Source organism: Eucyclogobius newberryi, unplaced genomic scaffold (assembly GCF_026437365.1).
Source record: "Eucyclogobius newberryi isolate DKJ021-1_F unplaced genomic scaffold, fEucNew1.0.hap1 SCAF_3, whole genome shotgun sequence".
NCBI lineage: Eukaryota > Metazoa > Chordata > Actinopteri > Gobiiformes > Gobiidae > Eucyclogobius > Eucyclogobius newberryi.
Genome location: NW_027315945.1, coordinates 28,614,147 through 28,685,260, shown reverse-complemented (window position 1 = coordinate 28,685,260; position 71,114 = coordinate 28,614,147). Strand labels below are relative to the sequence as shown.

General features: G+C 41.5%; 5 protein-coding genes across 7 annotated transcripts in view; 3 read left to right on the top strand and 2 right to left on the bottom strand.

Moving 5' to 3' along the window:
* alg2 (ALG2 alpha-1,3/1,6-mannosyltransferase) overlaps window positions 1-3,326 on the top strand; it is a 4,768-nt gene extending 1,442 nt beyond the window's left edge. Inside the window, exons 4-5 of the mRNA XM_072460397.1 lie at window positions 1,144-1,311; window positions 1,523-3,326. Coding sequence (XP_072316498.1) covers window positions 1,144-1,311; window positions 1,523-2,263 — 909 coding nt within the window. The 3' untranslated portion in view covers window positions 2,264-3,326. The remainder of the gene's footprint in view (window positions 1-1,143; window positions 1,312-1,522) is intronic.
* A 170-nt stretch (window positions 3,327-3,496) lies between these two features.
* Window positions 3,497-6,033, bottom strand: LOC140373754 (phospholipase A and acyltransferase 2-like). The gene is made up of 4 exons (XM_072460398.1): window positions 5,910-6,033; window positions 5,057-5,180; window positions 4,678-4,979; window positions 3,497-3,593 (listed from the first exon to the last, which is right to left on the bottom strand). The coding sequence occupies exons 1-4, from the start codon at window positions 5,964-5,966 to the stop codon at window positions 3,507-3,509; spliced, it is 570 nt and encodes a 189-aa protein (XP_072316499.1). The 5' UTR covers window positions 5,967-6,033; the 3' UTR covers window positions 3,497-3,506.
* Window positions 6,034-17,049: 11,016 nt separating this feature from the next.
* frrs1l (ferric-chelate reductase 1-like) lies at window positions 17,050-19,928 on the top strand. Its single transcript, XM_072461149.1, has 5 exons — window positions 17,050-17,538; window positions 17,878-17,962; window positions 18,192-18,330; window positions 18,936-19,182; window positions 19,253-19,928. Exons 1-5 carry the CDS (start codon window positions 17,310-17,312, stop codon window positions 19,423-19,425), a joined length of 873 nt encoding a protein of 290 aa, XP_072317250.1. The 5' UTR covers window positions 17,050-17,309; the 3' UTR covers window positions 19,426-19,928.
* A 6,772-nt stretch (window positions 19,929-26,700) lies between these two features.
* tmem245 (transmembrane protein 245) lies at window positions 26,701-45,442 on the top strand. 2 transcript variants are annotated; one of them, XM_072460412.1, is made up of 18 exons: window positions 26,701-27,332; window positions 27,736-27,853; window positions 28,204-28,299; window positions 29,197-29,304; window positions 30,940-31,149; window positions 31,852-32,021; window positions 33,158-33,181; window positions 34,961-35,065; window positions 35,854-35,936; window positions 36,016-36,106; window positions 36,187-36,285; window positions 37,221-37,349; window positions 37,426-37,548; window positions 38,075-38,220; window positions 38,962-39,062; window positions 39,151-39,325; window positions 40,856-41,050; window positions 42,998-45,442. In XM_072460412.1, exons 1-18 carry the CDS (start codon window positions 26,733-26,735, stop codon window positions 43,035-43,037), a joined length of 2,613 nt encoding a protein of 870 aa, XP_072316513.1. In that variant the 5' UTR covers window positions 26,701-26,732; the 3' UTR covers window positions 43,038-45,442. The 2 variants fall into 2 exon arrangements, with proteins under 2 accessions (XP_072316513.1, XP_072316512.1); XM_072460411.1 differs by lacking the exon at window positions 33,158-33,181.
* Window positions 45,443-47,821: 2,379 nt separating this feature from the next.
* galnt1 (UDP-N-acetyl-alpha-D-galactosamine:polypeptide N-acetylgalactosaminyltransferase 1) overlaps window positions 47,822-71,114 on the bottom strand; it is a 55,620-nt gene continuing 32,327 nt past the window's right edge. For both annotated transcript variants that reach the window (XM_072460193.1, XM_072460192.1), the window contains exons 3-14: window positions 69,961-70,100; window positions 69,716-69,884; window positions 65,225-65,391; window positions 62,801-62,928; window positions 61,838-61,917; window positions 60,107-60,277; window positions 56,068-56,185; window positions 54,577-54,757; window positions 52,400-52,539; window positions 52,171-52,269; window positions 51,294-51,428; window positions 47,822-49,546 (exon numbers count right to left, since the gene is read on the bottom strand). In XM_072460193.1, coding sequence (XP_072316294.1) covers window positions 49,400-49,546; window positions 51,294-51,428; window positions 52,171-52,269; window positions 52,400-52,539; window positions 54,577-54,757; window positions 56,068-56,185; window positions 60,107-60,277; window positions 61,838-61,917; window positions 62,801-62,928; window positions 65,225-65,391; window positions 69,716-69,884; window positions 69,961-70,099 — 1,674 coding nt within the window. In that variant the 5' untranslated portion in view covers window position 70,100 and the 3' untranslated portion in view covers window positions 47,822-49,399. The remainder of the gene's footprint in view (window positions 49,547-51,293; window positions 51,429-52,170; window positions 52,270-52,399; window positions 52,540-54,576; window positions 54,758-56,067; window positions 56,186-60,106; window positions 60,278-61,837; window positions 61,918-62,800; window positions 62,929-65,224; window positions 65,392-69,715; window positions 69,885-69,960; window positions 70,101-71,114) is intronic.

Sequence of the window (71,114 nt, the reverse complement as noted above, 5' to 3'; positions counted from 1 at the left end):
AGGAAAATAAAGAGGAGGAACTACAAAAATGGAGTGAGACTACAAATTACCCGGTCTACAGAGTAGAAACGCGTCAAAAATCCTACAATCTCCCTCTCTCCCTCTCGAGTTGTTGTTGTTGTTTTATGGCGGTTGGCATCCGAGCCCCTCTCGAGTTGTGTTGTGGCAGAAAGAATAAAGCCTAAAGAATAAAGCCTAAAGAATAAAGCCTAAAGAATAAAGCCTAAAGAATAAAGCCTAAAGAATAAAGTCTAAAGAATAATAAATTATAATGCGACATGAGAGGAAATGTCCCATCAAAATAAAAGCGGAAGAGGAAGTGAAGGCATTCATTGCGCCTCTGCTGGCCAATTGAATGAAAATACACAATATCTGCAATGCACTTTTTTTCATGGCGTCTCGAGGAGAATATAAACCATGAGTTTCAAACAAATCAGACTATGTTGAGTTTTTCACACAATGGGTAGGGGGCGCTATAGAGTAAATTTGTTACATGGGAATTTATTTCCAATCAGATCATAAAAATGCATTAGTGAGTGAAATATGAGCTCCGCAGATCAATTCCAATAGGCGTGACTTGTCCTTGAAAACACTGAAAATTAAGCCTTTTTTGAGAACGTGTTACGCGGAGACAATATCAACATTCTTTTGGATATTTATTAAATTTCAATGTCTTTAGATGCAAAAAGTGTTGCTTTGATTCGACATGGCTGACTTCCTGTTTATCATAGAGCGATGCTGCTAGGTGCGTTTTACTGCTCAAAGGTCAGAGGTCAAAGGTAGCTCTATCACTGTCCCAAGTCTCATGTGCCTTGGCCAAAGATGAAGCGGTTCATGTTTTTTCTTTTTTGAACTAGACGGCACTGTTGTGACGGGCGTTCTCGCAACCTCCATTTTATTGAAGTTTGGGCCGAGCCGATCGCGTCTATGCCCTCATGTGTGACATTCATCAATGCATAAGAAACCATGGCAAGAACAAAGACTCGTCGCATTCCATTCCATTCCATGGAATGGCTCGAGCCAATTAAGTTAAAATATTATGACAGAGACAATTGAGACTAAGCTCAAACTAAATGTTTATGGGGCTTAAGTTTCTTGTTGTCTGTATTTGTATCAGTCTGACAGGTGTTTTTTTCTCTTTAGGTGTCTGTGTGTATCCCAGTGTTGAGACTTTCCCGTCAGAGGAAAAAGGTTCTGTTTTATTGTCACTTTCCAGACCAACTATTGACACAAAGGAAGACCACTCTGAAGAAAATGTATCGTGCTCCTATTGACTGGATGGAGGAACGGACCACTGGTATGGCTGACATGGTATGTGCATTTTTAACGTACTAAGTATATGTCTGTATTCCGTTAAAGAGAAGTTATATATATTATAAAGTTAAAGCACTGATAAAAACAGTGACATTTTGTCTGGGCCTGAGGCTGTTTTAAGACCTCTGGATGTTATTCAGCTCATCTGGAATTATAATTGTGTGATATAGCCGAGCTCTTCCCGAGCTAATCTGCTCTCTCTTTTCAGATCCTGGTAAACAGTGAGTTCACTGCGGGTGTCTTCAGGGACACCTTCAGGAGTCTGAGTGGAGTGCGGACAGACGTGCTTTACCCCTCCCTGAACACGAGCACCTTTGACCAGCCAAGCACACAGGAGTCCGGCCTGGGGGGGCTGCTTCCTGAGGGCACCTCCTGCATGTTCCTCTCTCTGAACAGATATGAGCGCAAGAAGAACCTGGGCCTAGCTCTGGAGGCCCTGTCCGCTCTGAGGAGCAGACTGCCCAGAGAGCAGGCGGCGGGCGTTCACCTGGTGGTGGCCGGAGGCTATGACGAGCGTGTTACAGAGAATGTGCAGCATTACAATGAGCTGAAGGATCTGGCAGAGCAGATCCACTTGGAGGGCTTTGTCACCTTCCTGCGCTCCCCCTCGGACTCCCTGAAGGTAGCGTTGCTACGAGCCAGTGCTGCAGTGTTGTACACCCCGAGCAGAGAACATTTTGGTATTGTTCCAGTGGAGGCCATGTACTGCTGCTGCCCTGTTATCGCTGTGAACTCCGGGGGTCCCCTTGAGAGTGTGGCTGATGGGGTGACGGGCTTCCTGTGTGAGCCCACAGCAGAGGCCTTCTCTGCAGCTATGGAGAGGCTCGTCAAAGAGCCCCACCTCCGCAAAGACATGGGACAGGCCGGAAGGACCAGGGTGCAAGACAAGTTCTCTCTGGAGGCCTTTTCAGACCAGCTGCACGGATACATTCTCATGCTCAGCCAATAACCTGAGCCAAATTCTTTTTATACTGATGACAGAAAACCACACTATGAAGGAGAAAGCATTTGAAGATAAACTGAATAATGTTTCATCACATATTAAATTGGACCCATCATGTGTATATCCAGACTGATTAAGAATGAATTCCTCTGAATGAATAATGTTTAGGGAATTGACCTTGTTATCCCGTTCTTGTCACATTAAATAATGCAAATGGCAGAGACTGATAGAGATGACATCCACACTTATTTAACGTAAAGATCCCCAGGGCTTAGTATTGGATCTGTCCTGGTCATTGTCTGCTCTATGTTTCCATTGGTTATGCATGTACTCAATATCCCCAGAAGCCTTTATTATTAACATATATGATGTTAATATTCACTAAATGTAGATATGCTGCGTATGTGTGTCTGTGCACAGTAAATGTATGGAGCGCTGTGTGTCTGTGGGGAGGGGAAATGTGAGGACTTCCTGCTCAATTAATCAGCATTCCCCTGGAGGGGTTGCTGCGAGGCTAAAAAGGATGGAATCTCTGTACCAATTAAGAAAAGAGTAACGAGTTTAAAAAATACCACCCCTGCAAGTGTGTCCACGAGGCTGCTGCAGAAAGATCCGGACAAATGAGCCAAAAGGATTGATTGTGAGTGTAAAATGTTTTGCTCCGAGTATGTTTTCTTGGCCGCGGTGCTGTTTGCCGGCGTCTGGGACTGCGTAGGAATGTAGTTAGCACCCCATGGCGTCACAGGCCACCGTCCCAAATCGATAAACGGGATGCTTCCTGTTTAGAGCATCGGACTTGGGGCTTTGTTGGGGCTGCGTGTGCGTGGAGGAGCTCTGGCCCGGCCGTGACTCCTGCGGCTGAGTGTAGGTTATTAGCCGATGATGGAGAGTGTTTGTGTTATTAGAGGCCTGCTGATGGCCAGGCCTGTGTCTGGGTCATTATCAAACAGAAGAATAGCAGAAGGTCATTGTGACAGCGCACTGGCCTCCTCGATACTGCTACTGTATAGAAACACTCTTATTGACATTCCTGAAGTCCTAATAAACAAGAGGACACATACTTTCCTAACTTTGCTTTGTTGATGGCATTTATTAGTAGCAGATTTTGTAAACATTGACGCTGCCCTGCTATGCTTTTCTACCCTGTTAAGACCGTTGTTGGGGGAAAGAGTGATGGATGACACAGACGTAAAGAGGAAAACTTTTATTTTTATTTTGCCGATGTGGAGAAGTTACTGAATGGACGTGGTTAAATCTCGGTCTCGGCGCGTTGGTGCATTATCATCTGCAGGGTCTGATTTGTGTCCGCGTTGGCCTTGTTTTGCTTCAAGGAAATCTAAATTGGGACGTAATTGAAAAATATCATTACAGTTAAGTGAATTACAGCTATATTGATAGGCAACACTGTACAGAAGTTAACAGAGAGCAAAAACCTTATCAAGCTGTGATTATATGAAAAAAAGACTAATATATAGGACTATTTATGATTTGATGGATATTTATCAACCAGAAGCTCTTAAAATGTAGACCTCCAAAAATGACCCATTTGGGCTGTGCAATTAATCAAATTTATGATCATGATTTTAATTATAATGGCTCGATTCAATACAAACATTTTATAATCGGAAATACAATTAATTCACTGCAAAACAAAGAGCCAGAGCCACTCGTCAAGTCTACAGCAGCTTTGAAATCAAAAGTGTCACAAAACGTTGCTATTAAATGTGTTGGGTCTTTGCTTTCTCTGCAGGTTAATAACTGTTTGGAATAACTGTGAGATCAATTCTGAGCCAAATAATTGTGATTATGATATTTGTCATAATCGAAAAGCCCCACCCGTCTTGCAATACACCTTTTGGCCCGAATTTTGTAGTGTAGAGGTACCGTATTTTTCTGACTATAAGTTGCACCTTTTTTGATAGTTTTGGCCGGGGGCTTATAGTTATATTTATACTTATATACTTAAACTCTGGAGCGACTTATATGTGATATTATTTGTTATTATGCATTTTTTGGCTGGTGCGACTTATACTCCGGTGCGACTGATAGTCCGGAGAACATCGAGTATATCATTTATAGTAAAAGGAAAATGCTACAAAGGCTAAACGTGTAACAATGTATATTGTAAACTTTCAAATAAAAGTTTAAGGTGATATTTCTGCACTTTTTTTGGACTAATTCTACAGACATTTCACATTTATCTGATAATTAAACTGTTAAGTTTAAAGACATGTTTTAACACATTTCTGTATTGTCTGACAATAGATATCAGGAAACTCAAAAAAAAAACATTGGAGACATACATTTTTTCAACATCGCTCGTCCCTAATTGGCGGTAAATGCTCAGTCTGGTCAGTTCATGCAGAGAAAATAGCACCATTTCTCAAACTAATCCATTCCTGAATCATCTTTGGACCCACCTGGCTGCCCACTGCTCGGCCGTAGCGGATGAAAGTAGCAAAGTGCTCGCTGTTGAAGTCGACCATATCGTATTTGAACTCCTGCTGGTGGAAAGTGTGGCAGCGGCGCATGATTTCGTCCAGCGCGGAGGCGACCAGGTTGTGCTTGTCGTTATTGACGCGGACGGTCGTGCCCGCGGGGACTCTGATCTCCGAAATCGTCTGCGTGCAAATCCCGGTCTTCTTCAGGACGGTGGCGGATTTGGACTTGGGCAGCAGCAGCTTGATCAGGCTGCGGCACGCTTTCTGTGTCGTGTTCTCATCTGCAACGTGAAGTCAAATGAGATGGATTAACGAAAGTGATGGCGCCGTGGTTTGATCTCGCAGATTATTTGAGAACCTCCGACTCCGAAGTGCATAACGTGGCCTTCTCCCACGTAGACGGCCCAGAGAGACAGTCCGGACCAGGGCAGGATGAACTGGATTAAGTCTCCAATCGCCGCTGTATCCACACTTTTATCAACCTGAGTGAGAACATCACATACGGCGGGAAATCAATGCAAACACTCAGGCCAACGTCGAATATGCACTACAGGAGAGCTGAGAGGTAATAAATAGTTGTAGAATACGTTCTTGGATCTAAATGTATGATCCTGGCACAGTTTTGCCTGTTTAAATTCCATACCTATTTTTATGCAATCAGTAAAAGTGGTAAAATACTAGAGACAAGACAGAAAATCATTAAATCATCATCAAAACGGCAACCAATTTCTATGGTTTTTGTATACGTCAAGGTTATTGTCTGCTTTGTTGTCTATAAAAGAAAACAAAAACGTTACATTTCAATTAGACTAATCTCCTTATATTAATAAATCATAAAAAAGAGACAACTTTTAGACTTAGACAAACTTTATTGATCCACCGGGGAAATTAATTGGACACAGTAGCTCATGCACTACAATATAACAATAAAAAGCAAACAATAAATATATAATCTAATTGTATTATATTTAAAATCATGTATATAAGATTCTCTCTTTTGGTCTCACTTAAATTTGACAACATTTTGTGGTCAGAGCTGTTATTATTAGTTTAGTTTGCACCAAATGTAAAAACTCTTTTAATTTTTATTGTGCCATGCCATGTCCTGTACATCTTTCATACACTAACACCATGCAAGTATGATGATTTATCCTATTAGCCCTGAAATATAAAGGTGAATAGTGTAATATTCAGCTCCTCTGTTTGCTCACCTGTTTCCATGCGGTTGGAGACAGTAGGTGGTGGTTCCACTTCCCCAGTGCACTCATGTTCTCTGCTTCAGGAGGAAAGACGCCGTCACAGCCGCGCGAGCAACACTTTCATTAGCCACTGAACCGTTATCAAGATGAACCTTTGATGCATCACATATTAATTATTATGAATATGTGATGCATCAAATATTAATTATTATTACACCCTCAGACTTTCACACTGTTGATCGAGTCTTCTGCTCTGTCGATTTTATTTTACACGTCCAAAATAATTCATCCAATTAGTGTCGTGAAGGGTTTCTTACACAGGACAGTAAAATGGGGTAGAGAGGGAGGGGAGAGACATTCAGCAAAAGGTGGATGGATGGGAATCAAACTCATGGTGTGGCAGTAGTATTCACACATGTGCAACGCCTTTAACCACTGCACCGCCAGTGAAAACAGCAATTAGTGTTTTCAAAGAAGCGAACTATAAACTCAGATGACTTTATACCACAAACTAAAGCAATGTGATGACTATGTTGGCAAAACTGTCCTTTTGAGTATGTTTATGTATTATTTTACTTATAATGTACTCTAAATGTACAATTCATGTCCACACTGTCCTTCTACTGTATTTTTCACAGTTAAAAGTCAATCTGGCTGAAACGATCAACGCATCGTTACTATAGTCGACTTTAAAAACATAATCGTATTTTGATGATCCTAGTTGTTACATGGGATATACAGACCCTAAAACACTCAATTCCACTGATTTTGTTCATTGGTCATTAGTAAATAAAGACAAGCAGATTAAACAACGTTCATGGCAAATAAACGGCTGCGTTTTGATCATCGTCATCAATATCTGGACTATTTAGACTCCAAAACACACATGAAAAGCATTATGAAGTCAAAATGTCACAACAGAATGAACAATTTCTGATTTGTATCAATAACAGGCCTACATTTTATTGAATGAAGGAATATGAATGAACGAATATGCTCTATCTAGAAGCCTTCAGTTACCATATTTAATCTTTATTCGGTTGATAATGTGTTCAAAACATGTAATATACAATAGAAATAATCGTTTGTCTAGTCGACTTATGGAAAAATCCATCGCTAAATATAATCGGCAACTGAAATAATCGTTAGTTGCAGCCCGATACATCAGCCCGATACATCAAGGATCGATATATACATATAAGAGGTCACATCGTACGTACTTTTATTGCCTCCCATAGACTATATAAGTTTCCCTCATTTCATAAAACTGTCTTTAGCTGAAAGTTGAACAGAAGCACACTTCCCCGTCAGACTCTGCCCTGTGGAGGCTGCTCTTACAGATCACGGTGCGTCTGAGCTGCAGCGATAACCGGTGCCCAGGTGCCATCGGCGCGCACGCTTTAATTAATTAATGAGACCGCGGGGTGGGTTTTCTAATTCCACGTAGCCAGCACGGAGCGGCGGGGGGAGCAGATAGCCGCGAATAAATGTTTAGGTGTGAGTTTTCAGGCGACGGCGGAACAGAGGAGATGTATGTGCGCGCGCGTGGCTGTATATCTATTTAGTTGGCAGTTTGGGTTCCTTGTTAGCAGAATATTAACTACGCGGTGAATATTTTTACTGTGGCTTTAATCACGGCTCATGATTGGGTGTTAATCATGGGGTAAATGAAGCTGATGAGGGGAGAAGCAGCGGAGGCCCAATACATCACCGAGTTCTGCTCCTGCACTAACCAGGTCACAGCCTCTGCCCTGGAAACAAAGAGCACAAACAAACAGACTTTTCTCTTGTTTTAAATGTCCAATTACAACACAGAATACGCTCCTAAAATGGGATGCTGTGGGACAGTTATCCATTCTTATATTCATATTTATAATCTGCTTCTCTAGTATTTCATTGTTTGGTTTTCTGTCCTGCTGTTTGTTAAACCAACACTTCTGAGAAGCCCTGATTGTGGGCGCAGCAAAAATGATCAAATTAAAATGAAGCTGTTTTGTGTATTGGCTTAAAAACTTCAGTTCTAATTTAAATGAAGTACTTCTGAAATCTCTTTAAATTCAGAAGTACTTTATTTTTGTAAATTGTAGCATCAGTACAAATGTTATTCTTTGCTTTGGCCCTGACTTTGTCCATACACATGCTATTAGAATCAGTTAAAACCTTTAGCATTTTTGAAAAAAATTACATTCAGACTTACGGTAATTTGAAAATGGACAAATTTGACAGACTATAGGCTAAATGGCACTATTGTTTTGGTTTATGTACTCCTTAATTTCTCTTTTTTTGTTGGACATCTACTGATTTTGATTTGTGTCCCTTGTTTCTCTCTAATTTGAACAAAATAAAAACAAAAATCACTTTGGTTTTCGTTATCTTCAAACCAGTCTTAGAAAGCGTTTCGTGTTCAGTTGTAAACATTTGGGTGTGAACATTCTTACCTTCAAGGAGCCATTTTTGATGCACAATGGTGTGTATAAAATGTGGTTTGTCCAGCTTTAAAGGCGTTACTGTCGCAGGCGGGACAAACAGTGTTGGATCTATTCGTATACACGGCACATATTAATGATCCCTTTTACACATGTGAGCAAATTATGCATTTCAGACTTTACTACGTCCATAAAATATTTAAATATATTAGCTTGCACCTCGTAAATGCACCACTGCGGTAGCCTTAAACACATTGCAAAAAAGCCTATCACGAGACAACAGATATGATTTACTAAAGCGATTTAAAGACACACAATAAAGCTTGCATAATCTCTGATAGTGGAATATTAAAGATGGCATGAAAGGACCTTTATGGCCAAGCATTCAAACGCCTTATGATTTGTTCTGTATGTAAGCTATCTTTTGGCTGCAAGAAACAACGCCGCACACATTTGTAACTCACAGCGGCTTTATTAAAATCGACCAATGAAACGTTTGCGCTTGTGTGTTTTACGCAGTTATATCCGAGATCAAACTTCACCTCGTTTCACACTGATGTTCTAATGTGTCACTTATTAATCAGACCGATCTTTTTCCACAATGAACAGTGGAAAATTTGAGTGATATTGTTACGTAAACCAGCATGAAAGACCATATAGACATAAATAAAGTGTAAAGAGTCCGCTGCATATTTAAAACCACATTTCTGAACAATCCCCATGGAAATATTACACTTTATATCCTAACTGTGTCATATTAAAGTCAAAGGAACAACATTTCCATAGAAACAAGCCATGTACGAGTCAAGTTTGTGAAGATGCAAGCTCGCTCACATTATGACAACTGTGCTTTTCTATGTTCTTCAGCGAAATAAAAACTTTATAAATGGAAAACTGTACGTGTTCTCTGCTAAAAAGTTACGTACTGTGGTTTTAAACAATTCTAAGGCATTGCGACTTTGGGCCTAATGGGAACAATGCCCAAACACTGACTTTCACATTGATATGGTGAAATCTCCATCCTTTTGTGCTGGGACATATCATCCAATGAGAACCTACGATCAATTAAATTCAATATATTTTAAACTGTTGCTTTTGCCGGTACAAATTTAGAAAATCCATCAATGAAACAGTCAGTAAAGATAAGTAGATTGTCCAGCATTCACGGGAAATGGATCAACGAGCATTCATTCTCCTTTTCAGCTGCAAGAAAAACTCCAAAAAACCCAGTGGGAAAACGAAAAACCTCGAGTAATCCTCAATCTTCAAGAGGCATAACATCTACTTCCCTCATTTCTGCGCAAATGTCCACAAAGTAAAACCTTTGACATGCACTTTTTTACTTTACTTTTCTTTCGTTTTCGTTCTTATTCTATTATTTGCTGAATTAAATTGCTCCTTTAACTCGCCTCAACCAAGTGACATTTTGCAACAGTCTCATTAAAACCACTGAATGTGTTTTAACTCTGGAAATGTTCACAATTTGGCCACTCGGAGATGATTCCCTTCTCGCTCCCTGTGGCTGCACACACCGACATCGCCCTGGTCGTCTTCCTGGAGCAGCAGGTGAGGCGGGGAAGAAGAGCGGGGAGGAGGAGGGGGATCCTGAAGACCTCCCATCGAACCTGGCGCTCATCCAAACTCCCATTCACGCTCTAATCAGCAGCGAGGCAGTCGGTCATATGTGCAGAGGCTGAGAAGGCCTTAAACAAACACATTAGCATGAGTTATTTCACCGCTGTCGCCCGCCACGCACTTTTATAATGACTCCAATCATCTTTAGAGTAACATGAGGTCAGTGAATGCCGTATTATTATGACATACATCTGATTTGGTTCAGCGTGTAAACTAGACTCACTTGTAAGCGCTGGAATATTATCCTCTTTGGGCCGGTCCCAAGCCTTGTAAATAAGACGTGGTTCCATCGGGAGGAAGTTCTACTACTGAGTGTGGAGCTCATTCTAAATTAATATATCACTACATGGGAGATAGAGTGTTTATTTTACCATTATTATTAGTATTATCTTGTCTTACGCTAGCTGTTTTTTATTTTGAGAGGTTTTGTCTATAGGAGTTTTTGTTTATAAGAGTTTTGTTTATAAGAGTTTGGTTTATAAGAGTTCTTCTATTAAGTGTTTTTTTTTTTCTTTTTTTAAGCTATCTGTCCTTTTCCTCTGTATCTACCTGCATTGCAACAATGAAATTTCCCCATGTGTGGACAATAAAGGAATATCTTATCTTATTTACTATAGTGACCATAAAAGTGACCATATCCAAACGATGCATTCATAACTCCACTCGGAATTTTTTTTTTTTTAAATGTTCTTCAAAAATGTTTCTTGGTCTAATTGTTCAAATTTATTTTTATTAACTTAAAATCCAAATACTTATGTCGGATCAATATAATCTAAATAAATGGAGAAAACAACATGATAAATCAAAAGGAGCTCTAACTCTTCTGGAGGAGGGTTCCACCTGCTTGCCTCAGCGCAGAACGTTCCACAGCATGGCATTATCCATCTCCATGGAGACAAGCAGATGACGCTAGAAAGCCAAGTTACAGGTCAGCTCGGGTCATCTGAAGAGAGGCGAGCCCAATCACAGTAAATTATGTTTTTCCAACTACACATGAATACAAATATAATGCATTCCAGGCAAATAAATAACATCTCTGTGGAAGCAAAGAGGTCGTGGAAGCGGTTTTGTGATGCTATAATTTAATTTCGCGTGTTTATTTAATAGAATTTCATATGATCAAGGCCAAAACATGTAATTGCACCCAAATAAACCCAGAACAGAACTAAAAGTGTGGCTCTGGTCGATGCAGCCATCACACACACGCGGAGGAGTCAGAGCCGGCGGCGCGTGATGCCAGGGGACGCTCCGCAGACCCCTCACAGCTGGGCACCATAACCTCCCGTGATTATCCTCATAGGGGTGAGTGTCAATCACGGCGTCCCTCTGTCCCCCGTGCGCGCGCGCACCTCCGCCGCGGCACAAGACAATGCGCCTCCCATTGTCGCCGCAAGTTACGTTCAACTGTTTGTGCGCGGGGCCCGGCGATGGCCTCTGAGATTGAGCTGTCAGTCGGGCCGCCAGCAGATGAAGATTAATGAAGCGCGCGGACAATAAGAGCCTGGCAATGATCATAAATATGCAAATGAGCGTTATCAATAGAGGATCCGCTGACACGCCGGAGTACAGGATTCACCGCGTTAAGATTTTTTTGGAGGTGATTTAAGTTTGCCTCTGTGAAGAAGACTCCCTCCTCCTCCTCCTCCTCCTCATCCTCGCGGGATAGGCGTGTTTTTGACAGTGCAGTGATGGAGCGTGTTGCAGCTGACTGTCTCGCGTGTTATGCCGCTGGGGGGGAGAGACAAGAGGGGAGGAGAGGAGAGCTCATTGACTTTCTGACATGATTGGTGTCAGAATTAGTGTGTTTACTTGGCGTCCGCGCGCGCGCCGTGTTGCGAGGTGCGTCTGTGCCAAGCGCCTGATTAAGAATACAGGTGCCCCTAATGGTCACAATAGGCCGCTGATTAGAACACGCGGCGATGAAAAGACTGGAGAGATTTATGCACCAGAAACTGATGGCTCTGTTGTCGTGTCCCGTCTTTATTTCGGCGGCCCTTTGGGGGGGGGGGGGGGGGGGGGGGGCTGGCTTCCTATTTTTCCTCCTCGCTGCTCAAGTGGGTCACAAAAGCAGCTCTTTTTAAGTGCACCAAACCCGCGTGTCCACTCCATCACCAGCCTGGAAATCTTAACCTCCTTCTTGCATCCACTCACCCCAGGTCATCCGCTGTTTGCCCGCCTCCGCAGGGAACGTATTCCGGGCTCACGGGACCCCCACGACCTTCCTCTGTCCTTTATAAAGCCCTATAGACCCCGTACACTATCCTGATGGAGGGTGTAATTTGTGTGTGGCGGGCGGAACGGGGAACTGTCTACTGTACTGTAGACACATAGGGAAGTGGCCATGATTGGGGCTAATGAGCACACAGGGGACAGAAGAGGGGGGGGCGGCAGAGGCTCGTGCACGTGGAGGGTCCCTGCTGTGCGGAGACCCTCCTGACCCTGGGGACTTTGTTTATGTGCAGTGCTGTGGCTGTGTGAGAGCTCCCAGTGGTCATTACAGGAGGCTGGTGCTGAGCTGGTTAATGTAGAGGCTGCTACAGGACAGCGGTAGTTAAGCATTTAGATGTCGGGTCGTTAAGTCAAGGTCACGGGACGCCTTCTTTTTCTTAAAGTCAATTTGGTGACAACATTAGACAATGGATCACTGCTTCTTTACATAGAAATGCATGAATGTTCCACAGTATGGCATTCATTTACCTCCATTCAAACAGTTGATGTGGCCAGGCCAAGTTACAAGTCAGATCTGTGGATAAGCGAGTCACAGAAAGCATTGTTTCAAAGTATTTTTAAAGACTAAACACCTAAATACCTGTTTCTTGCCATATACTGAGGAACATTCCAGTACAATTTGCAGACGCTCCACCAGAAAAGTTACAAAGTGTATCTTTAAAATGAGGCTACATCGACTTCAGAAGTCGGGTTTTTACCATTGATTTCTTATAGATTTTCTGAGACTATTCCGATATTTCGGACTTATTTCAATATATTGCTGTTTTTCAAGCAAAAGATGTGTGCCAATGGGATGACATCATGATTTGAAGAATAATTAACATATTTATAAGATAAGATAAGATAAGATAATCCTTTAATTGTCCCACATGGGGAAATTTCATTGGTGCAACGCAGGTAGATACAGAGGTAGATCCAGAAGAACAGATCACTTATAGGAAGTCTGAAAAACACTTTCAGACCCTAAATGTCATGAAACGGTTTCAATAATTTAAACTCATGTGATATTCAAGATGTCTTTTGACACCAGGGTGACTCAAACCATTGATCTTTGCCATTTTCCTGATATCAAATCTGTGGGAAATGAACCAATCATGCCTCTGGGACCACCAGCTTTGTGGGTTTTTGGAGTTTACACAAAGAGTTATTCTTTAATTGGTTCATTCAGAATTGTGAAAATGAAAATGTGTAAAGTCCAAAGCATCACAGACTCTTGTATGTCCGAACATCCAACACAGATCCACAAGACTAGACCCATGTTTTTTCCTCATAAAATGTCCAATATTTTAAAAAAAAATCCCCTTATTTTGGCCCCTCCCCCTGCATTGTCCCTGTCCAGCTGTGAGTGAACAGGTGTGAGTGACAGTGCGGTGGTCAGCTCTGTCTCATTACCATGCATGCTCTGTCCGTGTTGTCCAGGAGGCTCAGCCCACGTCGCTCTGCTCTGGGGGAGAATTATAGATTACCGAGCTGGAGCAGACCGAGAGGCCGGGGGAGCTCGCCGTCGCACAGCCCAGACCTGAGCAGTGTAAGCCGGGCACGGCTCTCAGCTCATCAGCCTGTCTCTGGAGGCTCCGGAGCTTAACCTGGAGCTAAATTCTGATTAACCAGACTAATGATGGTGTGGCCCTCCAATACCCAATACCCAATACTATAATCACTGCTTAAGGCCTGGGACACTTCCATTGTCTATAGGAGTAGAGCAGAGTCAAGACTTAATGGATAAAGGAATGACAACAGGTATTTTAAGTCTATTGTCAATACAGGATCACTCACACTGTTTCTGCAATGTCGCTGTTTGTCTGAGAGGTAAAATGACTGTTGCATCTTATCTTTAAACCAAACATTTTGTCACAGTAGAGGCCCTATCCTTTGCCACATAAAAACAGGGAGCAGCAAACACGAGCACAAACTAACCTCCAAGTGAGAGGGATATGTAAATTAAGTGCACATAGAGGCACTTTTGAGAGCGTGAGAGTGTGAGGGCGTGCATGGTGGAAGTGTGTAATCTTCCAGGATGTGCCAATAATGTTTAGGGTCCTGAGTGAGTGAGGGCATTTTTGACGTGTCACAAATGAAGTAGTTGGAGCTACAACCCCCCTCTTCGCGGTGTGGTTGATAGAGGAGTTAAAGATAGAGTTAATGGCCTGGTCTCTAATCGATAAATGATCTACTGTCTAAAAGTGATCAACTAGGATGTGTCCAAAACTGTTTGGGTGACGTGCAGCAGACTAAGGCCTCAAGGTATAACATTTAAATTGTAAAAGCAAGGGGGTCAATGCACCCCCCAAACACTGAAGTGGTTGGGGGTGTACGCTCCACTCTTAAAAGCCTCTAAAACCCTGTTGTGTCCTTCATGGAACATTCCTAAGAAAAATGTCTGAATCCAAGTAAAACCAACTTTAAAACCAACTGTTCCAAAACTTTTCATTAAAACCAGGCCCAAACCATGGGATCAAACCAAGTCTGAACCAAGACTAAGCCAGGATTAAACAATATATGCACGATCCAAAACCCAGGACTAAAACCACTCAACAATTTCCAGGTTTCCAGGTTATCTATGGTAAAATGAATAAATAAATAATAATCAGTGGAACTGTAACAGAGATATACACTCAAAAAACAACAACAACAACATGTTACTCTAAATACATTTTCACTATTTTCCCCATTTAAATATGTCATGATAAATTAAATTGTAAATAGATAATCTTGCATAGAAATGACACAGAAGTGACACAATAAACACGATAAATATAGACACACACACATATATGACGGATAGAGCCTCTGATAGATTGTCAGTTAGGGCCACTTGACTGCTCCAAGTGCATTTCTCTTCACACTGCGGGCTCATGTGTGCAGGTGGAGGACTCTAATCCAGGACGAATCCAGACACGCGCTCTTCTCCGGCAGCTGCGCGCTCCTGAATGCTTCCAGGAGCCGCCATTGTTCGGCTGTCACTTCCTCGTCTGTCGGGCCCAGGAGACATACGGCTGACATTTAAGCAGACCCCCACCTCTCCTCCTCACTCCTGTCCCCCCCTCCACCCCTCCATCCTACCGCTCCAATCAAGTCCCCAGCCCATTCCCCGTAACTCTATGCATGGCACAGTATGCAGCGTGTGGCGATGTCTATATGAATGACAGAGTGAGTGTTTGTGTTAATGAGCGGCCCTTTAAGGCTATTAAGATAAGATTGGTACACCTCTGAGTCCCTCATTACCCAGCATGCCGAGCCCCCCCACGCGGGATGGTAATTGGGAAGGAGAGGGAGGGAGAGAGCGAGCAGTGGAAATAATGGCTGGATAAACGCGGGATAATTGGACGCGCGGAGAACAAGGGGAGTGATGGATCAGGTTGAAATGTGTCAGCGCGCGGACGTGATGGAGAGCCGGGGTCACGCAGTCTGTGTGTCCAAACCATGGGCCAAACACACGGATGTTCACCGAGCACGTGTTCTACATGCGTAAAAGTGGAGCCTTCTCGGGGTTTGATTAAAACTTTGCTGGTAATGCTAAAGGGTCATAATCAGTAAAAAAAGTAAAATCACCGAGTTAATTTTACACTAATAAGAACTAGGCCAACTTGTTACGCCGGCCAATGTTCTATACACATCAACTTTTGAGGTGAGCGACCTGGATTAGAGACACGCGTCAGGCCTCTAAACCTGTTCAGATGGAACTATGCAGTGTCACATTATGGACCAACAGCACCATCTGCTGCTCATAGAATGGAACAAGATGTTAAAAAGTACACCCAGGATTTGAAGTTTTTTAACCCCTTATGCTTAAGGACGTTGGTCTTTTTCTTTCTTTATTCCATCCCCCCCAATGGAACTGTCAAGCTGCTTGATATGCTGTACATTAATATAAAGCTTATTTCCAATCAATCATTCTGTGAAGAATCAGGGTCAGTTTGTACTCAAAACCCACACAAGATTCCGCCTGGACTTTATCCTTAAAACTCATTTTAATTGATTTTATCTTCAGCTTTTAAAAGAGAATTTTCAAACCCGAACAGATGCTCATTTTAGTGTCAATCAGTCGATCCCTTCAGAAATCAGCTACACTCATTATATATTTAACAAAGAAACCCAGGCGGCATTAAAAATCTGAATTCCTCTGTGCAGAGCTTGTTTCTACTTATGATTAGAGTAAAACAGACATCAGAGTCCAAAACTACAGAGTCTCAGCTTCACAAAGGCTCCAGCCAACTGTTTGTGCTCCAGAGGGTTCAGGAACAGCTTCAGTTCTAAATGGGGGTCATTTTTTCAGTCGTTTTTGCAAAAATAATTCCCAGGCAAAGTAACTAAACCAGTTGACGTGATAATTGGAAAAGTATGACTGTCTGATAAGATAAGTTATATCCCCTTTAGGAAAAAACAAAGGTAATTGTATTATTTGATATTGGCATACATGAGCCTCATTATTATGATAATGATGATGATTATTATTATTCCCAATAGTCCAATGTTATCTTTATCTGAATATCAAAACATTATTGTATATATTTTTTCCATTTAAGACCAAAATAAGTCCATGATTTCGTGTGAAAACAAAACAAAGTAAATGTTGAGTAAGACTTTTGCGTGGCTGTTTGTGACGTATGAGTTTATACCACCATCAAGTGGTGGAGTCATGCACATTCACTTAACCAGGTTCAAATGAATTAGAGAAGAATCTGAATCTGAACACCAAGACAGGACTCTGCACCTGAAGAGACTGTCATTGTCAGAAATCTTAATGATAAAAAATCTGAACCGTAGACTACACAAATGAATCGACATTGGCGTCTGTACGTTGCTGCTGCTGATTGGCTGAAGCAGGAGCTGGAGGATAGCGAAGGGGGAGGGAGAAACCATTCATCTGACCAATTCTCTGAAGAAAAACACGTCCTGACCCGACATCTAGTTTAGCATTATATTGAGGATTATCACACGGATTATGTTGGTATGTTTGCCTTTGATGCACAGATTAGAAATTAGACTAGGATTAGTGATTAGCTTGTTAGAGAAGCCGCGCACCCGCCGCATGATGCGCATTAGGATGTAGAGATGAATCCCGCTATCATGGACACTCAAAAATAATGCATCCTTTTCCATAAGGTGGGTTTGGTTGTTCATGCACCTGTATTCGCTGTCAGCCATGGCTTTACTGCAGACCACAGTGCATCTGTGGGCGCTGCTCGTGCACAGCGGCTGGATGGGGATCGCGGCGAGTCCTACCGACGAAGGAGCTCTCAGGGCCGGACACGGCGAGCATGGAGACCCGGGCCACCAAGAGCCGCATAAAGACTCCTACAGCACGTTTGCGTCCGAGTTCCTGGAGTCCAGATATCTGTCTGACGATGGTGAGCTTCATGTTTGCCTGTAATAGACCATATCTAGGCTACTCTCCTATGAATCTGGGCTAATGATCTGCACTCCACACACTGTCAGACACAGCTGATTTTAGTTCAACATGAATAACTATTGTATTGCCTTGCTCTAAAAACAACTGCTCTTATATCATTATAATACAACACAAGGGGTCAGTGCTACAGCAACAGAGGTGTTTTCAGGACCCAGGCCAGCTCCTGGTGCCCCACTGTTCTGCCACAGATGGCCTGGTCCTGTTATTCCCCCTGACTGACTGAAATGATACTATACTGCTTTGTCAGGTTTACTAAGGTCTGTTTTGTCTGTCACAGGATATCCATTCCCCACTGCTCCACCTGTCGACCCTTTTGCCAAAATCAAAGTTACTGACTGTGGGGTCACCAAAGGCTGCATCAGGTAAGAGCATAATGTTTTATATTATAATTCCTCACAGTCATTGTCTTTTGAAGTTTGAGTTGACTGAGGATTCAAGTCTATTTGAATTGTTTTTTTATTATACATTTGCAACAGTTGGTTGGTGCGAGCAAACCAGGCTAACCAGCAGTCATTGTGTGTCACTGATACTGTTTTATGTTTGGACATCTGGTGGGTAAAGTCCCTTGGTCACAAGATGTTTTTGTGGCAGGTATGGTAAGCCCGGCTGTGATGCAGAGAGCTGTGATTACTTCCTGAGTTACCGGCGGATTGGGACCGATGTGGAGTTTGAGCTGAGTGCAGATACAGACGGATGGGTCGCTGTTGGTTTCTCCTCTGACAAGAAAATGGTGCTTCTCTATAAATATACTCTTATGGATTAGGATAACGTTTTGTTTTTGAATCCTTTGTTCATCTTTGTTCATCATTGAAGGTGCCCAGTTAGTCACTGGGTTTACATCAACACTTAGTCAGAGATAGTCAAAACAAAACAATGAAATCAAACTTGTTTCCACTAGATTTAGTGTCCATTTAGTTGTATTTATTGAACAGGAAAAGATGAAATATAATAGTCAGGCCTCACTCGGTTTAAAACTGTTTTGTAGCAGGCTCCTGATATGCAGAAAAGGACAGAGAAACAATAACATTCTCGACGAGAGCAGAATACAGACACTACAACAGCCACACAGTTCTAAGCACTACTACTAGTGTAGCCTCCAGCCAAAAAGAGTCTGAATGTCTTTTTGAACTGGGCATAAGAGCTGCTTGTTCTCAAATAGAGGGGAACATCAGTCCAGAGCCTGCTGCAGGTGGAAAAATGACTTCTATCTAAAGGTTTTCCAAAGTGCTGCATCCGTAGCTGCTCCTGTGTGCCTGATCTAGTGTTCAGGGGTGTGTTCACACAATTACCTTTTACTTGAACTGTTTTCATTATTATCAATTCCTTTCTTTCCAGGGAGGAGATGATGTCATGGGTTGTGTCCATGATGACAATGGCCGTGTGCGTATTCATCACTTCTATAACGTGGGCCAGTGGGCCAAAGAGATCAAGAGGAACCCGGCCCGAGACGAGGAGGGCATCTTTGAGAGCAACCGCGTCACCTGCCGATTCAAGCGGCCGCTGTATGTGCCCCGAGAGGAGACACTGGTGGACCTGCACCTGTCCTGGTACTACCTGTTTGCCTGGGGTCCTGCCATACAAGGTGAGTGTCTGTGTTTGAATACTTATGTGTCCTTTTGTGTGACATAACATGTATTTATCTTTTCCAACAGGTTCAATCACTCGACACGACATTGACAGTCCCCCAGTCAGCGACCACATGATCAGTATCTACAAGTATGAGGACCTCTTCATGCCCTCCACGGCCTACCAGACCTTTAACTCTCCCATCTGCCTCCTGCTCATCGTAGCACTCACGTTCTACTTGCTTATGGGGTCACCATGACAACCGGGCACATGAACACCCTGAGAAACAGGAAATAGCAGCAATAATAGATGACGCCATAGTCACTGTATGTGTGTATTTGCACCGCGCAACAGAAAAAATATAATATCTTTTATGAGTAAAATGATGAGAAGTATCAAAGTTTTAAACTGTATTTATGCTTCCAAGTAGAATACTAAAATTATTACTACATAATTATTTAAATGTGAAACACATACAGTTTGTTATGCACCAGCTGCATGTAGTAGAAAACCACTTCAAAAGTGTCTACTGTGTAAACTATCCATGTTGGTGAAAGACTTGGATTTTAAGTGAGGCATTAGAAGACAAGAAGCTCACACACGCTTTATGTTGATAAGAATTGGACAATTGATGACACAACACAGTAGCTGACAAGAGTTTACATTGTTTTCTCAGTTAAACAGCATTTAAACACTACAGCAGTAAATGGAGTGCCATAGACATTTGTCATGTTTTGTATGATTAATAAAGAACAAAATGTATGAACTTAACTCTTCTTCTTCATTCCCTTGCAAATGGGTCAGAGAAAATATGTTAAATGAAGCTCTTCATAGTGACATTTCCCATTGACAATCGACCTACCTGGGTAAATAAAAGTAAAAAAATCTGATTTTAATTTAATTGTTTTTATGATTGAACAGGGCGACATGGCATTTTTCACCCCTACTTATGACATTGGGCCGAGATAAGAGGTAAGTTAAATCATATCACTGGTGTCAGCGGAACCACCTCCTCATCAACGCGGGGAAGACCAAGGAGATGGTGGTGGATTTCCGCAGATGCCACCCCACTGCCCCCTCACCAGTGAACATCCAGGGACGGGACATTGAGAGAGTGGACTCATACAAGTACCTGGGTGTTCATCTGAACCACAAACTGGACTGGACTCATAACACAGACGCACTGTACAGGAAGAGCCAGAGTCGGCTCTACCTCCTGAGGAGACTCAGGTCTTTTGGAGTGACAGGGCCACTCCTGAAGACCTTCTATGACTCTGTGGTGGCATCAGCTCCTGTAGGTGTGGCCTGCTGGAGCAGCAGCATCACAGAGAGGGAGAGGAAGAGGCTGGACAGAGTCATCAAGAAGTCCAGCTCCGTCCTGGGCTGTGCTCTGGACTCGGTGCAGGAGGTGGGGGACAGGAGGGTCCTGGCTAGATTCACATCTATGCTGGACCATGATTGTCACCCCCTGCAGGACACTCTCTCCGCTCTGGAGAGCAGCTTCAGTGAGAGACTGATCCACCCTCGCTATGTGAAGGAAAGGTTCCGTAGGTCTTTCCTTCCTGCTGCTGTCAGACTTTATAACAAAAACTGTTAGTACTGAACACTCGCAATACTGACCTAACCTAATACTGATGTGCAATTCTGTCATATGTGCAATTGCTGTTGGAATTCATGTGCAATTACTGTGCAATTACTGTGAAATTCATGTGCAATCTATGTGCTGTCGTGACACATATTCATGTGCAATTACTGTCGTGATCACATGCAATGGTATTTATGTATTTATGTATTTATTTATTTGTCTATGGGAGTTTTTATTTATTTATAGGAGATCTTCTACTGAAAGTGTTTTTCAGACTTCCTATAAGTGATCTGTTCTGTTCTTCTGTATCTACCTCTGTATCTACCTGCGTTGCACCAATGAAATTTCCCCATGTGGGACAATAAAGGAATATCTTATATTTTCATAGCACCCAAGTGTTGAATGCAGGAGAATATCAGATGCATGAATCTTAAAGCCAGATCGTCATTCTTCATCAGACATAAAAAGTGTATTCCTCTTAATTGCTCTTATTATGGTAATATTATATATATATAATATTATATATATATATATATATATATATATATATATATATATATATATATATATTATATATATATATATACATGCATTTTACAGCAACAGTTTTAAAACTTCTGAACTCGGTTTATTACTTAGCATTGTGGTTCATTGCAGGAGACGGATACAGAATTCACCACTGTCACTTATATTCTAAAGTAGGATGGAACAGTGAGGCATTTTATTTATTTATAAAGCTCTCATTGGGATTTTACCTGATTATTTAACACATTTGCTGAACATTAGATCAGGAATTTGGCGATTAAGATCTCAGAATATTCTTATTTTAGAGTCTCACTGAATCAATACAGAGCAAGGGAAAAAGGCTTTCAGCAACTTGGTTTCTGGATCAAAACACAAAGACATTTTAAATTAAATCACGGTGCCTGTGCTCGTTTTTTATGTTTATAATAATTTTGTTCCTCATTGTGTGTCTTTAGTAATTTGTTTTGTTTTGTTTCATTGATTATTTTATTGCCATTTTTGTTTTGTTTTCAACAGGGCACTCATGAAAAAGAGAGTTTCTCTCATTGAGTTCCACCCTTAATGAAAAAAAAGTAAAATAAATCAAAATATATCTTTGCGTAAGTTAATGACGACTGTGGTATATTGCACTAGAGAATTGTATGTGCTATATTCTGCTCCTCTTAATGTGAATGTGTTATTGTGTGCAATAGAGTGTCATTATTAGTGCTCCCCAATAGAGGGCGCACTTGCCTTTGGTTGGATGTTGTTACCAGTTCTCGAGCGAGTGATGCTCCGCATGTACCTGTGATAAAGTTGTGATTAAAATACACGACGGAAATTGAGATGTTGTTCTACTTTATTTCGGCCAAGATACAACATCTTTTTGGCGACGAGGATAAAGAACTTTGAACGGGTAAAGATTTTGTTTTTTGGTGAAAAAAAAGAAGGGGGAGAGAGAAACGCGAAAGAAAAAAAAGCTGGAAGATGGCGACCATTGGAACTCTAACAGCGTTTGAGGCTAAAAATCAAAGCTGGGAAGAATACTGTGAAATAATGGAACAGTTTTTTGAGGCCAACGAAATTGATAACGGAGACAAGCAGAGAGCAATTCTCCTCAGTGTGGTCGGCGCATCTACGTACAGTTTAATGCGGAATCTCCTCAGCCCGGAGAAACCAAAAGATAAAACTTATCAGCAACTGGTGTTGATGAAGAACCATTTTGACCCGAAACCAAGTGAAATCGTCCAAAGGTACAAGTTTGATTCCCGCAGTCGTAAGCCAAACGAGTCAGTGTTGGATTACGTTGCCGAGCTGCGGAGGCTGGCACAGGACTGTAATTACGGCGACACATTACAGCAAAAGTTGAGAGACAGGATCGTGTGTGGAATCAATGATGATCGCATTCAACGACGACTCCTGGCAGAAACGGACTTAACTTGTGAAAAAGCGTATTATATTGCAGTTGCTTCGGAAACGGCAAATAAAAACGCATTGGACCTCCAGAATCCAAACGCAGTGACAAGGTGCTTCAAACTAAACAAGGGTTCGTACAGCAGTGGAGCGTTCAGGAGTGCTATCGTTGCAAAGGACAACACAACCCAGGTGAATGTAAGTTCAAACAAGAAAAATGTCATGCATGTGGAAAAGTGGGACATATTGCAAGAGCTTGTCGAACAAAAAGTAAACAACAGAAGGGACATGCTAAATTTAATGCTGGAAAAAAGGATCAGAGAAATTTAAGCTACCGCTCACATAATGTTCAAGAGCAACAAGAGGATAGCAACACAGACAGCTCAGAAGACAGTCCTTTTGCATTACAGTGTATGAAGTTCAAACTGGGACGTATAAGTGAAATACATTTGAGGAAAGTTGAGCCGTACATTGTGAGCATGAAACTAAATGAAAAAAGGATTGGTTTTGAAATAGATACAGGCTGCAGTCTCAGAGTAATGAATGAGAAGACTTTTCAAACAACATGGGAAGATGGAGAAACTCCTCGCATCAAGCCAGTGCAAATAAAGTTGTAGACTTACACCGGAGACCCAGTGAAAGTGGTGGGAGCTGCTTATGTGAAAGTCAAATATAATCAGCAAAGAGCTAAACTGCCGTTGGTTGTTGTTAAAGGAGATGGCCCCACACTGCTGGGCAGAGGCTGGCTTGAGGAAATTCAGTTGGACTGGAAAGAGGTGAAAGCGAAAAATAAGGCTCGTCAGGTACAGCACTTACACTTGGAGAAACAGATAACGCTACAAGAAATACTGTGTAACAACGAAGAAGTGTTCAAAGAGGAACTTGGCACTTTAAAGGGCACTAAAGCCACAATTCATGTGAAAGAAAATGCTGTTCCGCGTTTCTTTCGTCCAAGATCGATTCCTTACGCAAAGAGAGCAAAAGTGGATGAGGAAATTGACAGATTGTTAAGAGAGGAAATGATCACGCCTGTGAAATATGCTGAATGGGCCGCGCCTGTTGTACCCATCCTGAAACCAGTGGGAACTGTTAGGTTATGTGGAGACTACAAACTAACTGTAAACACTGTTTCCTCATTGGAGCAGTATCCAATACCCAGAGTGGATGATTTGTACACTAGCTAAAGGCACACAATTCACCAAACTAGATATGAGTCCTGCTTATCAACAGATATTGATGGATGATGAGGCAAAGAAATACCTCACGGTGAACACACACAGAGGACTGTTCACTTATAACAGACTACCGTTTGGTGTGGCGTCAGCTCCAGCCATATTCCAAAGGACCATGGAGAGTCTCTTAAGTGGGATTCCTCTGGTCGTGGTTTATCTGGATGATATTTTGGTCAGTGAGGTGGACAAGGCTGATCACTTAAAGAATCTGGATATTGTGCTGACAAAGCTAAAAGAAGCTGGATTGCGCCTCAGAAGAAATAAGTGCACCTTTCTTCAGGATGAAGTGGAGTATTTGGGATACAGAGTGGATTCACAAGGATTACGTCCAGTGTGTAAAAAAGTCAAAGCAATCCAAGATGCTCCAGCTCCTACAAATGTCACAGAGCTGAAATCGTTCCTGGGACTGTTAAATTACTACAAGTTCCTTCCCAACTTAGCAACAAGATTGGCTCCGTTACACGAACTGTTGAGACATGATGTTCGTTGGAAATGGAACAAAGAACAGGAACAAGCTTTTCGAAACTCTAAAGACTTGCTGAACACATCGGATGTTCTGGTACACTACTCAGCTGATCGAGAGCTGATACTGTCGTGTGATGCTTCACCGTATGGAGTAGGAGCAGTGCTATCACACGTCATGGAAGATGGAAGTGAGAGACCGATTGGATTTGTCTCGCGCACTTTGCAACCTGCCGAGACAAGATACTCACAACTGGACAAAGAAGGACTGGCCGTGATATTTGGTGTGGAAAAATTTCATAAATACATATATGGACGGAACTTCACCATTTATACCGATCACAAGCCGCTGATTTATCTGTTCAGTGAAAAGAAGCCGATTCCCCAAATGGGATCTCCACGAGTTCAAAGGTGGGCAGTTAAACTCAGTGCGTACATGTATAATATTGTGTACAAACCAGGAAAAAAACATGCTAATGCCGACGCCCTGAGCAGATTGCCAGTTCCGGTCAAACTAAAGGAAGAGGAGAGGACTGAGCAAGTTCTGATGATGGACTTGTTAGATGAGACATTGGTCGATGCAAACCAAATAAAAAAGTGGACTTCCAAAGACGAAATACTAGCTCACGCCCATGGATACATCCTAAAGGGTTGGCCTGCTGAAACAGAACCGGGTCTTAAACCTTTCCACCAGAGAAGAATGGAGCTCAGCGTAAAAGACGGCTGTGTTCTCTGGGGAGCTCGAGTTGTTATTCCAACAAAAGGGAGAGAGTATATGCTCAAACTTCTACATCAAACTCACAGGGGAATGACAAAAATGAAAGGTCTGGCAAGATCATACATGTGGTGGCCAGGAATGGACCAGGATGTAGAAAAAACTGTTCAGGCATGTCATGAGTGTCAATCTCACCAAAAAGCACCAGCTCAAGCACCATTGCACCCGTGGGAATGGCCTGAGTCGCCATGGTCAAGGATTCATGTGGACTACGCGGGACCTTTCCTTGGAGAAATGTTTCTTGTGATTGTGGATGCTCATTCCAAGTGGTTGGACATTTATCCAACAAAGACTAGCGCTTCACAAGTGACAATTGAGAAACTTAGACAAAGTTTTAGTGTTTTTGGTCTACCAAAAATGCTTGTGTCCGACAACGGGACCTGCTTCACAAGTGCGGAGTTTGAGACATTCATGAACCAAAATGGCATACGTCACGTGAGGTCTGCTCCCTTTCACCCGTCCTCAAATGGGCTCGCTGAGAGAGCGGTTCAAACCTTCAAAGAGGGGATGAAAAAGATGAATGAAGGAACAATACAAACCAGGCTTTCGAGATTCTTGTTTGGTTACAGAATTACACCTCACGCCACGACAGGTTTGTCACCTGCAGAGTTGATGATGTCACGCAGACTGAGATCCGCCCTGGATTTGGTTATGCCGGACATGAAAACAAAAGTTCAACAAAAACAACTGAAACAAAAAGAAACTCACGAGAGCCACAGCAAATCGAGATGCTATTCATCTGGAATTATTCCTATGAACCAAAATGGATTCCTGGTGTGGTACAAGACTGTTCGGGACCTCTTTCTTATCCCGTCAGTGTTGGAAGTGGTCAAGTGATGAAAAGGCATGTAGATCAGGTTAGATCTAGATTGTCCGATCCGGAGCTAACTGTTGAAAAAGAGCCTACCTTGCCGTTGTTTCCAAGTGTTACCCAAACTACTCTCGAGTCAGTGCAGACACAAAACAAATCCATGTTAGAACTGACTACTTCTAATCAAGAGAGTGTTGCAGAATTACCTCTTGCTCCAGACAGTCAGGTTGAGTCAGAAGTGAGACCCTCGACTAGAGAAAAACGTACACCTGTTCATCTTAAAGATTTTGTTCGCTAAAGTAAAAGAAAGTAAAAATGTTGAGTTGTTTACAAATGTGTGTTTGCAGTGTTATGTTGTGACCTTTAATTATTTGAAATTACAGTTACGTGTTGTTCGCTTAAAGGTGGGGGAGATGTGGTATATTGCACAAGAGAATTGTATGTGCTATATTCTGCTCCTCTTAATGTGAATGTGTTATTGTGTGCAATAGAGTGTCATTATTAGTGCTCCCCAATAGAGGGCGCACTTGCCTTTGGTTGGATGTTGTTACCAGTTCTCGAGCGAGTGATGCTCCGCATGTACCTGTGATAAAGTTGTGATTAAAATACACGACGGAAATTGAGATGTTGTTCTACTTTATTTCGGCCAAGATACAACAACGACGAACTCCTCTAATGACGTGGTAAAACTTAGCTCATGTTTATGACTACATTACCCATGATGCGTCATTTGTTTTCATTGCTCACGCGGACATCGGGGGCGGGGCCTGGAGTGGACCTGAACATGGCAGACGAAGAGGACTCTCCGCCGGAGCCCAGTGCCGCTTCGCCGCTGAAAAGCCCGCAGCCTGCTCGGCCGCACTTCGTGTCTTTCTCGGAGAGTGTGCAGCCGGCCGTGGGCATGATGAGCCAGCTCCTGAGCCAACCCTCGTCCCTCAAGTTTGATAAAAACATCAAACAGGCCTTCTACAACACCGGGGCCATGATCTTCGTGGCGATCTGCTGCGGGACGTCGGTGCTGGTGTTCTTCATCCTGGAGGCTTTCCTCAGACCTCTGCTCTGGGCCGTGCTCTGCGGGACCTTCTTACACCCATTCAAACACTCCTTGGCCCACCTGGGCCGCTCGTGGCTCAGCGGGCTGCAGGACACGGGCACGCCCATAGTGCTGGGCACGCTGCTGGTGCCCGTGTGGTGTGTCAACTATGGGGTGGAGGCCATGGGCCGCCTGGTGATGCAGAGACTGACCGTGCTGCTGGTGATCGGGACCGGTGCCCCACTGCTCTACTGCATTTACCTCTTCTGGAGCGTGGTGGGCATGCAGGTGGTCCTGGGACACTTCTGTGGGGTGGTCGGGGCAGTGCTGGACTGTTTCCACTTAGTGTGGGTGAGTAAAGGGCAGGGTCCCCTAAAGTTAACTCTTATTACTCTCCTTATATTCTATAAGTACATAACTACACAATCAGCCCATGTGTGTCAAATATACAGAAGGCTATTAACCAGAAATATCCTCTATATCAAATGACTGTGAAAGGTTTCTCTGTGTGCAGAAGATCCAGCCAAACATTCGTGGTACAACAGCTGCCACATAACCACATGTCAAAAGAGTTTGTTAGTTACCACAAAACAAACCTAGACGTTTCAGTAAACCAGGGGCTGACATTATGTCGCTCACCATAATAAACTCACTGGGCTTGTGTTATTGTGCTATTTATAGAAGAATGGTACAGCAGAACAAAAGGATGTTAAGCACCAGTGTTACAGCAGCAGCACATTGTCTCCTCTCTCAGGTGGGTTCTGTGGTGGTGGGATACCTCTTAGCCGTGTGCTTTAAGTGGAGCCCCAGCACAGAGCAGTACCTGAGGGCCCTTGCGCTCCCTGTTTGGACCGTGCTGCTCTTCTACATCGGTGAGTGCAAATGTTCAAGTATTTGCGAGAACCTGTGTAGGCGTGTTCCAAGTTAATGCCTCAGAGTTCATTTTTATCAGTTTGAAAAGCCCTGGAGCAGAGCAGTTGTAGCTAAACCTATCCATAAACAGGACAGAACATGTGTCTTTAAGTGTAAGATGATAAAGACTTGAGCATTGTATTTTTAGTAACGCAAGAGTCTAGTGGTGACCTTTGTGGCACGAAATGTTCCAAATGTGTCTGTGGCAATAAGAGAGGCTCAGTGTACATCAGTGAACGGAGGAAAGAAGGACATGTTAAAAGTACAAAAATAACGCCTTTCTAAATGCGACGCCTGCTTTTCCCTGCAGTGTCACTTACCGGTTCTTGGAAAGTTTTCATTTTTGTGGTTGTCGTGGCGCTCCTCATCGTGGGTTCGCAGGAGAAGCCCCCTGTCCCTGGCAAAGGTCTGTAGTTACTTCTAATAGTGTGTGTGTGTTTATAATAGTAATAATGACTAATGAGATGGTAATACAATGTTTGCGGTGTGGTTGGACGAGTAAGAATCATTAAATCATTAAAAATCGCTTTATTTCCTATTGATTGATCATGATTTTTGATTGCATTGTATTTCATTTGATTATAAGAAAATCAAAATGTCTTTCAATATTAATTTCCTGTTCATAAACGACACAAACCTCTTAATAATTGCCGTTTAAAACAAAAAGGATTGTCAAATTTCTTTCTCCAAAGTAGGGCTGTCAAATGTGTCGAACATCTGATGCTAATTGATACTGAAATTAGTATAAAAACTAGATTATAACAAGTATCGATACAAAAGAAAAATCATAAACAGAACAATATTTAGTCTTTCTTGAGCTCCAGCAGCACTAGAACACAAAGTACGGATATTTTGTGTTGAAATTGTCAGTCTGTTATTTTAAACCTTTGACCTAAATAAGAGCATTTATCGAAATAGGTATCGAAATATGTATCGAAATCGGTATCGAAATTGAGTTTGACATGTTGATATTGTGACGGCACTGATCCAAAGTCGCTGCTTCAAACCACATGGTTATAAAAGAAGATTAACGACTCGATTAAAATGCAATTTGTCACACAGACCTTTTTGATTTATTAACATTTGTGCATTTTTCTTTGATGCTTCTTAAGATAAAAAGCTCACGTAATAGAGCAAAAATCACAACACAAACAGATAAACAACATAAATGTACAGTATGTTTCAAAAGAAGAGTGCGGGTGAAATCCTGGACATTGTAGACCGTAATGAGAGATGCAAACATTGAGACAAAGATGTGTGGATGGAGCATAAAAGGAGTGTTGTTTGTCTTTCCTCGCTGCAGGAGAGTTGCCTGGGCAGATGTTGTCGTTTGCTGCCAACACTATTTACATGGCAATCTCATGTAGCAATCTGAAGCCCATAACAGAGCCGGGTGCAACGGGTTCCACAGGTGAGTGTGTGTGTGTGCGATGTGTAATGTGTGTATGATGTGTGTGGTGTGGTGTGTGTGGTGTGTGTATGATGTGTGTGTGCGATGTGTAATGTGTGTATGATGTGTGTGTGTGTGTGGTGTGTGCGGTGTGTGTATGATGTGTGTGTGTGTGTGTGTGTGTATGATGTGTGTGTGTGTGTGTGTATGATGTGTGTGTGTGTGTATAAGGTGTGGTGTGTGTGTGTTTGTGGTGTGTAAGGTGTGTGTGCAGTGTGTGTATGATGTGTGTGTTTATAAGGTGTGGTGTGTAAGGTGTGTGTGTATGACGTGTGTGCGGTGTGGTGTGGTGTGGTGTGTGTGTTGGTGGTGTGTAAGGTTTGTAAGGTGTGTGCGGTGTCGTGTGTGTAAGGTATGTATAGTGTGTGTATGATGTGCGGTGTGTGTAAAGTATGTATGATGTGTGTATGATGTGTGTGCGGTGTGTGTGTTGGTGGTGTGTGTGGTGTGTTTGTGGTGTGTATGATGTGTGTGTGTATATGATGTGTGTGTGATGTGTGTGTATATGATGTGTGTGTCCGGTGTGTGTGGTGTGTGTTTGTGGTGTGTATGATGTGTGTGTGTATATGATGTGTGTGTATATGATGTGTGTGTGCGGTGTGTCAGAAAAATGACAAAAATGTTTTCTTTCTTTCTTTATCATGATGAGACAAAAAAACATTTCACTTGTCAAATATTTAAAAAAGAGCCAGGGTTTCTCAGGAGAGTTTTCTTCAGGTCGATGTCAGCAATTGTTTCAAGGCTGGTGTTCCACTAAGAGACAGCAGGGGGCGACAAAGGACACTTCAAACGCCTGAAAATACATTTAACCATCACAGAGACTTACAAAGGTGTTCAATAAGGTGAAAATGTTACTTAATTCTGCTTCAAAGACTACTACACAGCTTTTACTTTTCATTTTTATTAAGTAACATCTACCTTCATCAAAAACCTAGTTCAAGACACTGGAAAGACACTGTTGTAGACACAGGACGCTCGTTTATTTGTTTTTTTAAAGTTTATTTTTCACTATTTTTATTAGAAAATATTTATTTTTGGCAATACGTTTATTATATTTAGGAGAGGATTTGGGGTAGGATTAGATTTATTTTTATGAATTGTTTATTTGTTTAAGAATAGCGTTAAAATAAGGGATTTGGGACATTGAATGTTAGAATTCTGTTGTTTTCAAATGTTTATTTTAGACGATATAGTCTTTCACATTCAGGATCAAATGAGTGTTAAAAGGATTAGCATTAGAAACCATTAATTTAGTTGAAATTAGAGCTTTGGGACATGAAATGCCACTGCCGACCCTGGACGAAATGCCGAACGTTTAGGGAGTCCCTTGTAGCCACAGCCGCCCTGGGGCAGACTGATAAGTTATTTTTTTGTTTTTTTTTAGTTTAGTTTATTTTTCATTCCATTTCCACAAACATGTGCAATGAGCTCAGAGTGCACTATAAAACAACCACATAGACAATAGACAAGTTACAAACATAAAGAAACAGAAGGTTCAGACACAGATTATGTTTGGAACAGTTTTGTTAAATGTTCAATACTGTAAAAGCACAAAACCCTGTACGCGTGGTTTTAACGTTTGCCGTTTTCCTTAAGATGGCGTGGAGTCCCTCGGCCCCTGTAGCGTCCCTCCGAGCGCGGGCCTCCCTCGCGCTGCGCGGTCGCTCCCTGCGGGCCTCTTCCAGAAGGAGAAGAACGCTCACAAAGCCAGCGACATCTACTTCATCCTCCTGGTGTGGGCCATCGTCCTGGTTCAGATCTGGCTCAACCTCTGGATCCTGCAGCTCCTGCCCATTCCTGTCGCCGGTAACACATGCCACACACGGGACACACACGGGACACACACGGGACACACACAGATATTGTCTACAGTTGCTCTCAAACCTTTAACTCCAAGCACTAGTAGATTAGAGGACCTCCAGACCTCAGGGATGTCAAGATTATTTGGTGACTTGATAATTATGATTATTCAGGTCAAAATACAATCAAAGGAACAAAAAGAATAATATGTTTTTTATTTATCTATTTATTCAATCTATAGTCCTAAAAAACACACCTAAATGTAAATTACTTTTTCTTCTTTTATCTTCTTTATCTTGTCAGAAAGTTAGATTTCATAAAGCTGGTCACTACACACATTTGAAGAATAGTAACTGCTGTCTTCGTGATAGTGAATAATCGTTAACTCGATGTGTTTTTTCTGACAATAATTGATATCATGACATCCCTATTTCATGTCAAGTAATTACTCAAACGAGGACAATATTTGGGACGAAAGAGGCTCTAAATCAGGCAAAGAGTGTATCGTGTAGAAGAATATTATCAGACAGTGTCGATAAAACTTAAGAAAGGACTGATACTCTTGCTCTTGTGTCCACAGTCGATTTGCAGACATGTTTATAATGTGCGGCCAAACTATTTCAGAAGAATCCCACCCAAAATATCCATCAAGATATACAGTTTACAGATATACATCACAGTAGGCGTTCTCTTTGTTGCCCTCTCCAGTGTACGCGCTGAAGAAGCTGGTGGTCCACTTCGGCCTGAAGAGCTTCCTGGAGCGCACGCTGAGCTCGTGGTGGACGACGGTGGAGGGTTTTGGCCGAGAGCGAGAGGAGGCGCTGCTGCCCGGGCCCATCAAAGGCCTGGCTCAGTTCCTGCTGCGAGTCGACACAAAGGTAAAGTCCAGCGATTCAATGTTTAGTGCTTTAGTCTTTGTTTTTAGCCGAGCCCTCGGTTTTAGATGACGTCACTGCAGTGTTAGACTTTAAGATAAGATGGAGTTGGGCATAAAGATGATTGTGAAAAATAAATATTTTTTAGTTCTGGTTTGATAGATATTTAGCAAGACTTTATCACTAATCTATGATTTTATTTAATGTTATGATTCTCTTCTTTAACACATTCAGAAAAAGTTGAATTTCACGATGGAAAACTTGTTGACAGCTCGTTTTTAAAGGGGATTAACGCTGCAAAGCAATTAATTTCTAGTTGATCAAAATTCAGGATATTAAGCTTAATTTAAAACAGTTTGACTTCTATCTAGACATGGAATATTTCACATAAAATACTTTTTATTTCAAGCCAAATGCGGTAGTAGAAGTTAATTTTCTTGTTTTCAACCTAAACCAGTCAAAAATGTCTTGACATGAATCGCACCAGTGGTGGGCCGTCAGGGCCTGCAAGGCCTTCTCTGCTGGCCTAAACATAATCAGAATATAATTTAAAAATATATATATTTTCCCACAAATATTTATTAAATTATTCCCCAGAGTAAGACTTATACTCTTCATTTCATGGCTTTCCTCTTGGTTGCACTGCTTCCAGCTCCAGGTTGAGATTTGGAGGGCTGGTCTTTATGTTTTATCCGATCATATTCAGCCATCATGTGTTGTAATGATGGTAATAAGAGGTGGATTAATTCGGGTGGGACTGTGTATGACCGAAGGCCCCAGACACACGGCCCGCCACTGAATCACACACACCACATACACAATAATACAATCTCATCTAGTCAAACCTGGTAGTAGTGTTTTGTATGATCTAATAGTCTCCACTAGGACTTAAAACTGTACCTGTGTCACTAAACTCTTTTACCTCTCGAAACTAACAACTCTGGATGTCACTTGTATCCGTCTTTCTGGGATAGAGGTACGTCCGAGTTTGTAATACCCCTCATGACCTGTAGGCGGCCCCCCCGCTCCGCTCTCAGCCCTCTTGCACACACCGGTTATGTACATGTTGCACGGCTTGATGTGATCACACTTGACCGAAACATTAACGCTCCCGATGTGTCTTTGTCTCCTCCTCCAAGCTGTGGCATTGGCTTAACGAGCAGGTAATGGCGCGAGACGCTTCGAGAGACTGAAAGCGCCCGAATGTGGATGATGTGGATGTTTGGGAGTGCACACACCTGTAGCAGCTTCACCCATCCACCGCCACCACCCGCTCGCCGCTTCTGAATGGCTATCGTTTTGGCTGCTTTTAATCCCAACAGTCGGGCACACACACAATGCTCTTTTCTCTTTTCTTTACCTCGGTGTTTCCGGCCGCAGAGTTGAATTACAAGTTGATCCCGCTGAGTTCTTCATGTTCCTTTAATACAGGGGTGTCCAAAACTTTTTCACCGAGGGCCGCATTTTGAAACATACACAGAGCAGGGGGCCACAAGCAACCCAACATCGTCAAATTTGTTGAAGGACAAAGTGAATCAATGGAACTTTTGCATTTGACATAGTTTCAATGCGCCTCCACACCTTTTTAATAAGACTTGGAACATGAATATTAGGTTGGTATAATATCAAAATGCTTGATTTTTTTCCAAATTTACAGTAAAAAGTACTGTTTGGACCAACTTAGCAGGAAGCCAGAGGGCCAACAAAAATTGGTCTGAGGGCCGCATTTGGCCCCCGGGCCGTAGTTTGGACATGCCTGCTTTAATCCAAATGTTCATATTCAGTTCAGTCTTTTCTCACGTTAATACTCCTGGACATGTTTTAAAGGTGCACTCTGTAACATTTCGGCTGGACGTCCTGCTGGTCTCCATGTAGATGTTACCGTCGTTACGTTCCACGCGATGGCATTAAATCGACGTCTTTTCACGGAGACGCCGCCAAGTCCAAGTTACAGCAAGAATACAGAATTTTCCGGACTATAAATGGCACCGGTGTATAAGTTGGTACATCATTTTCCGAGTTATTTTCAAGCATTAACAACGCCCAGATATGTTATATGAAGATATGAAGATAAGTTTAGTCATGCTGGTGGTGGGAGGGATTGACAAAAACTTGAATATCCAAGTATTTTTGTTTTTGCAGTATCTCGACAGCGATATTTTAAGAATGTGCTGAAAAGTGTCCGCGAATGTCACGTTTTGAGGTTCAAGTATCGCGCAAAACGTGAATAGAGCGCAGAATTCACCGTAAACGTGCAGGAAATATAACTTTATTCCCTCACTGGAGTCTAGAGTCTCTCTTTCAGCTACTTTCTTAAAGACGATACACTCGATATTCTAATTTTGCATATTCCCAAAACAGCAATCGCCACTTCATCGCCGCACCATTAGCGTTCCAGGCTAACAGACAACATCTCCATGGTGACGAGCAGGTCCGAAAAGTTGCATCGTGCTCCTTTGCAAATGCGCCGTGAACTGAATCTCGACTCGGCTGAAAAGGATGGAAAAATGTCCGGGCGAAAGGTTAAATTGGACAGGTCGTGGGTTAGCGTGTGTGCTAGTTGCTTGGTAAATCACCTTTTTTTTTAAAGTTGCTTCTTTACTTTGTTTGCGACGCAGCCAAACACCATTAAAATGTCTTCTGTTCACTACTGACGCTGAAAATAAGACTTAAGCGCTGCACTAATCGGTAGTCACTTCTCTTTGACTCTTCACAAATAACTTCTTTATATTTCTATGTCTCTTTAATGTATTTTGCAGCATAGAGAAACCTGAGTTACTTAAATTGTCTCATCGTTTGATTACAAAGGTGATTAATTTGACGTTTGCAGCCACAGTTAATGACCCAGGTTTCCTCTATGAGTCTTTGCCCTGTATTTCACCCGACGCTTAAATGTTTTTTTGTTTGTTTTTTATTCTCCGTCTTTGTTTTTTGAACGACAGATGGTTGTGTGGTTGGAGCGCTCCTTGGATAAAATCATCAGCATCTTCATCATCTTCCTCCTGGTCATGGGGACATTGCTCATGGCTCTGTTGCTCACTGCCATGGTAATGTTTACACGCCTTTACTTCTGCCTCCGGCGGTCTGTCTCGGGGCGGCTGTGGCTTCGGTCTCGCCGCCATCGAGCGTGCAGAGAGTGAATAATGCACTGCGGGGGTGTCTTATTATTAGTGGTATTATTACACATGCGATGAAACTATTAGGTACATTATTGTTAGCTCTTAGCACAATTAAACTCTGTAGTACTTTCTTGTATTATTTTGGCTCTATTTATCTTTTAATATCTAATGGGTTCTTTCTAATATTACTACTTGCACTTGTGTTGTCCAATTTCAATCAAACAACACAAATTTTGCAAAACAATTGTCATTTTATTGGCCGTTATTGACAGTTCAGGCTTTTTGAAAGTTGAAATGTAAAGTTTAGGTATTATACAAACTTCAAACGTCTTTCATTCAACGCCCTTAGATTTAAAGGCACAATACGCAATGTTTTAGCAAAAAAAAACACACGCACGTCTATTGTTTTCTTCATTTTGGATGGTTTTGTTGCACTAAAAATGTATGAAATGTTTGTCTTTACTGTGAGCGTGCTGCATCGCCACAAACGTGTTCCTTCAGCTATGACATTCCACACATTATGGCATAAAACTTGTAAAAAGGTGCCTTGCCTTTTAGTCAAATGACACCAGGATTTTCCAGCTAATACGTCTAAATGTCACGTTTGTCCTCCTCATCCGTGTTTATTGTCACCGGTATTTGTGTCACATGTCTCTTTGGGGATGACACAACTGACTTGTTCTGTAACGTGCACTTGGGCGTCCTCTGATGTGCAGGTGCATCATGAAAGCGTTCACATCATCGAAGTCACCAGTAACCTCATCAACGAGACCGTGTCCAATCACCCGGAGTGGGCCAAGTAAGACGGACTTTGGAGTCTTGGATAACCCTTTTTGAAGCTTCACGTTTGCGTCTAAACGTCTGCGCTCCTCCCACAGTTGGCTCCCGGAGGCTCGCGTCGTCCAGAAGGCTCTGAACTCGGCCGCCACGAACGTCTATCAGCACGGTCGAGAGTACATAACGCAGAAAGTAGGGCCCGCACTTCAGAACGATTGCACTTCAGAATGAATCGTTTGTGTTGATCGTTTGGTCTTTTATTTTGTGCGCAGCTTCAGAAGATGTTGGGAGACAAAGTGAACAACACGGCCGTGATTGAGAAACAGGTGCTGGAGCTGTGGGACAGACTTTACCAGTCCTGGTTTGTCAAGGTAACGGCAAGTTTATCCGAGGTGGTCAGGCGTTTTAATCATATTTTATTAATACATTAAAACAAAACAAACAACTAGATAATATGCAATGGCTATTGCGAGTGTCTGCGTTCTTGCGTAAAAGTACAACATGTGTGTAAGTAGTACTGGTGGTACTACTTAAAGGTTGAATGGACGATTTGTTTGGCATAAATCTGAGTCTTATTTCCTCGTGGCGTGGACTGCCGATTAGTCCTGCCACGTATCAATCATAAAACGCACCTACCGCTCACCTGCAGCCGCGTGCGGATCGTCCCACATTTCCGCGTGTATTTAATTGACAACAAATTACATTAAAGCTAAAGAATTAAGTCTAAATAATAAAGCCTAAAGAATAAAGTCAAAAGAATAATAATTCTAATGCCCCATTCATTTCAATGGGGAAAAAGTACTAATACTTTTGAAAATACTGCAAAAAGTACAAGTTGTTCAAATGTCAAAAGTAATAGCAATAATGAGACAGTGAAAGCGATCGTATTGAGGTATAACTTGTTGAAATCGGTTAAAGCGTTAAGGAGTTGAAACGCGCCGTATAATACATAAAACAAGAACATATAGTGTCTGCGTCATTACGCAAACACTCAATTAGTTGATGTGCTGTAAAAGACCGTCTAAGAGTCTAACAATGTCATTAAAAGCTACTGTTTCTCAAAATGTGCAAAGCTTTAACTTATTGGTTATGTTAAAAAGGCACTTTAATGATAATGCTTCATGATTATTACTAATAAATGAAAACAAATTATTAAAAATGTTGTGTTTACTCAAGCCAGCGGTTAAAAGTGCTTGTTGAAACTACAAGCTAATTACTTAATGTCACCTCATACTTCTCTCTTCTATCGTTGGTTTCTACTCGCTCGTGACAATGAAATAACGTTAAAATGATACAATACCTGCAGAACGTGACCCACTCTGGCCGGCCGCGGGGGCACAAGCTGATACAAAGACAGAACAGTTGGCTGGTGGACATTCTGGACTGGAAGGACATCGCCTCCTTTTTACAAGAGAACATCCAGACTCTCCTCTCTGTAAGAGCATCGTCGCCCCCTTCAGTCCAAATGAGGGCCCTGCGCGCGTTTGACCTCATGTCTTTGCCCCCTGCAGATCGTGGAGTCTCTGTGGGTCGTGATGAGCCGGAACCTGGGCCTCCTCATCTCCACGACGAAAACTCTCCTCACGGTGTTGTTTCACAGCGGCACGGCGCTGCTCAACTTCGTCTTGAGTCTGGTGAGAGCACTTTAATATGACCGACAAACGTGGACGTGTCATGAGCCGTGTCTGTACGACAAAAGGGATCACGATCAGGGACATTTATTATATTTTGATTGTCAAGACAGCGGCTTATCGCAAGGAAGAATAATGAGGTTTGTCTTTGTCCGATTCGGAACGCGGTCTGATTGAGCTCCCTTTTCATTAAACACTTTAAAAACATGCTCTGTTTAAATGTAGATGTATAAAAGACTATTTTACAGAGTTTATGCTTTGGAAGAGAAACTGAAATTATAGTTTTTTAATTGTTATTATCTTCAACTCGGCTCCATTTTCTTAACATTTGTGAAGAGTTTAAAACCATCCTTTTCATGGCAGTGTACCAGAAAACCTGCTTTTTTAATGTTTTGTATTCATGCAAAAGACATTTATTTAGAATTTGGCAACCGATTCAAAATTTTGCTTGTAAAATTGATCTCCATTTCTATCTTTAAATGTAAACGTCATCTATGCAGCGTTACACTGTCTTTGTGTGTGTGTGCAGGTGATATTCCTGACCACGCTCTTTTACTTGCTGAGCTCCAGTGGCGAATACTACAAGCCGGTCAAATGGGTGATCAACCTCACGCCTTTGTCCCAGCCCGGGCCGTCCTCCAACATCATCGGTCAGTCTGTGGAAGAAGCCATCAGGTAAACCACGGACGTTTCACCTGCCATCACTGCGGTTTGTGTGTTTATCGCAGGATTCTGTCCACGTTCTCGTTTCAAACCGGTTCTGGAGCGTTCACGTTTGAGAGAAAACTGTGTGTGAACTGCTGAAGTGAGACGGGAGCATGTTTGTAGAGGTCTAAACTACTGTACAGGGTCGGCCCATGGACACAGACCTTTTTGTTTGCCACGGAAATTATGTTACTTGATTTATTTGTTGGCGACCTTTCAAAATGCAGAGTTGATATTTCAGCCTTGCCATTTAAGCAGCGGTGGAAAGAGTACCCGAAAAGTAAAAGCAAAAGTACAGATAAATGGCAAAAAATCTTCTGCATTACAAGTAAAAGGAAAAAGTATAAATAAGATAACATCCTACTTACTTTTAATGACATTTCAGTAGCATTTTAGATCAGTTTTTGCTCCAAAACCTGATTAATTTAACAGTTTAACACTGAATTAAGTTGTTTTTAACCACAATCCACCTGTTTTCTGAGCTCTGGACGATCAGAGCCGTGCTGAGGTGAGACAAATGAGACTTGTGCTGTACTCATAGGAATTACTATTTCATGCTGAAATTATTCTCAATTACAAGTACAAGTAGAGGTTTGAAAGTATAAATTATCCAAAAAATCGACTCAATTACAGTAAGTATCTGTAATGAGTTTATTTAAATGCATTTAAATGTCTCTTACTTAGATTTAACCCTGTTTGTTTGTTTATCAGGGGAGTTTTTGACGCTTCTCTGAAAATGGCCTGTTTTTATGGCCTCTACACGTGGCTCACTCACACCGTCTTTGGCATCAGCATCGTCTTCATTCCCTCTGGTGAGTACCTCTTTACCTGCCAGGCCTCGCTCCGTATTCCACTTCTTCTCACAGCATCCGCGCGCTCTCGTTCCGTCCCGTCCCGCAGCGCTGGCCGCCATCCTGGGAGCCGTGCCGTTCCTGGGGACGTACTGGGCGGCGGTGCCTGCGGTGTGCGATCTGTGGCTGGTTCAGGGCGAAGGCGTCAGGGCGCTGCTGCTGCTCGTTTTCCATCTGCTGCCGACCTATTTCGTGGACACGGCCATCTACTCCGACATCTCCGGGTACGTGCCGCCATCTGAAGACGAGCTTTCCTCACGTCCAAGCCCGGTTCTAGCCAGTGATGAAGTGCACATGGTTTAATAATGCTTTTCTGCTTATTATTTGTGTTTGTTGGGTTAGTCTCTGTGGTAAATGTTTATCTCAGCTGCGTTTTAGCATGAGTCAAGTGTCAGTTTGTGATGAAAAGTAGTGCTGCGTTCTAAGGATTGATGGAAGAAAATAACAAAACATGAAACTATTTAAAATAATGCAGAATGTAAGGGGAGAAAAAAAGACAAAATTAAGTTGGAAGACGTTAAAACCTTCTGTATTTATTCCAACCCGTGGCTCAGTTTTATAGCTTTCATCCAACATGTTTCTATTTACACATCATCGGCTGGACAATCGACAAACGGCAATATTACGGTACTATTATCATTAGTATTTCAGTTGCCATATTGATTGGTTTGCATTGTGCAGAGGAAGGATTTGAACATGAGAAGAAAAAGAACGAAAGAACTGACACTTTTAACTCAAACCTGGGGGATAAAAACCTTGTAAAGGCCAAAATGTGCGTCTTGAAATCAACTCAAAGTGATGAAAGACGATGCTAGAATCACATCGGCTAAAATACTGCTTTCAAACTGATTTATTTTTAACGATGATATAGATCGTTCTTAAACTTCAGATGAGGTTCAGTTCAGAATTCCCACACACTTAAAACAATCAGAAATAGCATAGATTGTGTGAAATGTTTGATACTTTTACCTTCTCCCTTAAAACTGCCTAAAATCCGGATAGACTCCACGACAGACGTGTGGCAAACTGACAAGCTGCGTGTGAAGCGGCCAATAAGACATTTACACAACATCAACGGAAAAGCGATATCAGTTCCAGTTTTAGTGTCTGATATAAAAATAACAAATTGGCAGATACTTGGCCATATTGGTCCGTGTTCGCCCATATGTTCCAGTTTGTCCCCAGTGCATCAGATTAGTCTGTTGGAACGGACTCATGAGTAAAAATAGAAATCGTAACAAACAAAACTGGCCAAAAATGTCAGTTTGTTTTCACAATCATGACACTTTTTTCTTTGTTTATGTCCCAGATAAATAGATTGTTATTATTTTTACTAAAATGAAAACTTAAACAAAAATTAAGTAACATTTTACCTTATTAAACGTCTTTGTAAGTCCCTGTGAGGTTTAAATATGTATTTTCATGGCGTTTGAGGACGAAAAACCCATCGACATCGTCTCAAAGAAAAAACCGCTCTCGTGTCTGTTCTCTGACAGTGTATTTTCACAAGGAAGCTGCAGGGGGAGCTCCATCACTAAAGTTACTTGCTTAAGACAGATTTGTGGGCCTTGCTATGGATTTTAAAATCAAATTTCTAATTTGCAAATATGGGTTATCAGTATCAGCAGCAAGCCAAATATTGGATATTGGCTCTAAAAATACAAGGCAAACTAAAAACATCCATATCGCTGCTAATGATAATACCAAGTAAGACCTTTAGTGCATCGTACTGACTCACGTTAAATGTGTCTCAGGGGCGGTCACCCGTACCTGACCGGCCTGGCGGTGGCTGGAGGGGCGTATTACCTGGGTTTAGAGGGTGCGATCATCGGCCCCATCCTGCTGTGCATCCTGGTGGTGGCGGCTAACATCTACAGTGCCATGCTGATGAGCCCCTCGTCTGCTCTGCCCACTCCTGTACAGCCCAACTGGCCCGTGCACCCCATGAGGTAAACACACACAGTTTAAGATACTGGTGGTCAAGAAGTCACCGCGCTGTCGGGTTTTGTTAACGTGTTTAGGTAATTAAATTGTTGAAATACTATTGTCTGTTACTTAAAAAGTTGAGCTCTATTTGTTGTGTGCACTGTAGTTATTTTTTAAACTGTGTATAAACTGTGTATCTACTTCCTGACTGATCGGAGGCAGTGCGTGCGGCTGGGGAAGACTGACTCAGCCACGCGGACTATCAGCACAGGAGCTCCACAGGGCTGTGTACTTTCTCCCCTGCTCTTCTCCCTGTACACAAACTGCTGCACCTGCAGCCACGACTCTGTAAAACTAATCAAGTTTGCGGACGACCCCACCCTCATCCGGCTCATCTCAGACGGGGATAAGTCGGTCTACAGGAGGGAGGTGGACCGGCTGGTGTTCTGGTGCAGCGGTAACAACCTGGAGCTCAACGCCCAGAAAACAGTGGCGATGATCGTGGACTTCAGGAGAGGTAAAGCCCCCCAGCCCCCCCTCACCATGAGACTCCCCCATCTCCACTGTGGACTCCCTCCGCTTTCTCGGCACCACCATCACCTGGGACCTCAAGTGGGGGCTCACCATCAGCTCCCTCACCGAGAAGGTCCAGCAGAGGATGTACTTCCTGCGGCAGCTGAGGAAAGCAAAGCTGCCAGCGGAGATGATGGTGCAGTTCTACACGGCCATCATCGAGTCCATCCTCACCTCCTCCATCACCGTGTGGTACGCTGGAGCCACAACCAGGGACAAACAGAGACTACAGCACATTGTGCGCTCTGCTGAGACGGTGATCGGCCGCGGACTTCTATCTCTGCAGGACCTGTACGTTTCCAGGACTCTGGGACTATTTGAGCTGCTCCCCTCAGGCAGGAGGCTCTGGTCCATCCTGACCAGAACCTCCCGTCACAAGAACAGTTTCTTTCCCTCTGCCGTTGAACTCATGAACACTGCCTAAGCGCTTTGCACTGTTCACTTCTTAATGCACTACATATTTTTTTTTGTACATATCATGCCTATTTCTAACTTTATTTTAACTTTACTTACTTGTTTTTTATATATCTGGTATTCATTGTTTGTTTTGTTGTTTGTGTTGCATCAAATCACCAGGACAAGTTCCTCTGTTTGTGAATTTTGTTTATTGACAAATGGCAATAAATCCTATTCTGATTCTGATAAAAAAGCAATCTCGTTAGAATGGTCTAGGGTTGGATCTCGTACCACAAGATCACATAAGATGAAATTGCCACATGTGTTGACATTTGGCTCGTGCAATAAAGGTTTTGGTGACAAAAATATGAAATAAAATAAAACGCTGAGAGACCAAAATTGTGAACAAAACTGCACAATTGAGTTGTATATTTCTCGTCTTGTGTCTCGTGGGAAATGTCTTATCGCAATCCCACCTAGACATTGATACAGGAAAAATATAATTAAGTACTTTATGCTAGTTTGTTGTATTGTGAGGGAGAAACTTCAGTAATGTCACCTGTTTAGTATATAAATATGTTATGTCCCTGTAGGAATATTTTTTCTTATCCAGCCGAGTCAGTCCGATGACTCTTCTGCAGTGTTTGAACATTTTCAGAAGAACCTAGTTTTAAATGTCTTATATATAATATTATAACTACTCAATTCCGTCGCATTGGCTGTGATCAGTTTTGTGGTGACGTGAAGTAAAGATGGTTAGTGACTATGAGCTCAGGTGCTGTAGCATTGAAACTCCATCACCATTTTTACAAATAGCAGATGGGATTCTGAGCAAGTCGTCATTTAAAAAAGTGAGTTTTCTTTACTGCCCTCAGTCCGTCATTATGTTTTCCCTTATTCAAAAACAAATAGGTATTACTCCTTCTCCCGTTTGCCTTTTGAAATCTATAAAATGTAGATGTAAAGCCTACTTCACTCTCTCTTTCTTGCTTTGTTTTCAGAGTTTATGAGTCCACTCCAGTGAAGAAACCCAGCGACTGACTCGAAACCGCGTTTCCTTCGTCACGGCTGATTTAGAGGACGTCGCTCCTTTGCCTTCGCCCCCTGAACACCGCAAGGTTGAACCGACCAAGACGTTTTGTCCGAGCAATACGACATCAGCGGCCAGTCCGTGTGTGTGTGTGTGTGTGTGAGCGTGTGCTAATCCAGAAATCCTAATTGTGCCCTTTACAACCGGGATTAGCAACGGCGCGGATCCTGATTGCTTTCCATTTGTGCCTAAATCCCTACAATTTGTAACGTATGAATTGTAAAGTTTTGCAAGGTTTGTAGTGAACTGTAAAAGGATGATTCTCCTGCAAATCTCCCCAATTTCCACGGCAGGCGCCAACCGTTGTTGTCTGTTGCCAGCACACCTACCTCTGCAGTTCCTAGTCAGTCGGTACAAACCAGGGCTGGGCACCGTCGTCTCCTCTGCATCCATCTGCTTTGAAGATCTGTAGATTAATGTGTAGCTGTATTTTTGCATTACCACGATATGAATGAGTAAGATATTTTTGCAACGGTTCAAAAACGTGCTAAAAACGTGGTGTCAAAATTCAAGAATCGCACAAACATACCGTATTTTCCGGACATGAGTCGCACTGGAGTATAAGTCGCACCAGCCAAAAAAGGCACAATAGAGAAGAAAAAACATATATAAGTCGCATTTTTCGGGGGGAAATTAATTTGATAAAATCCAAGACCATGAACAGACATTTCATCTTGAAATGCAATTTAATAATAATAATAATAGATTAAAGAACATGGTGAATAGGTGTACGTATGCTAACGCTAACACCTTCAGCTACTTGAGGCACAGACAGAACTGTGGTAAGTGTCTGGTATGTTAACGTAACATATGAACAGTTATTCAGATAACTATAGCATAAAGAACATGCTAACAAGTTTACCAAAGCATCAGTTTTACCCCAAATCACTAAATCCATTGAATTCTTCTTCCTCTGTGTCACTTCTAAACAACTCCACAAACTCCAGAGGAAGAGGAAGTGCAGATTCTTCTTCTGCGTCGCTTAGAGCCTAGAGCGCCCTCGTGTGGTTGTCAATGTGAAAATAATCAACATGCGACATGCAGTTGCCAGTGTGAAAATATCGAATAATATCACTTATAAGTCGCTCTGGAGTATAAGTCGCACCCCGGCCAAAACTATGAAAAAAAGTGCCACTTATAGTCCGGAAAATACGGTAAACAATGTCGACTGAAGCTGCATTACCTGATTTTCAAACCGCAAAAGGAGGAAGTAATTTAAGAAAGAACTGCTTTATTTATTTTATATTACAGTACATCATTATTAGATGCCGACAGCGCACAGCGGTCTGATTTTGCCTCAAAGTGCTGCTTTTACGACATCATTTTGGGGAAAACAACATTTACTTCAGAATCAGAAAAGGTTTATTGCCATTGTCAATGAACAAAATTCACAAACATAGGAACTTGTCCTGGTGATTCGATGCAACATTAAACAATAACAATACTTATTTACAAAGAATAAAGTCGGTACTAAAGTGAAAAAGCAGAAATATCACTGAATGGCCTTGTTTGGAAGATTGTTATTATTATAGACTGTTCAATTGATTTTCTAATTTAGCCTACCGTACTTTCTATACATTTAAATAATAGAAAGTAGTGCACTGACCCTTATCTAGACCAATAACGCGGATACAAACTGAATAAAACAGCTAGTTAATGGAGCAAACCCAGTGTATTCTATCAGTTCTTTGGTTTAACGGCGCGCAGCCTTAGTTTCTGTGAGTTGTGCCATGCGTACCTCCCTGAACCACATCGTAGCGCTAAGTCTACTCCCTCAAGACCAGCGTTTGTTATCATTTGTCTTGTACATGTTTCAGTTTGATCAGCGATCGTGTCCCCGTTGTGGGCGTTTTTATCCGTCTTCCCGTTTCCTTAGGAGTATCTTTTACATTCACTGTTCCATGTGCTCAGAACAGTTTTTTAATACCTCACTCTCACCACTCGCTGGTCACGTTATTTAAACTATTTATCGTTCGTAGTTCTGCTTCTTTACTGTAGTATGAAGTGAGTCGCTCAGTTACGATATAAGATGAATTATATTAATATATTTGATGACAGTTTTCGTTTGCACACCATAGTAACGACATATTAATGGTTTGTCAGTGCACTTTTGCCAAGCGCATGGACGGGTTTACATAGTTGGAGCTTTAAAGGGAGGAGAACGGGAGGAGCATATTACAATCTGAGAGTAATGTGAACTTTGAACATGGCTACTGTGTTAGCCGAGACGGGACGGCCAGGTTTTAGGACGAGTTTCAATCCGTTTCGTTATGAATGTGTTTTCATTTGCTACTGTTGCTGTGTTGTTTTTTAATACTGCAGCATTGACCCAATAAAAGAATCATTTTAAAACTACTCTGTGTTTTTACTGTTTGACTTTGGTTTATTTAGAGCCACAAGAAACTGGTCCAGCGATTCAAACTTCTCTCACCATCAAAGAAAAGAATTGTCTCTGAGTAAACTGTGTCTTCTGATTTAGTCACGTGAGTTTTACTGTTATTTGGACGCCTTTTTGAGGACCAAGCAAAAGATAAAATATTGTGTTATATGGCAACGGTCGCATTTTTTCATCATTTTAAACCTTTGGAAGTAGTAGGGCTGAACGTTTCATGCCTCACTACACAATATATTATGATTTTGCAATAATCCATTCATTTCACAATAATTTATCAATATTTTATAAGAGCCAAATACATTTTAACAACAGCATTTCTTTGTGAAACCACTGCCTGCACAAACCTTTTATGAAATCCATACATTTTAATAGTCAAAACAGTGAATATGTCAGGGTTAGGGTTGCTTTTCTCTGAACAAGCAACAAAATAGCGTGGTCAAATTTTTAAAACAAATTAAATACACCAAAAAACAATCAATGCTGTATCACCAAATTTAGTATCACAATATATTAATATTTAGATATTTTAGGACATCAGATGTAGGTAATTAACCGGTCCAAACAGAAGCTAAATAAGAAAAAAACAAACAAAAGACAAACAAAAACAGGAATAAAACTGATTTTAGAAATGCAGAACTGGGATTTGAGAACCACAGTATCATTAACAATACAAGACTCCTGCAAACACAAAGACCACAACACTGACTCTAATATTATAATCAGTTACACGAGCCAGATACTTTCTTTCACTATGACTTTTGTGTTATTTTGCAGCAAATTGCCTTCCGTAATTATGGAAAAAACCCAAACCCAAATGAACAAAGTGAGATGAACAGATGTGAAGCTGTGTCTGATCTCACGACTGCTTAATATTTCATAATCGACCCAAAAACACGCGCGGACCAGTTTCCACAGCAGTAGAGACGAGGAGGCCGTTTGAGGGAATAATTTAGTTTGAAAAGCACAGAAATCTACAATACGTGTGCCCCATCACTGTTGAGCATTCACCCAACAACCAGAGGGTCACCAGTTTGAATATTGAAAACAAAATGGAGCGTCGGCCGTCTCCGAGGTGGGAGTCAAACGCGCTCCTCTGATCCGCCACTGTTTTACCAGTGGTGGAAAGTAATAAAGTACAAATGTAAAAGTACTGTAATTAAGTCACATTTTTAGTTATCTTTACATTTGACAGTTGATGCGCTTTTCAGTTTTTACCTCACTACATTTGAGAGAAGGTGTCGCCGTCACGTTTTTGAGTTGAAAAGTAGAAAGTACAACATTTGGAAATGGACACATTTGACCGACTATGAATCAAATGGGACTTTTTAGAATTTTAATTTAAATGTGTAGTTGAGGTCTTTTTGTACATTTATTTTATAATTTGCTCTTGGGTTGTGCTTGTTTTTGTGTTTTATGTTTATCTTGGTGACATCCTGCACCAAGGTTTTGAGTTCAAACCCCAGTTTAGGACAAAAATATACAATAAATTAACTCAAAAATAGATTGATCAAACCATTGATCACCATGTTAAACGCTTAAGCACAAATCTGTTTAAAATACATTTTACTCTTGAAGTACATTCTAAACGACATTTCAAAACTTTTGCAGATTTTCAAATGTGATTCTTTTACTATGTATATTTTGCTCCTGTATCTTTGCTTTTCTTATCACAAATGAGAAACTCTTCCACCTCTAACTTGGTTAATAAAATATTATTTTTTTATGAAACTTAAACTTGTATTTGGTTCTTTGAAAATAAGAAGTCATGTTTCTATAATTCATCACCAAAGATTTGACTTTAAATACCTCATAAGATGAACATGTTTTTGTCACTTTTGTTAAAACTAAAACTATTTACTTTGATACCAAATGACTTCTTTTACTAGAAAGTAGTTTGTAATGTGGAGCAAATATTGTCCATGCCGCGGTTTTGTTTGTTTAAATGTGGCTTTTGCATTCGTTTTTGGATTAGAATGTGCTCTGGATTCTGGAAAATAGTACATGATTCAAATAAAGCCATGTGTGAATCCCTCAACTCAAGGCTCGACACTGTTCTCGACACTGGGGGAAAATCAAGGACTTACAAGGTATTTATTGCTTCAGTTTGTCTTATCTGATGTTGATTTACTGAACTTTTGTGCAGAACAGTTATTCAGTAACACACATTGCTCTGGTTTGTCCTTGAGTTGCCTTCGCCCGACCTTTGTAGGAGGTGGAAACTGCAGAGTGCTCCTCTGAGAGAGCGTGTCCTTCATGTCCCCTTCAGCCTCTGCAGCCTCACACTGAACAGCAGCAGGGTCTGTGGGTCTGTGTGTGCAGATAAAAATGACAGGAGCCACATTTTCTTTGTTATTGTCTGTAAACGTTTCACTTTATTTTCTACATTTGGATCAGCTGAGTGTGGAAGCCTGGACATGTCAGTTTACTTAACCCTCAAACTGCAGAACATGATACACTTGCTTTGATCAGTCTCATTCACACAGACAGTAACATCAGCTGACAGCTCCTCCGGCTCAAACGCCCACAAACTAAGATGAACCAAAACATGTAAACCCTTCCTCCATTGGAGGAAGCTGAAATGGTTGAACCCTTTAATCTCTGCCTCGACTCGCAGAGGCACTAAGGTCCACAGAAATAGGAAGCATGGTATTTAAAACATGGACACAATATTCAACGGTTCATCTCACTGAGATATGATTCAACATGATCATTTAAATACTGCAGGTTTGCTGAGAGAGATGTCTGCATTTGGACTCAGATATGTCAGTCTACTGCTGTGCTCTAATCTGCAGCTCAGGCTCTACCTCTGCACATAATGTTCACCTCTGATATGACACTAGTCTTCTGCCTTCAGTCTGGATATGTCCTCATTAGAGTCCAGTCTGTGTGATTGAAGCAGCTTCAGTGCAGCTCCTCTGAGGGCACAGCGGTTTGTTCTGTTCAACTCAAGACTGACAGCTCTGTGGTTCAGACGAGTCGGGAGGAAGAGCCCTTGAACGGGAACATCATCCAAGTGGACAAAGATATGACATAAATACGCCTTTGCCTGTTCAGATTCTAAGATGAGTACAAGTCTATGTATTGCCTAGAGGAAGTCTCCCCTGTAGTTTAACACGGGGTTAGGCTTGAGTTAGACGTGCCCGGTCCCCCTCGTGCGTTAGCTCTGTTAAAACATGATTAAAGACAACATAGACACAGACTAGTTACTGATCTGTCACACCGGACTGAGACAGACAATGGAAAATGGGATATTGAACTTTCAGAAATCACAAACATGATTCAATTTCTGCCGCTCGGTTCACATGATACTTTTGATCCGCAGTGTCTTTGAGCTGTCTTTGAGTAGGAAACACACGGATGCGCCGCAGACGGACACCAGGGGGAGACAAACTCTTCAGTAAAATATACGGAACAGTGGGCGGGGCTTTCACGCATAGGACACACAACAACCCCTCTTCATTGGAGTTATTTTCAAACCGTAAAAAAAAATTAAATTAAAAAAGAAAAACTCTTCTCAAAAACGCACATTCGTCCAGGGCACTCGCTCACACAAATATAAGTACACGGCCGATCTTTCGAGGCAGTCGGTAAACGTTAAAGTGATGAGTTAAGGGGCGGACGTTGCTGTGTCCGAGGAAGCCATGAGTGCAGAACCGCCTCCCCAAATCCCTCCGACAAAAGTTTCACTTTCTTGCAAACAAAATGGAGCGTCGGCCGTCTCCGAGGTGGGAGTCTTTGCCTGTAGCGAGGAGGGTCAAATGCGCTCCTCTGATCCGCCTCAGAGGTAGTACCATCCAGTCGTCCATCTTTAGTTCCCCCCTGTTTTATTTATTCCCCCCCCTCACGTTAGCCCATTCGTATAAAATGTGTTGCCACGGGCTGCAGTTTGTGTGACGGCGCTTTGCTTGGTGGGCGCGGTCAGAAGACTTCAGGTAACGTGACGTTGCGCAGCAGCCACTGTTGGGAGCGCGAGTGCGAACAGTCTCTGACGCTGGGCACCTGGCTGTCCTCCTCGCTCGCCTTGTCCAGACACTGGTTACTGTTGACGTGCACCAGGGTCAGCTTCTGCGGAGGAGGAGGAGGAGATCGAGCGTATTAGAGCCTTTTTGTATTGATTTGTTAGATTATCCTGGTGACAACAGTGCGATGAATCGTCCCAGTAAATGTCTTTGCTGAAGGTTCAAATGAATGGACCATTAAAAGTGTAGGAATAAGTGCTATTTATACAAAAGTGAAAAGTTAATTTGAGAACTTTACTATAAGTTAACATACATTTGTGGTCTTTAATATTGGCATCAAGAAATATTTAGGTTATTGCAACAAAAGCGAGACAATATCGGCTTTAACATCCCGTATTGGACAATTTCTGCTTTGAAGTGGTTTGTGTGTGAAGCAGTCTTAGTATCAGAGGTTGTAATTGTTGTTTTTTATGTTAAAACACTTCCATCTCTGCAGGACCTGTAGTCTCCAGGGCTCTGGGACGAAGGTAACTATCAAACCAACACTGCACTGCTCATTTTTGCAATGCTCTGATCAACTGTAAATTGTGTATATATTCAGTCTATTTTATTTTATTTGTAAATTCAACATTTTATGCCCTTGTTGATATATTTTGCAACTATTATAATTCATTGTTGTATGTTGCACCTTAACGCCAAGGCAAGTTCCTAATTTCGAATCCTGTTCATTGGAAATAAACCCCCCTGATGCTGATTACGAGCAATAACCACAATATTACAAACCTTTTCCAATCTGTGGTTGTTGGACGTGACAAAAGCTCTGGTTCCAGCTACAAAACAGTATATGCTCTGTTTCCTGTTCGGAATTCCTGACAATTTTTATTACATGTTGGGTAAGATCGTTTAGCGCGGAGCATTATGTGGCTGGGGTTTTGCAACGTGTCAACAAGGCAATTTCACAGTAAATTGTAAGTCATTAAACTGAAATGACAGAAAAAATATGTGTTTACGCTCAGAGCAGCATGATGTCTCCTACATTTGTTTTCATTTTTGGTTAAGAAACATGCACAGGACGTGTTGAGACAGAGCTGGAAATGTTTGTCACAATAATCCTCCATGACTTTTTCATGACCTTCTGAAACATTTTAAGAAGTATGAAAATGTAATCATCATTTTAGCATCATTTATCCTCTTACATTTTGATTCTATTTGATGCTTTTACTAACTGTGTGAACTCGTTGATTTTATGTCACTTTGCACTTTAGAAGCAGCTTTTGTTTGTGCTATAGAATTAAAGTGGATAGAATATAAAAAGTGAAATAAATAAAAAGATAAATAGGCCATGACATTACCAAATATGTCAAATGTTTCTTTTAAAGTACTTGCCTTCTTACTGCAATATTAAAATCATATTATATTAATATTATAGCGATAATATGAAGCTGATTATTTATAAGCTGAGCCTTAATATTCCAAATTCCTAAGACTTTTTCATGAGCGTTTAAGACGACTATGGAACATGTAAATATGTGCATATGTTGAGAGGGGATTGCGTTTTTTAAATGTAAATTTATTCTGTTTTTACCGGACGGGTTTAGACATATTCATAGTATTTTATTCTTCTCATTCTATACTGTGACACTGATATTTCATTTAAGCTTTTTGTTTTTGCTATTTATTTCTTCTGCTGATCGGCTGCATGATTCTGAAATATACAATTTTAATATAATAAATAATCTACACTAGAATATTTCAGTCTATATGTAAAGCAGATTGGAGGGCCACACAGATCAGTTTCATTTGACCACCTGAAAGGTCTAAATCTCCACATATGTGATGTAAGCGGTGCTCACCACAGAGTCGTACTCCCAGAGCTGGTTCCCCTTCAGGTGATGACACTTGAGCATCATGACGGGCCCGTTGAGCTTGGACACGTCCAGACACAGGTCGTCTGTTCGGATCTCTTTGTTTGCCGTGTAAGAAAACACCTGGGCGGAAACGAGCAGGACATGAGAATATTCTGGTGGCGTGACTGGCTTTCAGAGGACGACGCGGTAAAAAGTACGTTATGATAGTGTAATTACTGTATATGTGACGTTTACTATCAACAGTCATTAACACAGAAGAAACTAGAGCGGCACAAATGTGAGGACTATCAGGAGAAGTATGTGTGTTGCATATGGCCAAATATAAACTTAAATATAAGATTTAGCAGTATAAGGCAGAGCAAAGTCAATGTTATGTTCTGTAACTTGTGATGACAGAGAAATAGGTTGTAAGTAAGAGCAGACATCAAAAACAACATGGTATTATTTAGAAATATTGAAACAAAGAATAATCAAAAATATGAATAAATAAATGTAATGTAATTCAATTTAACTATGGTAATGTACAGTATATGCTGACATTTTGTAGCATGGCATTCACATGTATTAATTCATTTTACTTCTTCTTCTCACTCCCTTTCGAGCGAGAAACGTCAAATCATTTTGTTAACATATGAATACTGAAATTATGCTAATATATTGTGGACATTTTCTTTTGTGTGTGTCCGAGGCTCAGAAGAGAGACGACTTTACTAAACATGATTCATCAAACAAGTGTGAATGAAGCTAATTACGTTTTTGACGAGGTAATGATGTCATAACACACATTTTTGCATAATACGTGCCTTTTAAAGAGAGCGAAGATGTTACAAACCACCTTCTAAAATGCTTAGTTTGACTGTACCTGGTTGCCCCCCATGCCGTGGCAGTTAAAAATGCCCACTTTCTCGTTCTCCTTGCGGGCCATGTTGTCGAGGCACTGGTTTGTCTCCACGTTACGGATCTGCGCGGAACAAAAACACAGACCAAAGCGATCTTTAAACATTAGACAAAGCCGGGCTCTTGAAAGCGTGTAAATCTCAGTCGAGTTTGTGTAATGTTTAGGTGAGTGGGTGAGTGTGGGGGCGGCGCACCTCTCCCAGGGAGTAGTAGTGTCTGGGGATCTGAGAGTCCGGGTAGACGTTCTCCAAGTACCAGCTGAAAGGTTTACATTGAAGCTTCTGTCTCAGGGCGCTGCGAGACGTGATGTCACCGTAGTCCACTTTGGTCACACCTGACACACATGGACAGCGTGAGCGTTTCCCGTCCACACAAACACAGTATCCAAGCACATTTCTCATCCTCATCCTAAACTCCAAGTGCATGAGATCAAAACCACAAGCTGAAGATGTTCCGCTTTGTTTAACCGAGGAAAAAGCCCTCTGTTCTGCATTATTATCACAAAATGTCATCTGCCGACAAAAAAAGAAGGTTTAACAGGCAATTACCGTATTTTCTGGACTATAAGTTGCAAATTTTGTCATAGTTTTGGCCGTGGTGCGACTTATACTTATATACTTATACTCCGGAGTGACTTGTATGTGATATTATTTGTTATTTTCACATTTGCAACCGCATTTCACACTCCAGTGCGACTTATATATGTTTTTTTTTCTTCTCTATTATGCATTTTTTGGCTGGTGCGACTTATAGTCCAGAAAATACGATAGGTTAAAACTAAAGCGTCTCGATAGAATGTTATCGTTTTGCCATAAATGTTTCACAGCACGGCATTAAACGAAACCATACTGCATTTGTTCATTTCTTCATCGCTAAGAAAAGCATTGAAAACAGGTCTTTTAAAAAAAATCTTCTTTGTGTGCGTGCGCTCGCCTTTTCACAGATCTGACCTCTAAGTTTAATGCCACACTGCGGGACAGTCCAGGCATAGCGACAACATGACAGCGGAGACTCGTAGGCGGCAAACCCTGACATAGTGCACCTTTAAGCGGTGAAAAGATCCCCTTTGAACACGAGCTGTGGATCTGAGCATTTTGACTGCGCTCCAGACTTTTTGTAGCGTTCGGTTGTAAATATTTTGAAACCGTTTAGCTCTCCGTCTGTGTCGTTGTTGTCGGAGCGAGCAGGCTGAAGACTCCCCCGTAGCGTGAAATTACTGGGGGCTCCCCGTCGTGCGCCGTTGGTCTCTACGTCACGTCATATCTGCCACGCGGTTAATGGATCACTTTAACACGCATTAACCTCCAAACGCTACGGACACTTAACGCACACACGCACACGCACACACGCACACGCACACGCACACACACACACGCACAAGCACACATACGTGATTTAAGGCTCCGTCAGTGTGTGTCGTTTTGCTTTTATCAATGACAAGAGACAAAACCTTCAAATCTTGCAACGGTCAAGATTTAGATATAGGTGGAATTTGTTTTTTCCTGTTTAACTTTTTCTCAATATAGTTTTTTTATTACTTGCATCTATTGCTTCACCACTGTTTCAAAACCGTCAACCGCTCAAACTCTGTCCGAATAAAAACTTAACAGCGACAAAACCGAGACTAAATCGAGGCTAATTTAGATTGAAAAAGTAAAATCATGAAAGACATCAGCCCTTTTCAACATTTTGACTTTAAAAACATTTCTGTCGGATGGAGCCATACCGATTATTGCGTTAGCCAATAGTTCAATATCGATACTTTTGCGATATTTACTGTGCATTCTAAGGTTGCATTCATTCATAACCTTTTAAAGACGCACTATTTGCAGTGGATCAGCATGGCAGGTGACCAGGCCAAGCTGCAGGTCAGATCTGCGGAGAAGCTCACAGTAAAAACGCACTAAAAACCAAATGAAGACACATTTAACGCCATACTGTGAAACGCAAAGCAATAGCGTTTTTATGTGGACGAGCAGGTGGCACGCTCTCCGCATGTTCAACACATTTACTGTTGCTGTGTTCAGTGACATCAGGGCTGAGACGGGACACGCCCGACACCAGCTGGACACGAGGCACTGACAACTGTTCCACTATTTCCACAAAGATCATGACTATTGCGTTTCCTTTCATGACATACAGTACAATATAGGTGGATGAACACAGACAAGTATTTGATAAAGACCAGCAAACTACAACTTCAAAACTCAATTTCGATAAAAGGAACACACCCAATATCTATTTCGACACTGCAGTGAGACACATAATACTATCACTTTGACCCAGTATTTACAGTATATCATGTTCTTCATGACTGACATCTGTTCGAATGAGAATCTAGTTCACCCCGGTCTAAATGTATCCCACTCACCAGGAGATATGATGTAGAAGAAGTTTTTGAATTCGTCCATCCAGACTTCGGCCAGACGCCTGTTGTTTTTGTTGATGATTTGCCCCGTTCCTCCAGGAAATGTGTACGGCGTGGCTTTTCTGAAAACGTGTCCCACATGGGAGCAGGTGACGATCTCCAGTGTCCCGCCGCACTGCCAGATCTGCGACCGAGAAGACTCAGAATTCAGAAAATACAGCGTTACAACTGTATTTTTGGCCCTACATTATAGCGATTGTACAGGATTTTTAAACGACTTTGGTCACTTCAACTTCAAGTAATGTAGAGACATTTACAAAGGTGCAGGCTCAGACGACGCCCGGCCCGTGCACATGCTTTTGTTTCACTTTTCCTTATTTATTTCAGGTGAACATTCGGTGAGAACATGTCAGCGTTTATATTGCCACCAGCATGAAAAAATAGTTTAGACGTTGCAGTTATATTCTCATCCGTCGCTCTCTCTTCTCCAAATGCGGCAAAAATACAGAAGTACTGGTACTTTTATTGACACGTATGTACTGCACAGAGCCAGAGAAGAGACAGAATAGTACCTCCTCGGACTGCATAGGCTGCGTGTGAAGTGAAGTAGCTTGTAAGAAGCTAAAACAATGCTAATTATGGTCAAACTTGATCTCGATATTATGTACATCCAAAATAAACATGTTAAAACATATCTTTAAATGTATTAGTTGAGGTTTAATCATCAGACAAATGTGAAATGAATTAATGAATGAATTAATACATTTTCCGGAATATAAGTCGCACCTTTTTTCATAGTTTTGGCCGGCGTGCGACTTATACTTTTATTTATACTTATATACTTATACTCCGGAGCGACTTGTATGTGATATTATTTGTTATTTTCACACTTGCAACTGCATTTCATACTCCAGTGCGACTTATATATGTTTTTCTTCTTCTCTATTATGCATTTTTTGGCTGGTGCGACTTATAGTCCCAAATATACGGTAACAGAAGTGCAGAAATATCACCATCCAAAACACACATTTTTGAATTTACATTTTTTAAATCTGCTTTTTGGTCACTTTTTTCACCGTAAACACTAAACTCGCCATTCAAACTTTGCATGTCCTCAAAACAACCTTCGCAATGTAATCTAAACGAAACAAAGCACAAGTCCAGGAATGCGCTAAGGATGTTAAACGGTTTACACGCTGTGCGGCTCATGGTGCGCAGAAAGCGTAGCACAACATAATCCCTGAAATCTGGCTGTAAACGGATCATTGTATATTGATCGATGACGTCTGCGGGGAGAAGATGCTTGTCGGTGTTGTGACGGCCCGGACGCGTTTGAGCGAGCATCGGCGAGGATGACGTCCGGAAAGGCATTAGTCAAAGACAGTCAAAGTGTTGATGGTGTGAGAGAGCGACGGAGAGATAGCGAAGGGGGGAAAGGAGAGAACACTCGAGGTCTATGAAGAAGCACACTCTTGTCAGTTTAACAACACTCACTCTGAACGAGATCTCCAGGTTTTCCCCTCCCCAGATGTCCATGCCCGCGTCGTAAGTGCCAATCTCCTGGAAGTAGTCTCTGTCGATGGAAAACAAGCCCCCCGCCATCGTGGGAGTCCTACCAACGCAAAGCAAAACTACGAGTCAGAACAGGCACTCAAGCTCTTCAATTGAATTCAGAATTTTCTGGAGTTATATCTTGTAAGATGAATAAATAACCAGATAAATATTCAAATGGTTGTTAAAAGACTAGACGGTTAATGTAAAAACAAAAACTGGGGATGAAACAATTTATTACCGGCCATTAAACTTTAAAGGGTACATTTTTATGCCATTAAATGCATTATTGGTTTTATGCTTTTAGGGCCCTCAATAACCACCTTGTTTCATTTTCCATAAAGTTTGCAACATTTAATTAAATTTCTTTGCTATTTCTGACTAAAGTAAAACAGCTAAAATGTCTGTTTTTCCATATTTCATGTCAAAAGGAACCCAAAAACATCTTATGGTGTTTAATTCAGCTGCTTCAGTCTATGTTACATACAGTAACCTTGAGTTTTATTTTTTCTTTCTGATCAGCTTTGTGCTAATTCCTCCTTTCAGCAGTTTTTGCAGTTTTTGTTTTTCCTCAGCACCTCGTAACGCTGAGATTTTCTAGTGTGTTTGAAAAGCAATAATGTGCAAACAGTCAAACACTGATCAAACATGTCCCGAGAGCAGAACAAATAGTAGACTGTTTATCTGGAACTAGTTTCTAATTATAACAGTGAGAATGTGGACGATTCTCAAAGCGATGATTACTGACAAGACAACATTCTGGGACAATCGAAATCAGGGGTCATCAACCTTTTCGGGGCAGAGGGCTACTTCACTAAAAGGGCCTCCAATTACATTCACGAGCAAATTATATAAGCGATTACTTTGATAAATGTGCACGTGCGGGCCATTTGTGTGTAATTATCATGTATTTCTGACTTTGAAAACCCAATCTTAATTCACATTTTAAACCAGTGAGTGATTAGAACAGAACAGTTTAAAAGAACATTAGGAAATCAGACTAACTTTGTACTAAATCTAGCACAAAATCATCTGTCAAAATACATGCAAAAGGTGCAAAGCAAGCAGTAACAAACAACAACAACAACAACAACAACAACAACAACAACATAGTCTTCATTCATTTCAGTCCAGTGAGATTTTAAAAAGATCATGCGTTTTGCTGTATTCAAAATTAAATAAAAGTACATTATTACAGCACATAGAAATCTCCATAAACAAGTGCCATAACTATATTTTTGGGGGAATTGAAAAATGCCTGTAATCGATGAAATGAAAGGTAGATTTATGTAGAATAAACCGAAGTAGCTCGAGAGTTGTAAGAAAAGTCATGCGTCATCTGTGCCAAAAATAACCACACAGCGACACAACCCGGAAGCCCTTTGAAGCTAAAGCCTGTTGTCTGAAAGATTTACACCAGAGTCTCCTTCGCTCAATAGCCATAAACAGAAATCTGTGTCGGTGACCTCAGAGCTGTAAATTACACAGTAGGTGCGCTCGTAACAACTGGGTTCGCCGTACGGATTTGTGTGCGTGTGCATTTTGGTGTGGGCGTTACATTGTCCCTGCATGAATACAACACAAGTTTAGATTAAAACACCAGATCTATAGTTACTCAGTGGTAAAGACGTTTCAGATGGCAGCATAACAAAGTGTATAAGGGCTTCAAAGGCGTCCAGTTTGTTCACATGAAATACGGCTAGATTACTGCATTATTACAATATTTTGAGAATAATGCGATGATGGCCTCAGTTACATTATAAAGGCATTTTATATCAGCATTTGTGAAAAAAGATACTAACTGATACCAAAACTAGCTGAAATTAGTTGATCTTCATGTGAACAAGTTCAAGACCACATGGTAATATACAGTATACATAATAAACTAGTATTATTTTGTGTTGTGTTGTTGAAAATTACATTATTCAGTCTTCATGTGACAAATAAAGAAGATGTTGAACTTGGTGCTAGCTTTTGTTTCATATTGATAGGACTAAACGTCATTAAAATTAACCATAAACCAGGTCGAAATGTCTTGCATATGAATATTATTATAGACTTATTGGATGTCCTACACTACCGCACAGATTTCGGTCTCGTGTGTACAACCTGAGGCTACATGCTAAAGCCGTTTTGTATGAAAGATCCATATCAATTGCTTTCCGCGCAGCAGGTTTATGTAAATCGTGTCATTTGTGAGAAGCACTTCCTCCCCGATGCTTCTGCTCATTTTTATTTTTGGGGCACGGACGAGACACGCTTAGGGAAACGTTGCCGGAGAACACACTGACACAGCCGGCTGCAGGAGATATATATCGAGTTTGTGACCTTGAATGCTAACGTGAGCCGGTAAGACAAGAGCAGGAAGTCGACATGACGGACAGGCACAGATAGGATGCAAATATGGCTCTCGCTGTTCCTCCTGGTGTTATAGACAACCCAAATCTGTGAGCGAGCGTTCCAAGCCACAGCATACATGTCATCCCACAATTTAGCTCAATAAGTCATATAATTTATCTTATTGCTCTTGTTTCTAAGTATAAAAGACATACAGGGGTCTAAGGACACATCTAAACACATGACTTCCCTTTACATTTGATTTAATCCCTCACATATTGTACATTTAAGACAGGTTTGCATGTATTTTTATCACACTTTTACATCATCGAGTGGCAGTTTGTAAGCAAAGTTGAGAAAAAAATAATACAGGAAGTAAAGCCGAGTTCTAAAAAGGAATCCAATTATCTACGTCGGCCACAAAAACAATTCTATTAAAAAAATGCAGTGAACATTTATGTTCAAGCAACACAGTTCTCTGACAGTTTAAACATTATTTTAAGAACAGGCCAGTGTGATCCCTCATTCTCAATTAATTTAAGAAGATAAAGGTGTTGTCTTATGTATTAGTTGTCATTTAATAATTATTGTGTAAATTAGACAAGATTTTGCCCTTGTTTAGAATATAATTGCTAGGTAACAGACAGTTGTGTAATTCCCTCTACCCGTCATGTACAAACTGGAAGTAAAAGTGCAGGCAAGACTTTGTAGTAAAACTTAACTACGCATCTATCCCGTGATATGCACTTTAACAATGCTTTTTATCGCAGATTGCAGGACTCAAAGTGCTACTGTAGACCATGAATAATCCACTAGTGAAGCAACAACTGCAACTACTGTAGCCACAGCTGCCCTGGAGCCGACAGAACTGTGGCCGGTCTCACTGACAAGGTAAAGAGTCTTGCAGCCAGTGCAGCGATATGCACTGGCTGCAACTGGGATCGAACTCTCAACCTACTGCAAATAAAACAACCTGCGACACCTGAGGCATCGTAACTCTTTGTAAGTAAGTAACTGTGAATTGAATACAAGTACGATGCCTTAAAATATACCATAATTAACTAAGATCTTTCTTTTAGGCTAGTTTAATCTTACAAGGAGCCGTTACAAATGAAACATACGCATGAACTGAAAGGACACTTATTATGCAAAATTGTACTTTTAATCATTGTTCCTGCATCAAAAACATGCCTGGAGTTGCATTTAGCTTCATTCATGCTAGTTTGCTGAATCCTGGCCCGGTCTGTGATGTCAGAGTCCATCTATGACAAGGCTCCGAGATCATCTGCGCCGTTTTGAAATCCATAAATCATAGCTTGTTCTGAGCATTTGTGCCGTCGAATCGCACTCTTTACAACGGCGTGGCTACATAAGCATGTTGCAGGAAAGCTAGCATTTGCTTCTCTTCTATGTAATTCACTCCGCAGCTGGTAGATGGAGCTCAAAGGTAAGTTCTTAGTGTGGGAAATGCCAAAAACAACATCAAGTCATTTGGTTTTTTTTTTCTAACCATGAAACCATTGTTCTAAACCATGAGATGCCAAAAGTAAAAGGTACTTAAAAGCATGTTTAAAGGCCAATAACAGTACAAAAGAGCATAGACTTGATATTAAAGATAAGGTGCAGGTGTGGTTTAGGGTCTCACCTGACGGGCAGTGTGCGGTCGCCTTTGCGCCGGTCCATCTCCCTCTGGGGCACAGGATACCAGCGGAAGTTGAGTTTCCAGTTGAACCCTCCGTACGTCATGTCAGATCCAGCCATGTACTCGAACGTGTCGTCGCTGATCACGTCGATGATGGGGCAAACCACCGTTCTCCTGCAGCAAACAAAGCCAAAGAGTTGTTTGTAGCTGCTCAACCTTAAAGTTCTTGCACCCAATTTCCCCTGGTTTCTGTGAGAGGAATCCATTTCACTTTAAACTGTTAGCCTGAACTCATATGTGATCTGTATTCTTCAGGTTTCATCACTGTCGGGCAGAAAGGTGGGAAATTTCAACAACCTTAGGGCGAGACACTGCAGGTGATTTAGGTATCAATCTATCTGGAGGTCCCGTCCGGAGGGCAGGTCCTACTCAGAGTAGGATAAATGTCAGAGTTCCCGGACTCGATTCGCAGATTGACAATGACTCTTGGATGAGCGTCGAAACGTTTTGTTTTCTCTTAAAGACAGAGTCCAGATGACTATTAATCTAAAATTTCTCCTGTTGTAAGAAAAGAATCTTTCAAATATTTAATCATGTGGTGTTTTTGTATAAAAATCTGGTATTTTAGGTGTAAAGATGTCCAAAATTGCACATATTTTGGACATTTGAATCTTAAAAATGCAGAGCGAGGATTACATTTCTTGCTTCATGTTGAAAAATCTGAAAAAATAATATAAAGAAGGGATGTTGAATAACGTATTTAGTATTTGAGTAAACTAGAAAAAAGGGCATTGGTCCTTCTGAACCATATATTACTATTACAAAGGCATTATATTATTATATTATAGATGCAGATCAAGCACTTAAGTCTGTTTTTTCAGCACAAATATCCACTATCACAGTTTACACTTTGGGGAAAAGCAAATTTTTCCACTATTCCAAAAAAAAGCTCTATGGCCTTTCAGGGCTCATTTGCAGGTGCAGCACATCGCAAACTAATGCATTTGAATACTCCATCACACAGTGACTTCCCATCAGCCATCACTCACACGCTGTTGTGTCCTACGAGCCCCTGTAATGTGTGTGTGCTGTGTGTGTGCTGTGTGTGCTGTGTGTGTGCTGTGTGTGTTCTGTGTGTGTTCTGTGTGTTTTCTGTGTGTGCTGTGTGTGTTCTGTGTGTGCTGTGTGTGTGCTGTGTGTGTTCTGTGTGTGCTGTGTGTGTTCTGTGTGTTTTCTGTGTGTGCAGTGTGTGTTCTGTGTGTGCTGTGTGTGTTCTGTGTGTTTTCTGCGTGTGCTGTGTGTGTTCTGTGTGTGCTGTGTGTGTTCTGTGTGTGCTGTGTGTGCTGTGTGTGTTCTGTGTGTTTTCTGTGTGTGCTGTGTGTGTTCTGTGTGTGCTGTGTGTGTTCTGTGTGTTTTCTGTGTGTGCTGTGTGTGTGCTGTGTGTGTGGGGGTGTGCTTGCTTGCGGGAAGCACTAAACAGAGAATGAGTAATTAAACATCAAATAAACACAAGGACAAGCCCCCTGCAGGCTCAACAAGCGCTTATTGATTCTTCGTGTTAGCTAACGTGAGCGTGCTGTTATAGTTAGGGAGCGTCCAATAAAGACAAGGGCAAACTGAGAATGACACATGGATACACAGAGACGGAGGCAGCTTAGAAAGACCATCGGTGCTAAATATCGGGGGGGAATCCCACCATACGCATCACTAATTATAATGCACCATGTGTCTTACTTGTCCTGCCTGATGCGAGCCAGCAGAGGCTCCAGCCAGCCTGTCGTGCATTCACAATGAGCATCCAGGAAGGTGATGACCTAAGAACGTGCACAAAACACAGTACAGTCTTGTAATTCAAACTCAATTTTCATATTAAAAAAATCATATATATATAAAGGAAAAGCTTGATACGCTGTATAACAATCTTGACCCAATGAAAACAAAATAATGTAAATAAGATACATTAGAGCAGTGGTTCTCCAACTTTTCTCCACAAGTACCACTTAAGAAAACATTTGGGCTCCTGAGTACTACAATAGGACTGCACATTTGCTATACCAGTTGTTAAAAGGACAAACCCAAAGGACAAAAGGCTTGAATTGAGTCTGAATTCAGTGAACATCTGAACTTCAGTGGAATGAGATTTGTTAATTACATTTATTTAACCATGTGACTAAGCTCAGGAGTGTTCATAGATTTAAAATATCTGCCTGGGACTTTTCTAAACATTCCATCCCATTCATTTAAATGAGGCAGCAAATAAAAAAAAAATATATAATTTAATATATAATAAGTTTATTGTTTGTAGACAGCACAGTTGTTCAGATGCTTATTACATTTGCCTACAAGTAATACCTATCAATATCTAATGTCCAGTTCCAGTTTCCAAAGTTCACTAATAACTGTAGGATTTGTGGCGCTTTAGTGAAATAAAACAAATATGTTCCTTTTCAAACTGTTGTGACCCGTTATGCTTTTGGTGCATTATTGCCCAGAATAATGTTTTTAAGATGTTGTTAGCATGTAGGCTAATTCCGACGCTAATCACCAACAGTAACAATCTACACAAGATGGTAATCTTCCTTCTGCTGAGGCTCTGATGTCATTCATGTGGTTGTCATGTGGTTGTCAGCCAAAACAGCCCTGTATGGTCATAGTTTGTGACGTTTGCATACAGAGACAGGGGGGTCATAGACACACCTGTCCCGTGGAGAGGGAAGCCCCCTTAAGGCGAGCGCGGATGAGCCCAGACCTCTGATCCATCCGCACCACTCGGACCGGCACCTCCAGCCTCCGCACGTACTGCTCCAGCGGACGCTTCAGGAAGTCTAAACACGACACACAACAGGGATAGAACATGAGAGATAATGCAGTTTAGTGAGAAGCAAGTAAGCAGCTTCATTTAGAGGTGTGAGATGTATTGAAAACATGATAATATTAATATAGTATCAATGTGTGTTGCTTTGGAGATTGCAAAATTAGTCTATAATTACAACTATCATAATGAAAGAAACGTCCAGTGTAATCTCCAAAACAAGGGTATGAAGTGATATATCTGTCCTTTTGTGGTTATTTTTATGATCCATTTTGTGAGATATTTGAACCTCAACCAAGACATTTACTAACACACGTTTGCACATTTCTGATGCATTATGAAAATATTGCGTGATTTATTGATGGTGCTCTTCAAAACTATTACATGAAGGTATTTACTGTACTACCGGTACATATTTTAATAATAATAATGCCGATGATAATGATGATGATAATAATCTCTTCCTCTTCTTTGGTGTTTTATGGCGGTTGGTATCCAAGTGTTATTAATAATAATAATAATAATAATGATAATACTAATGATACTGCTGCTGCTGCTGATTATACTAATAATACATTTTTATTTACATAGTGTTTTTTAGGACACTCAAAAACGCTCACAAAACAACAAAACACATTAAATTTAAGAAAGTTGACCAAACAAGCTATACAGGAAAAGTGTATTACGCACTAAGTACCGGTATAGTATATTTTATTGTTGGCAAACCTCATCTTTCAACTTCAAATACTATGTCTTAAATATTGATTCATTTCTTATGATGATGATTATTTCCAGTGTTATGGATATTATTTGCAAAGAGCCTTTGATGAGTCCTGACGTGTGCGCTGCCAGAGGTCCTGTCGGGTGAAGGGGGCAGCACGGCAGCGGCTGGGGTGGGATTGAGGGTAATAACACAGTGTAATCCTCACGGCTGGTGATTTAAAGACCTAATCTCTCCCAAACATGGATTAACAGCATTGCACGGGGTGGAGTGGCACGCCTGCATCATTTATGAACACTACATGTACCAACACAGCGAAAAACACACACACCCTCTCGGAAAATAGGCTAAGCTCCAAACTAGGAATTAACACGGTGAACACAGGCCTCAGAAATGATACATGACACAAATATAATGATCTGGCGATATTACAATAATCAATATGTGTCTCTTGTTTTTATTGCACTTTATTACTTTAGATTTCATCATTTAAACTGTATTGGTTTTTGGTTTATTCATCAGGGTGTTATTGTTAAAGAGAACAGGACACTGAACAATAATATGGTTAATATATTGCACAAATAAGACTAGACAGAACATTTATAAATAAAGTGCGTTATTGACGAAAACCTGAAAGTGTCATTTTGATTTAATAATGCCACTGTCTTTGTTATAAAAGATGTTTTCAGTGCGAGTTTTAGAGTCTGTATGAGCCAGATAATGAGAAGTCATTTTTTTGTTTGGACGACTAGTCACGATTTGTCGATTGTTGTTTGTTGCAGCCTATTGCACTAGATAATGTTTGTTTAACACTATTTTTAAAGAAAGAAAGAAAGTATATTCCTCATTAATGAAGTATTTTTTTACAGTTAATAGAACAGCTAATACATAAATTACAAAAATAATGGTTCTCTTTTTTTAATCTATTTTTTAAATATTCAAAATATCATGTAAATAAAGCTCAAATAAAAAATCCATACAGTATCAAGCCTGCAATCACAGAAAGGTGACCGGGCTTTCAGCAATTATGCACCGCGCCTCTGGAACAGTTTATCTCAAGACCTTAAATTAGCCTCATCATTGACTGTTTCTAAATCTCTTTTAAAAACCTATTTTTTCAGACTTGCTTTTAACAGCTACTGACCCTGTGAAAGGAATGGAATTTTATGCCACTTGTATCTTGTCTCTTGTCTGTATGTTTCTTATGTTGTTTTTGTTACTGTGTGTTGTTGTCTGCTGTTTGAATCATCTTTTAATCTGTCTTTTTCATTGTGAAGCACATTGTACAAATAAAAATACTTACTTACTTACTATAAAACTGGGACATAAACCAGGACAAAGTGGTATGTTATTGCAAGTGTGAGCGCAGTCTAAGTGATACTGAATTGAAATGTATCAAAAAATAATATCACTTATCACTTAATATCATTTTGGAGATATGTGAAATGCGATATCTGTATTATCTCCCACACGTTTGATTTCACATTTGTCATTTTAGTGCAATACTTGTGCCTCGACAACATTTACAGCACGTTTCTGCACATTTCCGAGGGATTGCCCCGAAACATATTGAGTTTTGTCGTCGTACCTCGTTCACTGGCGTCGTCGACCAGCACGATCTCCTCCAGCAGAGTGTGAGGTGAGCGGTCAATCACAGAGTGGACCGTCCGCAGCAGAGTGCTCCAGGCCTCGTTATGGAAAACTATCACCACACTGGTGCGAGGAAGATTATCAGGATACAACTTGTTCTTGCACCTACAAAGAGGACGTAATCACAATTTCAGTCAGCTCATCCACTAAGAGAAATGTTTTAAATAAGTATAAATATAAAATACAATCTAATAAATAGAGCTATTGTAAACGTTGTTGTGTTGTATTATAAAAAACTGGTGGCTGGTTATCAATAATACTTTTAGAGAAATGCATCAAAATCACAGAAACATGACAGAAATCAGAAAACAAGTGAAAATAGAATCCTTTCAGTCATATGCACAGCTAAACACATCTTCAAGAAGACTGTTCCAGAGTTTAGCTGCATAAAACTGAAACGCAGATTCCCCATGATTAGTTCTGACTCTGGCACCAGCAGGAGGCCGGTCCATGTTTAGTCCTGACTCTGGCACCAGCAGGAGAACGGTCTATGTTTAGTCCTGACTCTGGCACCAGCAGGAGGCCGGTCCATGTTTAGTCCTGACTCTGGCACCAGCAGGAGGCCGGTCCATGTTTAGTCCTGACTCTGGCACCAGCAGGAGGTCTGTCCATGTTTAGTCCTGACTCTGGCACCAGCAGGAGGCCGGTCCATGTTTAGTCCTGACTCTGGCACCAGCAGGAGGTCTGTCCATGTTTAGTCCTGACTCTGGCACCAGCAGGAGGCCGGTCCATGTTCATATGGCACAAAGTAAATTTTAAGCGTACTTCATTTGAATAGTAAATGTATAATGGCATGACAATGGAAGCAGAAACCCACAAGGTCAAAAAAGTGCAGAGCTGAAGTAACTCCTCAGGACACAGACTAAATATGTCCTGACAGAGACAAAGAGAGAGGTGGAAAAACACATCACAATCTGCCTCAGTCTGATTATAAGAGACTGGATCCAGCCATAACTCACACAGGAGCCACACGCGCTGCAGATACTTCAGCTACTTCAGCGAAACTATACAATTTACACATCCGCCGGACGGAATTAGACACAATCAAAATCACTGCATTAATCCTTTATTACTGATCCGGAAGCAAATTACATCAAGGCGAAACGAAGACTGACTAATTATCGAGCAATCAAGTTTGTGTCCTCAAATTTAGTAAAAATAGGTCAGTTTGAAGACAACTGATCCGATGGTAATTAGAGGGTGATTCAAGACTGGAGAAATGCAGGGCATGTGACATGTTTGAATGGAGGGATGGAGCAACGCTATAAAGAGAACATAAAAAAAAGCATTTAAACGTTTTATGCTGAGAATAAAACAGCATTTACATATGATATAAGGCTTTTTAGTTTATTACAATATACTAAAATGTAAAACAGCCAAATCAAAATGAGTTGCGTTTTGGCAAACCGCAAAGACTGCACTTATAACATTATCTTCCTTTGTTTTATTATGTAAATAAACTGGCAACTCTGTAGAACGCATGTGATTGTTGTAAGCTATTATCAGTCTTCTCTCACACGTGAACGCCCCCGGACGTGTTCAAAATGTGAACTTCGAGTAAATGTATAATCGCAACCACTGGTTCTCAGACCTTACCCACCAAGTACACCAGTAGTAGTACCAACCTATGATCATATTTGGCTTTCTGAGTACTAAAAGATTATGATACATACCAGGTTACATACTTTTATGGCTAAACATGGACTAAAATAAGACTAAATCTGTTCTAAAATGAGGCTAAACCATGTATAATGCAGTTCTAAACAATGATACACCAAAAAGTGTTGGACTGTATAATATTACATGGTATATGAGCCACATTTCAACACTCATTCAATTCACATTATACTCCTATACATTTACAGTTTGGCAGAGGCTAGAAACTAATGCAGCGTGGAATACTTCAACAATAAGGTCACATAATTCAAGTTATTAATCATTTTCAAAATATCAAAGGTTAATACAGCTTGCAATTTAACTGGATGAATAGATAAATGTGCTCCAAAACTCTTTAAACCACCCTAGACACTTGAGTCTTTCTTGTATTTGAAGGCCACGGAGCTGGTTAAAAATGAGACAGTGCACTTGAATGATGTGGATGCTCTGATAAGGTTAACACATGCTCTTATTGTTAAGCTGAAGTACTGCACCAATAAAAAGGATTGATTTGAATATACTCTGTATGTATGAAAAGTGATTTAAATCGCCAGCACAAAGTCAGGCTGTAGTTGACTTAAGACATTCAGCGCTGATCGATGAGACAACTAAAGGGGCAGAGCAAGACACCGGTAAAAGGTCTCAAAACCTTTCAGCATCTCTATGATCTAAACATGGATTACACACACTGAAAAGCACTGGACAACTGTGTATTTATATGTAAAAAGGAATAGTACGCTGCATTCACGCTTGCTGTTGTTTGGTTGTAAATGTAACCCATTTTAGTCCTGATCTAGTCCTGGTTTAGTCCTGATCTAGTCCTGGTTTAGTCATGGTTTAGTCCTGATCTAGTCCTGGTTTAGTCCTGATCTAGTCCTGGTTTAGTCATGGTTTAGTCCTGATCTAGTCCTGATCTAGTCCTGGTTTAGTCCTGGTTTAGTCCTGGTTTAGTCCTGGTTTAGTCCTGGTTTAGTCCTGGTTTAGTCCTGGTTTGGTTTAGTCCTGATCAAGTCCTGGTTTAGTCCTGATCTAGTCCTTGTTTAGTCCTTGTTTAGTCCTGATCTAGTCCTGGTTTAGTCCTGATCTAGTCCTGATCTAGTCCTGCTTTAGTCCTGCTTTAGTCCTGGTTTAGTCCTAGTTTGGTTTAGACCTGGTTTAGTCCTGGTTTAGTCCTGATCTAGTCCTGGTTTAGTCCTGGTTTAGTCCTGATCTAGACCTGGTTTAGTCCTGATCTAGTCCTGGTTTAGTCCTGGTTTGGTTTAGACCTGGTTTAGTCCTGGTTTAGTCCTGATCTAGTCCTGGTTTAGTCCTGGTTTAGTCCTGATCTAGACCTGGTTTAGTCCTGATCTAGTCCTGGTTTAGTCCTGGTTTGGTTTAGACCTGGTTTAGTCCTGGTTTAGTCCTGATCTAGTCCTGGTTTAGTCCTGGTTTAGTCCTGATCTAGACCTGGTTTAGTCCTGATCTAGTCCTGGTTTAGTCCTGGTTTGGTTTAGACCTGGTTTAGTCCTGGTTTAGTCCTGATCTAGTCCTGGTTTAGTCCTGGTTTAGTCCTGGTTTAGTCCTGGTTTAGTCCTTGTTTAGTCCTTGTTTAGTCCTGGTTTGGTCCTGATCTAGTCCTGGTTTAATCCTGATCTAGTCCTGGTTTAGAGATTGCAGATTACCAAATGCCTCTCCCCACTCTTCGCCCCGGCTTTGTCACACTGCTCACTGTCCCGTCCACAACAGACAACATCAGCTCCACTCCACATCCTCTTTCCTCAATCCACAGAGTCGCGCAGCATTTGTAGTTTGAGCGCATGAATCACTGTAACAACAGTAAAATCTCTGACGTTCTGCTCCTCCCTCTGCTCCGACACTAAGACTTTCCAGACTTCACTGAACTGATGGAAAAAGGGATTTAACTTTCCACAAAACAACATTTTCTTGACAGGCAGACGGTGCACATATGAGAACGTGTCACTGCTGCTCTGGACAAACACAGCCAAACAACGGTTTTCAGGTTGTTTACCAAGACACTTTTTGGTTACTTCAAGAAACGCAGCACAGCATACACAAACGCAATATATATTCTCATTAAAAAGCAATAAAGGTCATGTTTTCTGAAAGGCGTTGTCATGGAAAGCGTGTTGCCGGTCCACCCAGTGACTGCATATGTCTCAATAATGAATCATCGCCGGGTTTCTGCTTCTAAAGCTGGTGCCGAGGACGTCCTGTAAATTTATTCACTCGACCGGCCCGGTTCTCACACAAGCAAATGACTCGCCGCACGCGCGCTCACACACACCTCGCCTCGATATTGACTCTGTCTTATCTCCTAATTGGAAAAGCAGATAGACGGAGAGAAGGCTGAGAGAAAGCTCACCTAGTAATCAACTCTCGCTCAAAGACTAAAACCCATTTCACGGATCAATGTCCTCTTTCTCTTGGCCCGTGCGTGTGCCCCCGTCTGTCAGTCCATTCAGTGTCAGTCAGACTTTCTGTTTATCGCAGCGTCATTATCGTTCTGAAGGTTTGGAGCGCGCGTAACAGGTGAGACGGACGCAGTGGTTTGCATCTGTCTCAGCCTGACAGATCTGTAAAGTTGTACAAAGCTGTGTGAAAGCCACGAGCCTGTCAAGTACAAGATAATAAGCGTCTATATGCCATGTTTTAAGATTGCACAATCAATTCATCAGTAAATGAAACCTTTCTGGCATTTCAATGGGGCATGTGTTTGGATGTCATGAAAGGTCTGCATTATTCTTGGAACAGTAAGAGTGACTCTGAGGCTCACCCTTCTAAACGAACATCAGGCAGAGTTCGGTTGAGAGCGATCATCTCTGAGGCCATGAGGTTGAACTGGTTGATTTTGAACATCTCTTTCATTTTCTCCTGGTTCTCTTTCGGGATGACCACAGGTTTGCCCCCTTCACCAGGCCCGTCTCGCGGTTTTACCAGGGTATCTGCAGAAAAAACACACATAATATCTTTATACATTACACACACATACATATATGTGGGCGGGGTTTGGGCGCTCACCGTCTCTCCCGGGCAGCCCGCGCTCCTTCTTGTCGTCGCACTTGTTGCACTCACTGAAGTAGAGCAGGATGAACATGTCGAGCATCACCCACACCAGAGAGGTGGCCAGGACCACCTTACAGTAGGCAAACCTCCGCATGCTGCAAACAGGAGGAAACATACATGAGCCGGTCATGAAAGAGAAATGTTTGAGTTCTGCTGAGGTGAGGACTGACGCTGCGCCCACAGCTCCTAAAGCTCAGGAGGGAGAACGCTCAGCTTCCTCTCACATTGCCTGCCTTTCTCATTACTCCATCAGACTTCTGCTTTACGCCCGAGTATCTTCTCAACACCTCCATCTGTCTTTCCCCAGCATGTCTGACTCCCGGCTCTTATCTGTCGGCTGCTTATCAGCCATTCTGCAAATGGTCACCTCCACGCTGACAGGAGCGCCGGGATGCATTCTAAACTATTACTGAAGACCTGTCAGTGAGCGAGTCTGAGATGTACTTCCATTCACTTCATTATAAGCGTTTTTATTGTTATTACATAGGTTGTTTTAGCTGGGGAAAAGCTGAAGGAAGACTAGTCTCGACTAGTACCAGGGTTAGTTGGGGTACAGTGCAGACCCGGCGTGTGGCGGGGCACTGAGTGGACTGTAGGTGCAAGGCCGGCACACGGCGCAGAGACCGGAGCTGTGATAGTAATGGCTTTTCTTTGGCAGGCAGCAGGAGACAGACACAAGCACATTAAAATTCTCCGGCTCTCCCTCCACTCTCCTCTCGGGCTGAGTCATTGCATCAGTGATCCCTCAGGTTCAGCAACAAGCAGAAGGAGAAAATTAATTTGGCCATGGTGATTTGTCTCATGTCTCTGGGAGGAAAAAGGTATTTGTGCCGAGCTTAGCTTTGCTTAGTTTAGCTTCGCCTTGCTGCTGCTGCAGCAGAGGAGGCAGACGTGCACACTGCATTTATAAATTCCTCTTGATAAGTTTCCGGCCACTCAAAGTGCACTCACAGCACGGGAATATAGTCTGTCTATTCCCAGCCATGTCTTTCTCCTGCTATACTTTTCAAAGATTTACATAACAGAGAGGTAATTCTTTCTTATATTCACAATATTAGAATTAATTTGAGGCCGACTCATCTGTGCCCATGACTCGGATGTATTTATTT

Coding starts and splice junctions, on each gene's coding strand:
- LOC140373754 (XM_072460398.1), bottom strand. CDS start 5,966: ATGAGTGCACTGGGGAAGTGGAACCACCACCTACTGTCTCCAACCGCA. Junction 5,181..5,909: donor CTCCAACCGCATGGAAACAG/GTGAGCAAACAG, acceptor GTTCTCACTCAG/GTTGATAAAAGTGTGGATAC. Junction 3,594..4,677: donor GCCGAGCAGTGGGCAGCCAG/GTGGGTCCAAAG, acceptor GTCCCAATTTAG/ATTTCCTTGAAGCAAAACAA.
- frrs1l (XM_072461149.1), top strand. CDS start 17,310: ATGCACCTGTATTCGCTGTCAGCCATGGCTTTACTGCAGACCACAGTG. Junction 17,539..17,877: donor CAGATATCTGTCTGACGATG/GTGAGCTTCATG, acceptor TGTCTGTCACAG/GATATCCATTCCCCACTGCT. Junction 18,331..18,935: donor TCTCCTCTGACAAGAAAATG/GTGCTTCTCTAT, acceptor CTTTCTTTCCAG/GGAGGAGATGATGTCATGGG.
- tmem245 (XM_072460412.1), top strand. CDS start 26,733: ATGGCAGACGAAGAGGACTCTCCGCCGGAGCCCAGTGCCGCTTCGCCG. Junction 39,326..40,855: donor ATCTACTCCGACATCTCCGG/GTACGTGCCGCC, acceptor AATGTGTCTCAG/GGGCGGTCACCCGTACCTGA. Junction 41,051..42,997: donor TGGCCCGTGCACCCCATGAG/GTAAACACACAC, acceptor CTTTGTTTTCAG/AGTTTATGAGTCCACTCCAG.